At 43.1% G+C, this 71466-nt stretch overlaps 4 protein-coding genes across 31 annotated transcripts in view; all 4 read left to right on the top strand.

Annotated features, from left to right (window-relative positions):
* The window catches only part of LOC118402370 (kinesin-like protein KIF1A), a 55549-nt gene extending 44042 nt beyond the window's left edge, over nucleotides 1–11507 (top strand). For 26 of the 27 annotated variants that reach the window (XM_052477249.1, XM_052477270.1, XM_052477269.1 and 23 more), the window contains 9 exons: nucleotides 741–802; nucleotides 1024–1169; nucleotides 1438–1626; nucleotides 1950–2021; nucleotides 2784–2890; nucleotides 3094–3216; nucleotides 3754–3946; nucleotides 7724–7842; nucleotides 8000–11507. In XM_052477249.1, the coding sequence (XP_052333209.1) occupies nucleotides 741–802; nucleotides 1024–1169; nucleotides 1438–1626; nucleotides 1950–2021; nucleotides 2784–2890; nucleotides 3094–3216; nucleotides 3754–3946; nucleotides 7724–7842; nucleotides 8000–8039 (1051 nt within the window). In that variant the 3' untranslated portion in view covers nucleotides 8040–11507. The remainder of the gene's footprint in view (nucleotides 1–740; nucleotides 803–1023; nucleotides 1170–1437; nucleotides 1627–1949; nucleotides 2022–2783; nucleotides 2891–3093; nucleotides 3217–3753; nucleotides 3947–7723; nucleotides 7843–7999) is intronic. The other variant, XM_052477257.1, reaches the window with a different exon arrangement.
* Nucleotides 11508–30365: 18858 nt separating this feature from the next.
* On the top strand, nucleotides 30366–40502 carry LOC118401725 (solute carrier organic anion transporter family member 2A1-like). The gene is made up of 14 exons (XM_035799305.2): nucleotides 30366–30618; nucleotides 31565–31702; nucleotides 33758–33920; nucleotides 34731–34949; nucleotides 35425–35523; nucleotides 35877–36019; nucleotides 36170–36242; nucleotides 37408–37572; nucleotides 37764–37983; nucleotides 38362–38509; nucleotides 39035–39231; nucleotides 39423–39487; nucleotides 39608–39731; nucleotides 39900–40502. Exons 1-14 carry the CDS (start codon nucleotides 30583–30585, stop codon nucleotides 40018–40020), a joined length of 1911 nt encoding a protein of 636 aa, XP_035655198.1. The 5' UTR covers nucleotides 30366–30582; the 3' UTR covers nucleotides 40021–40502.
* Nucleotides 40503–40657: 155 nt separating this feature from the next.
* LOC118402369 (ras-related protein Rab-6B-like) lies at nucleotides 40658–53043 on the top strand. Of its 2 annotated transcripts, none has more exons than XM_052477245.1 (8): nucleotides 40658–40852; nucleotides 44171–44229; nucleotides 49470–49535; nucleotides 49830–49935; nucleotides 50228–50339; nucleotides 50915–51008; nucleotides 51545–51611; nucleotides 52128–53043. In XM_052477245.1, exons 1-8 carry the CDS (start codon nucleotides 40783–40785, stop codon nucleotides 52190–52192), a joined length of 639 nt encoding a protein of 212 aa, XP_052333205.1. In that variant the 5' UTR covers nucleotides 40658–40782; the 3' UTR covers nucleotides 52193–53043. The 2 variants fall into 2 exon arrangements, with proteins under 2 accessions (XP_052333205.1, XP_052333206.1); XM_052477246.1 differs by having other exon boundaries at nucleotides 40662–40852; nucleotides 49470–49523.
* Nucleotides 53044–55178: 2135 nt separating this feature from the next.
* On the top strand, nucleotides 55179–71098 carry aire (autoimmune regulator). Its single transcript, XM_035799231.2, has 13 exons — nucleotides 55179–55428; nucleotides 55896–56070; nucleotides 56817–56945; nucleotides 57560–57628; nucleotides 57774–57887; nucleotides 64356–64495; nucleotides 64727–64848; nucleotides 64985–65054; nucleotides 66093–66215; nucleotides 69082–69203; nucleotides 69429–69498; nucleotides 69698–69784; nucleotides 69982–71098. Exons 1-13 carry the CDS (start codon nucleotides 55282–55284, stop codon nucleotides 70060–70062), a joined length of 1449 nt encoding a protein of 482 aa, XP_035655124.1. The 5' UTR covers nucleotides 55179–55281; the 3' UTR covers nucleotides 70063–71098.
* The last annotated feature ends 368 nt before the right edge of the window (nucleotides 71099–71466 follow it).

The following is a 71466-nucleotide window of genomic DNA, read 5'->3' as shown; positions in this document are numbered from 1 at the left end:
TATTTCTATGTTGTTTGTAGAGTAGACACAACTCATTATCTCCTCTCCCTCTCTCTCTCTCTCTCTCTCTCTCTCTCTCTCTCTCTCTCTCTCTCTCTCTCTCTCTCTCTCCTCTCTCTCTCTCTCTCTCTCTCTCTCTCTCTCTCTCTCTCTCTCTCTCTCCCTCTCTCTCTCTCTCTCTCTCTCCTCTCTCTCTCTCTCTCTCTCTCTCTCTCTCTCTCTCTCCTCTCTCTCCTCTCTCTCTCTCTCTCTCTCTCTCTCTCTCTCTCTCTCTCTCTCCTCTCTCTCTCTCTCTCTCTCTCTCTCTCTCTCTCTCTCTCTCTCTCTCTCTCTCTCTCTCTCTCTCTCTCTCTCTCTCTCTCTCTCTCTCTCTCTCTCCTCTCTCTCTCTCTCTCTCTCTCTCTCCTCTCTCTCTCTCTCTCTCTCTCTCTCTCTCTCTCTCTCTCTCTCTCTCTCTCTCTCTCTCTCTCTCCTCTCTCTCTCTCTCTCTCTCTCTCTCCTCTCTCTCTCTCTCTCTCTCTCTCTCTCTCTCTCTCTCTCTCTCTCTCTCTCTCTCTCTCTCTCTCTCTCTCTCTCTCTCTCTCTCTCTCTCTCTCTCTCTCCTCTCTCTCTCTCTCTCTCTCTCTCTCTCTCTCTCTCTCTCTCTCTCTCTCTCCTCTCTCTCTCTCTCCTCTCTCTCCTCTCTCTCTCTCCTCTCTCTCTCCTCTCTCCTCTCTCTCTCTCTCTCCTCTCTCTCTCAGTAATCGTGTCACTGGAGTGTATGAAGTCAGTCTCTGCCATGTCGCTGATGCCGGAAGTCCCGGTAAGTTAAAGAATGACACAGTTGAAGCTTGAGAAAAATGAACGCTCCACCATGTTGTCACCCTTACACAATTTGTCACAAGCATGGATGTCTGTCATCCTGTGTGCATCAGAACCTTGATTTAACCACTGGGCATATCACCAAATGATCTCTTGGCAGTATGTATCTGTTATTCTACAGGCATATATGAAACACTCTGTTGCCCTCTTGTTCACCCTCAGGCATGCAGCGGCGGCGCAGGCGCGTCTTGGACACCTCGGTGGCATACGTCCGTGGGGAAGAGAACCTGGCTGGCTGGAGGCCCCGTAGCGACAGCCTCATCCTGGACCACCAATGGGAGCTGGAGAAACTCAGCCTTCTGCAGGAGGTGAGGCCTGGCATTGGTGGGGTCTGTAGGGTGTTTGGGGGCAAAGACTCCACAGAGAAATGGAGTCCATTTGTGATGGAATTGGTTGGTCAATAAATATGAATACATTATGCATCATGGTTGGCATTCATATACATTAGCTGTTTTCAAAGTACCTTTTATTGAATAGAGTTAATACTCACCAATGAAGGTGACTCACCTGGACGATGCATGACGGCCATTTTGTGCCAAAAGAAAGTCAATGGTTTCTCTGGTTGTGTCTGTACAGGTGGAGAAGACCAGGCACTACCTGCTGCTGCGGGAGAAACTGGAGGCCACCCTGGCAGTGGGGCAGGACGCTCTCTGCAAGAGTGGTGACCTTAGCGACTTTGCCAAGAGCCCCATCCTCAGCCACTGCCCCGGGGGTAGCCCCGCCCTGGAGAGCCCCAGCCAGAGGCAGAGGGAGCTGGCTGCCAAGGTGACTACCAGTCCCTGGCTTCAGTTAGGAACCAGGCCTATAACACTTGCTTGGTTATCTCTCTTTGTTGGATTAAAATGCATTATAACTTGTATTGGTAGTTGTTATGAGTAATAATAATAATATATATAATAATAATAATATATGCCATTTAGCAGACGCTTTTATCCAAAGCGACTTACAGTCATGTGTGCATACATTCTACGTATGGGTGGTCCCGGGAATCGAACCCACTACCCTGGCGTTACAAGCGCCATGCTCTACCAACTGAGCTAATCTTTCTTTTTCCTCCTCCTCGTCCTCTTTTCCTCCTGGGGTCTCAGTGTCTGCGGCTGCTCATGCACACGTTCAACAGGGAGTACAGCCAGGTGAGCAGCAGTGCCAGTGAGAGCAAGGTGAGCCCCAGCCCCCAGGCCCTTTAACCCCCTCTATAACCCACTTACAGTACCCCATGCAGGCTACTTTTAACCAGCCAGAATCCTAGCCCGAAGCCCTTTGTATCCCATAGAACTTGGACTCCGGGCCCATTGTCAATGATCCCACCCAAGATACTTTCCCCTCCTTATCCCCTGTCTCGTTCACACACTCAGCCTCTCCGAGAATTGAGTATTCCAACAAATGACTGAATTCTAACCAGGAACTGCATTCTAAGAAAGTACTTGAACTAAAAACAGAGTAACTAAACGATTCACCGCACTCAGTTCCTTCATTCATTCACGTGTACTTGCTCTTGTCCTCATCAATCATAAACCCCATCCCCTAAGCCAAGGTCCCATATTCTCTGTAGATTTACCTCTGACCTATGGAATCCTTCACCCAGACCCTCCTTTTTTGATCATACCCCTAGCCCCCTCTTTTCTCCCCCCCCCCCTTCTACAGCATGTTGTCTGTCACATGTTTAACCAAAAGGCCTGGGGCAGAAACCTATCTCTTCTCGTGACCTCATCGTATTTCCTGATTAGTATCAGACCTTGCAGACCCTTCAAAGTGCAATACAGTACATGGGAGCTGTTGATTTATGCATAATGGTGTCACTGTATGCGTGTTTTTGTGTGCTTATTTTTGTGTGTTTGTTTGTTCTCGTGTACGTGCATATCTCTCTGTGTGTGTGTGTCTGTGATTATCTGTATGCACTTGTATGTGTGTGTGCGTTTCAGCTGTCTGAGATGTCAGCGTCGCTGATGTCTCCATCCTCTTCTAGTCTGAGCACGCTAACTCCGTCCTCTACTTGCCCCTCATTGGTGGAGGGACATTATGACATCAGGTATGTGACCTTTCGCCTTTCAACTGTCACCCCTTACTCCCATTTTATTCACCCAAGGCTTGCTCCTGGACAAATAGCATATGCAAATGAGTTTGTTCTCTTTGCTGAGAGGACCTTGTTAATAGGGCATTGATAGGATATTGAGAGAGCACAGAGAATATTTTGAGAGCGTTGAGAGAGTTTTTTCCCCCCCTGGTCTGCAGACACACTGAGCCCATCTCTGGCGCTTCCAGCCCAGACCTGGACCCCTTCAGTCCTGTGGACAAGAAGAGGACCCTGGGTAGAGGCTGCACCTTCGTCCCTGACATCCAGGAGATCCGCGTCAGGTGAGACCAGACCATTTTTTGGTTATCACTATGGCAACAGCCTCCAGGAAGAATGAAAAATCACAATATTTACATCTTATGACGAAATTAGGAAAGGAATATACAGTGGGGCAAAAAAGTATTTAGTCAGCCACCAATTGTGCAAGTTCTCCCACTTAAAAAGATGAGGTACATCATAGTGTACCTATGATGAAAATTACAGGCCTCTCTCATCTTTTTAAGTGGGAGAACTTGCACAATTGGTGGCTGACTAAATACTTTTTTGCCCCACTGTAACAAAAGTACGATTAAACTAGGACTACTGTACATGGTTCCATAGAGACCAGATGAGTCATGCAGTATGATATTGTTGTGAATTATGACGGGCAGTATCCATGCTAGATTCATTATTTAGAATCCCTTTAATGTTGGAAAATATATAAACAACACCTGAGTTATTTAGATAATAATCAATGTATTGAATGGGCTGTTTTTTGTTGTTGTTTTTAAAAACTTTATCAACAACAAATAATCAAATAGAAATGATGTTTATTTCAGCCCCATCGTGTCTAAGAAAGGCTACCTACACTTCCTGGAGCCCCACACCAGTGGCTGGGTGAAGCGCTATGTAGTGGTGCGCCGGCCCTACGTCTACCTGTACCGCAACGAGAGGGACAGCGTGGAGCGTTCCGTCATCAACCTTTCCTCCGCCCAGGTGGAATACAGCGAGGACAAGCAGACTCTGCTCCGGGTACGACCAACCAGAACTACTTTCAAATATAACATACATTTGGAAAATATTCAGACCGCTCAACTTTTTACACATTTTGTTACGTCACAGCCTTATTGTAAAATGGATTAAATAGTTTTTTCCACCTCATCACTCTACACACAATACCCCATAATGACAAGTTGAAAACTTTTTTGCAAATGTATTAAGAAGAAATCACAATAATAGCAGTAAAGCGGGGACCAAATCCGTATTAATGCTCATGATTTTGGAATGTGATGAGCAGGTGTCCACATACTTTTGGTCATGTATTGTACAGTACCAGTCAAGGGTTTTTATTTTATTTTTACTATTTTCTACATTCCAGAATAATTGTGAAGACATCGAAACTATGAAATAACACAAATAGAATCATGTAGTACTCCCCAAAAAAGTGTTAAACAATATTTGAGATTCTTCAAAGTAGCCACCCTTTGCCTTGATGACAGCGTTGCACACTCTTGGCATTCTCTCAACCAGCTTCATGAGGTAGTCACCTGGAATGCGTTTCAATGAACAGGTGTGTCTTGTTAAAAGTTCATTTGTGAAATGTTTTTCCTTTCTTAATGTGTTTGAGACAATCACTTGTGTTGAGACAAGGTAGGGGTGGTATCCAGAAGATAGCCCTATTTGGTAACAGACCAAGTCCATATTATGGCAAATAAGCCAAGTGAAACGACAGTCCATCATTGCTTTAAGACATGGTCAGTCAATCCAGAAAATGTAAAAAACTTTGACATTTTCTTCAAGTGCAGTCGCAAAAACCTTCAAGCCCTGTGATGAAACTGGCTCTCGTGAGGACCGCCACAGGAAATGAAGACACAGGGTTACCTCTGCTGCAGAGGATAAGTTCAATAGAGTTCCCTGCCTCAGAAATTGCAGCCCAAATAAATGCTTCACCGAGTTCAAGTAACAGACACATCTCAACATCAACTGTTTTAGAGGAGACTGAGTGAATCAGGCCTTCATGGTCGAATTGCTGCAAACTAACCACTCCTATAGGAGACCAATAAGAAGAAGAAGACTTGCTTGGGCCAAGAAACATGAGCGATGAACATTAGACCGGTGGAAATCTGTCCTTTGGTCTGATGAGTCGAAATGTGCGATTTTTGGTTCCAAACGCCGTGTCTTTTTGCGACGCAGAGTAGGTGAAAGGATGATCTCTGCCTGTGTGGTTCGCACCGTGGAGCACGGAGGTGGTGGTGTATTAAAGTGGCTAGAGATGAGTCAGTATGTTGGCAGCTGCCACTCAATGTTAGTGATGGCTGTTTAGCAGTCTGATGGCCTTGAGATGGAAGCTGTTGTTCAGTCTCTCAGTCCCAGCTCGGACTCCACTTTGATGCACCTGTACAACTGTGCAGATGCCGTACCAGGCGGTGATAAAGTTTGAGTGTTTTTGGTGACAAGCCGTATTTCTTCAGCCTCCTGAGGTTGAAGAGGCGCTGCTGCGCCTTCTTCACCACGCTGTCTGTGTGGGTGGACCATTTCAGTTTGTCCGTGATGTGTACGCCTAGGAACTTTCCACCTTCTCCACTACTGTCCCATCGATGTGGATAAAGGGGCTGCTTCCTCTGGTGTTTCCTGAAGTCCACGATCATCTCCTTTGTTCTGTTGACATTGAGTGTGAGGTTATTTTCCTGACACCGCACTCCGAGGGCCCTCACCTCCTCCCTGTAGGCCATCTCGTCGTTGTTGGTAATCAAGCCTATGTCATGCATAGGTGTAATAGGTGGCAGGGAAGTCAGGCGCAGGAGAGTCAAATGGAGTGTAAAATGGAGTCTTTTAATAAAGTCCAACGAATATGCTCCATAACACTAACTGTACATAAACAAACAAACATGGGTACGAGGACCCGACGCGCACCTATACAACAATCACACTACACTGACAATAAAGAGGGTAAAATAGACAACAGGTAATGAATGGGATTGAAAACAGGTGTGTAGAAAATGAAAAAAGGATCAATGATGGCTAGAAGACCGGTGACGTCGAACGCCGAGCACCGCCCGAACAAGGAGAGGCAACGACTTCGGCAGAAGTCGTGACAGCCTACGACTGTAGTGTCGTCTGCAAACTTGATGATTGAGTTGGAGGAGTGCCACGCAGTCATGGGTGAACAGGGAGTACAGGAGAGGGCTGAGAACGTACCCTTGTGGGGCCCCAGTGTTGAGGATCAGCGGGGTAGAGATGTTGTTACCTAGCCTCACCACCTGGGTGCGGCCCGTCAGGAAGTCCAAGACCCAGTTGCACAGGGCGGGGTGGGTCTCGAGCTTAATGACGAGTTTGGAGGGTACTGTAGTGTTAAATGCTGAGCTGTAGTCGATGAACAGCATTCTTACATAGGTATTCCTCTTGTCCAGATTGGTTAGGGCAGTGTGCAGTGTGGTTGAGATTGCGTAGTCTGTGAACTTATTGGGGTGGTATGCAAATTGGAGTGGGTCTAGGGTGTCAGGTAGGGTGGAGGTGATATGGTCCTTGACTAGTCTCTCAAAGCACTTCATGATGACGGAAGTGAGTGCTACGGGGCAATGGTCATTTAGCGTTGTGTGCGCTAGCGTTGCAAAATACATTTAGAAATCTATATTATTCAATTATTGCACCCACACTGATCGCGCGCGCCAACGAGCGTCTGCGTTGACAGGCGCTAAAATAGAAGTCAGTTATATTTGTGATGCAGATCTCGCAGCAAGTCCTGCCTCTCCCATCTCCTCATTGGTTTATAGAAGCAGGTACCCACGTACTATCTCCTCATTGGTTATACCCACTTGGGGGACTGAAAGACGAACGAGGTCGTTGGCGGTAATGCACCTAATTTATGAATGTTGCCAATCACAATATAAAGTCCAGATAATAAAAATCCTAGAAGGAGGAGAGATGACTAGAAATGATTCGATTGACTGTTTTATTTGTGGATTACCTGTGCATTTTAGGTAAAATAGCAGGTAAAATAACAACTCAATGTTTTATATCGAGGACAAATTAGCCAGCAACAGCAAGCTAGCTAAATAGGACAACTTAGCTGGCAAGTGCAAGCTAGCTAGCTAAATTGCCATAAATGTTTAATGCTTTTCGACCTGTCCACAAATTAATGTAATCGGTTCAGAGTTTGTTTTGATATTTCAACCTGCGTGTCGTGATCGCGTTTGATGTGGGGGGACAAAGTTAATGCATGCTAGATGGCCCATGCGCACAGCCGGGTTGGGTTCTGTGTTAGTCCCACTATCATTTGTTTTTCAACAGGACAATGACCAAATCACACCTCCAGGCTGTGTAAGGGCTATTTGACCAGGAAGGAGAGTGCCAAGAGTGTGCAAAGCTGTCATCAAGGCAAATGGTGGCTACTTTGAAAAATACAAAAGATAAAATATATTTTGATTTGTTAACACTTTTTTGATTACTACATGATGCCATATGTGTTATTTCATAGTTTTGATGTCTTCACTATTATTCTACATGTAGAAAATAGTACAAATAGAGAGAACCCCTTGAATGAGTAGGTGTCCAAACTTTTGACTGGTACTGTATGTCATTAATGTGTTGCAAATATATCATACATTTTTTCAGGAATATACCATAAATATACCACAAATACAATATTCTACAAATATATTTGCTGGAATATACATTTGTTCTGTCAATATATTTGTAAATATATAATACATATACCCTTACGTAATGTTATCCTGGATCTTTCTAAATGTAGCTAATTTACCATGTGTCATCCTCCTTGTAACCACAGAATATGCTCTCTGGTTTTAGACTCCAAACACATTTGCAGTGTGCACCGAACATCGTGGAATACTCCTCCAGGCCAGTAATGACAAGGAGATGCACGACTGGCTGTATGCTTTTAACCCCCTGCTCGCCGGAACCATCAGGTATAGGAACCCCTCACTGCCTCACTGCCCTCACTAACCTGGTTACCTTACGTGTTCCTTTCGTCAACTCTTTGATTTTTTGTGTAATACCAGATTAGTTCAATCTCCTTGTAAACACTTATTTCAGATTAACCCTCCCCTCTCTTACCTCTTCAAGGTCTAAGCTCTCCAGAAGAAAGTCAGGCCAGAGGATGTGAGAAACAGGAACACCCGCTGTGGGGGGGGGGGGGACATCTGAAATCTCCACGGACTCTCTGCTGTATATACCTTATCTAAACAGCTCTCTCCTGCGCTGCTCAACCGTCCTAACAGTGCTCCATCCTGTCGCTGATACGTCCTCAAACAGCACTTAAAACCATCCCAGCCGATCTCCTATTTGACGCCTCTTCCTGGTTACCTGGGTCATGCATGGTATAAACTACCCATTAAAGACCATTAAAACCCATATACTGTAAGACTAACTAACAACACAACCCTGAGTAGTGGGGCTTAGCTCCGCTGGCTGTGATGCTCCTTATTGTCATGTGTATGTAGACCTTACCTTCCAGGCTTACAGACCCTATAGGGTTTAGCCAAACAAAGGAAGAATATAACGTTTATGTCTTAGTCCGAGTTGTTATCAGTTCCAATATCACGCAACTTACTACTACCACCCACTATTTGTATATGATGCCCCATATCCAAACCTCTCATGTATTTCTTATAAACACTGTAGTCTAATAAGAAAAAGAATAATGGGAAAATGGTATATTCCCTTTTCTAGTCCTCTCATAAGATATCTCTGTTTCTGTGTGTGTGTGTGTGTTTGGTGCAGGGAAGATAGCAGTACCTATCAATGCTCTTTCTCGTGTTAAAACAGCGTATCCATATTACCTCATGTCGAAAATCGCTGGGCTGCAGGCGCATACTGTAACTCGTTGTCATTGCATCTGTTTTGTATCCAAGGTTTTGGACGATATACAGTGCGATAGATGGGATGCTTTGAAGGTACATTGGACAGTGTAGGGTGAAAAGTGACATAATAGGACAATGTTTTGTTGCCAATGTTTTGGACAGAATACAGTGGGATAGAATTGTAATAGTTGGGTAATATGGTGGATAGAATATGATAGGACAATAGGATGACTCTTTGGCCTCCATGTTTGGATAATGGTGAGTTCGCTGTGCTGACATTTCATAGTAACACGTTTGCTACAGTAGAGTATAAAGTGTGTAATTTCGCTGGCTGCCTGATAGTGGAGAGCAGTTGTGTCCTTGATTTATTTTCACCTTATGTGTTTTTCCATATGATTTGTGTATGTACATTGTTTGTCTTTTTTTATTTTTTTATTTGTATGGGATCACTGACCAGTTTTGTCGCGTCGCACTTTATTGGTGCATTATGTACACTTTATTTCACTCAGTTGCTTTAAACCAAAGCATTCCAATCTCAATTTTAAATAGTAAAGATATTCTCTGTTGTGTAGACTTGACAAAATGGCTCCCAGGTTTTAGAGATATTAATGTAATCTTCAAAACATCAACACCTACTATTCCTCTCCTCTATGTTGACCCTGAATGTCTGTTTATAAGTGAATTATACCATGTGGATACACTGAGAATGGTTCCAATCGAGCAAGTTGACGTTTACTCCCTTCTATGGTGGTGGGTTACAGTAATGTTGAATAATTGTAAGGACAAATTTGATCCTACTGTATTGACGGGTTAGTGGGATATTTTTGACCTTTTTTTTTCTCGACAGTCGAGTTGTGAGTCTGAAAGTACATCGTTATGCACCAGGTAGTGCCCCCCTTCTCTCTTTCTTTCCAGTTTTTCATCAATCCCACACTTTCACATCGTTGACGTCCACCACGTTCGCTCAGTACTACATGTATCAGAGCAAACATTTATTTACTGGGATGCTACGAACCTTCTATCGACGCTATGTGTCCATGTGAATCTATCCGTTTGGATTAAATAGCCCTAATACAGTATATAGCCTACGTCAGCTCCTTGTTGTAAAGTAGCGTCTTAACATCCTTTGCTCTGCTTTTATAATAGCTTGTTTTACAGCCTGGCGTTTGTATCCGAAACCTATACAGCATGAACCTGTCTCACATCCAGGGACTGAGGAAGCCGTTTATTGTTTTTGTGACCATACTGCTACATCCAGATGACATGCAAACTGCTCACTGGAACAAAACGAGTCCTAAGTCAATCAAGGGGGCGCTGCCGACTGAAGTAAACGCAAAGGGACTCTTTCAGCGCTACGTTGGTCTAGCAGCCCATAAAAGATGGGCAATTTCAAACTAAAGTTGCCGGTTGTCTCCTAGTCTAGCTGTGCTATGCTCTTGCGTGACCATGCTTTATTGAAAATCAAGTGCTAGTCTTACGGTAACGTCGTGTGTTAGTGCAGCAGACCAGGGCCGTGGCCAGACAGCCAATTGGATCATGTCTTACTGTTGTTCCTTGTTCTTACTGCGAGGGTCGTGGTTCGGGTCAAACACAATTCTCCCGTGTAGCAGATCGTGCATGCTTTAGGCCAGCCAACCTACAGAGCATGCTGAGATAGCCACGGCAAGGTAAAACATGCAAGACATGGCATGCTCACACGCTGTCCCATAACTACGCGTTTATTAGCCTCCAATTATAAACATATCCTCCCAATAAGGAATATAATTGCTGTTATATACTAGCGGTTCTTTCTGTTTTCTGATTCTAGAACGCTGACACCAAAAACACGACCTATCGCTAGGTAAATACCATTAACTACGGAATCTGGGATTCATATGGTGGATCGGGTTGGGGTTATCTTGGTGTATGCATTTTAAGCTTTGTTGTACACTGGTATGCCACTTTATTTTGTCTGCTCGAACAATGGAAAGAAAGTAAAGCTCTATTTATGAATTATTGTTGCTATTTGGAGGTGGAGTATGACAGCGGGGAATGTTTGAGCTATTGAATTGTCATCCAAGTCTAATTTATTGTATTTATCACATCTCATAATTGAATGAATGATGTGTGAGTAAGATTGGTTGGGGGGTAGGATATCCTTCAACAGAAGGAGATGTTGTTTTTTTCAACTGTACTATTGTCGCTTTAGCGTGTAGCACCTTAAATGCATCTTACTGCATCTACTGTAAAGGGGACTCGTAACTCTACTTGTTAATGCTAGGATAGCTGACTTTCTGTCCTCAAAGAAGAATTCACTGCAAGTTAAAACAACGCATTTGAAGTTCAGTGATCTGGCTATAGACGAATATGGATTGGCTCATTCACTGATTTGACTGCTTTTTTAACATGACATTTCCTGGATCCAAGCATGTAGATGTATGTGTCTCTTCCTCACCCTGGCCTCTCTCTCTCTTTCCCTTACTGCTTGCTATTGGTGTCCTATCCCCCTCAGTGCAGCCCTGTAGAGAAACGCCCACCTCCATGACTCGGTATTGACTCTTCTTGACATTTGATTGGCACCTTTCTTGTAAATAATTAACCTGATAGGATCCACCACAGCCAATCGCACAGATGTAACCCTCCCTGTTCCTTTATACCATAATAACTGGCCTGTGACATCATCTCAGTGCTCACGTTATCTTTGAGTGTTGGAGTTCTAGTGTCTTCTAATGTTTGTGGACACGTAACCAGTTGTCGAAATAAAGTGAAATAAATGTGACATTTATGCAACACTGGCTTGTGTCCTTTGTTTGGATTTTGTTTGGCATCATTTATTAGCTAAAGATCATAGATGTGCTGGTTTGGACAACTCACCCGGACATCGAGAACTCTGAGCATCTCTAATGCAGTGCTATTCATTCCTCTTCCTGGGGAACCTACATGGTGTGCATGTTTTTGCTCCACTCCAGCACTAACACAGCGGATTCAATTAATGAAATACTTGATGATTAGTTGTTTTGGATGAACAGCCAATGTGTGTGTCCGTGTGTCTTGTGTGTGTGTTTGGCCCTACCTGTTCAGTGTGTGTGTGTGTGTGTTTGGCCCTACCTGTTCAGTGTGTGTGTTTGGCCCTACCTGTTCAGTGTGTGTGTGTGTGTGTGTGTGTTTGGCCCTACCTGTTCAGTGTGTGTGTGTGTGTGTGTGTGTGTTTGGCCCTACCTGTTCAGTGTGTGTGTGTGTGTTTGGCCCTACCTGTTCAGTGTGTGTGTGTGTGTGTGTGTGTGTGTGTGTGTGTGTGTGTGTGTGTGTTTTGGCCCTACCTGTTCAGTGTGTGTGTGTGTGTGTTTGGCCCTACCTGTTCAGTGTGTGTGTGTGTGTGGTCCTCGACGCCCGTGATGGCCTCCCTCCATAATTGATAATGCACTCAGGATGTTCTCAGGCCAGACAGACAGGTCATTAAGCCTAATCCCTTAATAACAGAGACATAAATGTTTTGCTTATTACTCCACACAATGGGACTCAATAGTGTGCCATGGTGGGGATGGTGCAGAAGGGATTACAGGACAATTCACAATTCAGGGATTAAAAGGGTTTTGTAATCTGGGACATATTGGGGAGCATGGCTTGTTGCATGTATGTGGAATTGTGAGCGCGAGCATGTGTTGGGGGGGGCAGTGCGTGTGTGTGTGCGTTTCTAGCTTTGGTGCTTTGCCTTTTCTTACCCAAAAAGTTCTCCCATACAGCCTCAATAATTTTGTTCTGGCCCCATCACTGCAAAGCCAGATGTCTTTATCAATCAATAGTCTGATGCCAATGAATGTCTCCGACGCCACAACATAATGGCGAGCCAATCAGCCAAGCGCTATTCAATGCCTCGCTGCCTTCAATCTGACTGACAGGCATTGCTCGCCTTCCTTTGTCACATGTCATTTCTTTCAACCGGCCCCCAGCCTTTGGTTCCCTCGCATACATACATCCACATGACATTGGGTCTACTTGTACTTCCATATCCCAGGACATCCAATCCCACCCTTGAATAATTAACATTAAGAAGGTCCCTATCTGAGGGTTTGGAACATGGGCCACTCTTCCTTGTTCATTGGCTGGCCCGGGCTAAAGAGGGCGTCAAAGAAGTTGAAGACCGTTTCTCAAACATACCAGCACTTCATCTATGCCGGGAATCCAGCAGTTATTGTAAGTATACATCTTTGCTTAGAGGAATCTCTAGTATAAAAATGTTAAAAATGATGTGGGAACCATAGTTGGGTGTTTTGAGAGGGCAAAACATGTGATAATTGGAGTACTGCAGGGTAGAGTTTCACCAGCAGAGACAGATCTGTGTCTAGACATATTGTCAGTAGTTTTAGTATTAACACAAATGACTTTCTGAAACAATGGATGCCGAGCCATGTTGTCGGATTCCTTGAACCAAAAGATGGTTTTATTTTATAAAATGGGGAAATAACCATAGTAGGGACACTTACACCATTACATTTGTCTCACATTGTTGTTCAGTGTGTCTCCAGGTGAGGTGACTGATAAACTCCTACTACTGTGAACAGATAGTGATTTATTTCGTTTCATATTGACCCTATCTATCAGTAATAGGAATCATTGCTGTGATTGTGTGGGGGGGGGGGCTTTACGGATGCTTATAAAACAAGCTTTCTCGAAATTAGATATGGAAAGCAATGCGTTTGCTTATGTGTTCATGCATTCAATGAATCCTTCTTTCAATTAGGCTCTTGATATCTTAATATTGACTAATTAGAGTGTGTATCACTGTAGCTAAGGAACCACAGCACTTGGATTAAGTACCAGTGTAGCGTTATTGGGTGGCACAGCCTACCATAAGTGGACCCTGTAGCATTTAGGCTAATGAATAGCATTAAGTCCTTAAACATCCTGTGAATCACTAAGGTTACCTGAACCGTACTATCAGGTGTCTGACCTCTTACACACTCACTGTCTGTCTCCTACATCCCATGGGGGGGGGTATGCTACATTCAACAGTCTGGGCTCACGTTTCACCCCTAGCTTTTACCTCTGGACTTTGTGTACAGTAGCGTGTGTGTGTGCTTGTGTGGGTGTTAGCATACTGTATGTATCCTCCTTCCTGGGGGTCTTGGTCTCTTAGAAGATTGGTTTGGGGCCTCTTATCGACTCGTGGGTCATGTTCTGAGGTCACGTTTCTCTCTAGGTGGGGTACTCTTGGCCAGCTCGGGTCTGTGAGTTGCTGATGTCGTTGTCGTCGTTGTCGTTGTTTTTTAAAATGCTTAATGTAGGTGAAATGTCATGTGAACAGTATGACGCTAACCCAATTCACTACTGATTATCATCCGACAGTAACGGCAACTGCTTAGGTCATGTGGTGTTCTGCCTCTCTGTCACTGTCTTTCAGAGAGTGTTCCCCGTCCAGAGAGAAAGAGAGGAGTGGGAGACCAGCAGTGTATTAGAGGCTCTGGGTCTGAAGATACTCCTTGGACTTGACCTTGAACTATCCTCTACCTGGACAAAAGGAGGAACCTATTCACGGGCGGAAATGGAGAGCAGCAAGGTGACTGACCCTGAAGTATGGGAAACCAGTCACCGTTGAATTAATCGAATCAAAGTTTATTTGTCACGTGCGCCGAATACAACAGGTGTAGGTAGACCTGACAGTGAAATGCTTACTCACAGGCTCTAACCAACAGTTCAAAAAGGTTATGGGGTGAACAATAGGTAAGTAAAGAAATAAAAACAACAGTAAAAAGACAGTGAAAAATAACAGCAGCGAGGCTACGTGTATATAGACACAGGTTAGTCGGGCTGATTGAGGTAATATGTGCATGTAGATATGGTTAAAGTGACTATGCACATATGATTAACATATGCATTATCACCCAGGATGCTCTCGATGTTGCAGCTGTAGAACCCATGCCAAATCTTTTTAGTTTCCTGAGGGGGAATAGGATTTGTCGTGCCCTCTTCACGACTGTCTTGATGTGTTTGGACCATTCTAGTTTGTTGGTGATGTGGACACCAAAAAAATTGAAGCTCTCAACCTGCTCCACAACAGCCCTGTCGATGAGAATGGGGGCGTGCTTGGTCCTCCTTTTCCTGTAGTCCACAATCATCTCCCTAGTCTTGGTTACGTTCAAGGATAGGTTGTTATTCTGGCACTACCCGGCCAGGTCTCTGACCTCCTCCCTATAGGCTGTCTCGTCGTTGTCGGTGATCAGGCCTACCACTGTTGTGTCGTCTGCAAACTTAATGATGGTGTTGGAGTCGTGCCTGGCCATGCAGTCATGGGTGAACAGGGAGTACAGGAGGGGACGGAGCACGCACCCCTGAGGGGCTCCAGTGTTGAGGATCAGCGTGGCAGATGTGTTGCTACCTACCCTCACCACCTGGGGGCGGTCCGTCAGGAAGTCCAGGATCCAGTTGCAGAGGGAGGTGTTTAGTCCCAGGATCCTTAGCTTAGTGATGAGCTTTGAGGGTACTATGGAGTTGAACGCTGAGCTGTAGTCAATGAATAGCATTCTCATGTAGGTGTTCCTTTTGTCCAGGTGGGAAAGGGCAGTGTGGAGTGCAATAGAGATTGCATCATCTGTGGATCCGTTTGGGCAGTATGCAAATTGGAGTGGGTCTAGGGTTTCTGGGATAATGGTGTTGATGTGAGCCATTACCATCCTTTCAAAGCACTTCATGGCTACGGGCGTGAGTGCTATGGGTCTATAGTCATTTAGGCAGGTTGCCTTCGTGTTCTTGGGCACAGGTACTATGGTGGTCTGCTTGAAACATGTTGGTATTACAGACTCAATCAAGGACATGTTGAAAATGTCAGTGAAGACACCTGCAGGTTGGTCAGCACATGCCCGGAGCACATGTCCTGGTAATCCTTTTGGCCCCGCAGCCTTGTGAATGCTGACCTGTTTAAAGGTCTTACTCACATCGGCTACGGAGAGCATGATCACACAGTCGTCCGGAACAGCTGATGCTCTCATGCATGCCTCAGTGTTGCTTGCCTCGAAGCGAGTATAGAAGATTTAGCTCGTCTGGTAGGCTCATGTCACTGGGCAGCTTGCGGCTGTGCTTCCATTTGTAGTATATAATAGTTTGCAAGCCCTGCCACATAAGACGATCGTCGGAGCCGGTGTAGTACGATTCAATCTTAGGCCTATATTGACGCTTTGCCTGTTTGATGGTTCATCGGAGGGCATAGCAGGATTTCTTATAAGCTTCCGGGTTAGGGTCCTGCACCTTGAAAGCGGCAGCTCTACCCTTTAGCTCATTGAGAATGTTGCCTGTAATCCATGGCTTCTGTTTGGGATATGTACGTACAGTCACTGTGGGGACGACATCCTCGATGCACTTATTGATAAAGCCAGTGACTGATGTGGTGTACTCCTTAATGCCATCGGAAGAATCCCGGAACATTATTTACCAGTCTGTGCTAGCAAAACAGTCCTGTAGTTTAGCATCTGCTTCATCTGACCACTTTTTTATAGACCGAGTCACTGGTGCTACCTGATTTAATTTTTGCTTGTAAGCAGGAATCAGGAGTATATAATTGTGGTCAGATTTACAAAATGGAGGGCGAGGGAGAGCTTGTACGCGCCTCTGTGTGTGGAGTACAGGTGATCTAGAATTTTTTTCCCTCTGGTTTCACACGTTGATAGAAATTAGGTAGAACTGATTTAAGTTTCCCTGCATTAAAATCTCTGGTCACTAGGAGTGTCACCTTTGGGTGAGTTGTTTCCTGTTTGCTTATTTCCTTATACAGCTGACCGAGTGCGGTCTTAGTGCCAGCATCCATCTGTGGTGGTAAATAAACAGCAAGCGAAAAGTATAGCTGAAAACTCTCGAGGCAAATAGTGGTCTGCATTTTATCACAAGATACTCGACTTCAGGCGAGCAAAATCTAGAGACTTCCTTAGATTTCGTGCACCAGCTGTTGTTTACAAACATGCACACAATATTGACGTTAACGGCAGCTTTCCCAGCCGCCTTCTGCTTGTGATTGTGTTGTAATACATATTATATGTTTCGACACTGAGTATACAAAACATTATGAACACTGGCTGTTCCATGACATAGACTGACCAGGTGAATCCAGGTGAAAGCTATGATCCCTTATTGATATATATATATATATTTTTTTTTAACGTTTTATTGTTGCATTTCCTTTAAAACAGCTCAAATATATTTTTGCACGGAATTTTATACACATTAAAACGGCATAAAAACATAAAACACAGCATTTGAATATTACATTTAAAAAGTACATGTTGTTAAAAACAATAGAAACAGCCATGAATAATAGTACTTTTTCTTGTAAAACGTCCAATCTGTAAAAGCCATTTAAAATATGTACAAATGATTTAACAAAAGTAAAACATTTTTAAGACATGAAAACATGTTAAAAAGCTGTCTTCGATCACTTATTGATGTCACTTGTTAAAACCACTTCAATCAGTGTAGATGAAGGGGAGGAGACAGGGTAGCCTTTTCCTGATGTCAAATGACCTAGTGGCCTCATGGGTGGAATGTTGTTCATATTTTTCATAATTTAGTAATTAATAAACCTTCTTTTTTTTTGTTACTCAAAAATTGTCAAACAATTTTGTTATATTTCAGTCTTCTGTGGTGTATATAAAGTGTAATATTGTGATGAAAACTCTACATTTAATACATTTCAACTCTTATATCTGACCTGGTATTTCTTGTAAGCCCATAACCATGCGTGTGAGGTGTATACTTTTGTTTCAAATTAGATTTGGTTAAGACTACCAAGAAACACTCTGTGTGACCCTGATTTAGCCCACTGTAGGAAAGAAGGATTTTTAAGCCTTGAGACAATTGAGACATGGATTGTGTATGTGTGCCCTTTCAGAGGGTGTAGGGCAAGACAAAAGATTGAAGTGCCTTTGAATGGGGTATGGTAATAGGTGCCAGGAGCACCGGTTTGTGTCAAGAACTGCAAAGCTGCTGGGGTTTTCACGCTCAACCGTTTCCCGTGTGTATCAAGAATGGTCCACCACCCAAAGGACATCCAGCCAAATGTGTAGATTCCATGCCCCAATGATTTGAGGCTGTTCTGAGGGCAAAAGGGGGGGTGCAACTCAATATTAGGAAGGTGTTCTTTATGTTTTGTACACTCAGTGCACATATACATACAGTGTATATAATATCATAAATATATTGTAAATATATATATTTCTCTATATACATTACAATACTAAATATATGTGTAATTCATTTGTAATATATCTTTGTTCCAATATATTTATCTATTACTGTTTATTCATTGACATACTCCTCAATCCTGTCCCGTATGTGTCCCCAGCAGCCGGTGAAGGAGGTGCCTCCCCAGCCTCGCTACCCCACCCCGCCCCTGGCATCATCCTCGTCTTTGACCCCGATATACTCCCCCTCAATGAGAAACGCCACTGGCTCCATGCAACATGTACAGGTGGCCTCTTCTGGTAAGGAGCATTGAGAACTTTGCAAGACACCTCCAGATAATTGTTCGAACTGGATGGAATATGGGGAAAAATGCACCAAATTATTTTTTAATCTTCAACATGGAAATGATACCAAAAATAATTTACTGAAACTTTTTACAAATGGTGGAGTCATCCATGATTCACCAAACCATAATTGACAGCTGTGCCATATAGATTGAAAAATAGTTGGCAAGAGATTTTCGATGTACCGATTCCATGGCACATGGTTTAGGAACTGATACGGAAAATGACACCGGATTCAAAACTTAGAATTTTTCTATTTAAATTATTATACAAAATTCTTGGAACCAATAGAATGTTATATATATACAGTGCCTTGCGAAAATATTTGGCCCCCTTGAACTTTGCGAACTTTTGCCACATTTCAGGCTTCAAACATAAAGATAAAAAACTGTATTTTTTTGTGAAGAATCAACAACAAGTGGGACACAATCATGAAGTGGAACGACATTTATTGGATATTTCAAACTTTTTTATCAAATCAAAAACTGAAAAATTGGCTGTGCAAAATTATTCAGCCCCTTTACTTTCAGTGCAGCAAACTCTCTACAGAAGTCCAGTGAGGATCTCTGAATGATCCAATGTTGACCTAAATGACTACTGATGATAAATACAATCCACCTGTGTGTAATCAAGTCTCCGTATAAATGCACCTGCACTGTGATAGTCTCAGAGGTCCGTTAAAAGCGCAGAGAGCATCATGAAGAACAAGGAACACACCAGGCAAGTCCGAGATACTGTTGTGAAGAAGTTTAAAGCCGGATTTGGATACAAAAAGATTTCCTAAGCTTTAAACATCCCAAGGAGCACTGTGCAAGCGATAATATTGAAATGGAAGGAGTATCAGACCACTGCAAATCTACCAAGGCCTGGCCGTCCCTCTAAACTTTCAGCTCATACAAGGAGAAGACTGATCAGAGATGCAGCCAAGAGGCCCATGATCACTCTGGATGAACTGCAGAGATCTACAGCTGAGGTGGGAGACTCTGTCCATAGGACAACAATCAGTCGTATATTGCACAAATCTGGCCTTTATGGAAGAGTGGCAAGAAGAAAGCCATTTCTTAAAGATATCCATAAAAAGTGTTGTTTAAAGTTTGCCACAAGCTACCTGGGAGACACACCAAACATGTGGAAGAAGGTGCTCTGGTCAGATGAAACCAAAATTTAACTTTTTGGCAACAATGCAAAACGTTATGTTTGGCGTAAAAGCAACACCCTGAACACACCATCCCCACTGTCAAACATGGTGGTGGCAGCATCATAGTTTGGGCCTGCTTTTCTTCAGCAGGGACAGGGAAGATGGTTAAAATTGATGGGAAGATGGATGGAGCCAAATACAGGACCATTCTGGAAGAAAACCTGATGGAGTCTGCAAAAGACCTGAGACTGGGACGGGGATTTGTCTTCCAACAAGACAATGATCCAAAACATAAAGCAAAATCTACAATGGAATGGTTAAAAAATAAACATATCCAGGTGTTAGAATGGCCAAGTCAAAGTCCAGACCTGAATCCAATCGAGAATCTGTGGAAAGAACTGAAAACTGCTGTTCACAAATGCTCTCCATCCAACCTCACTGAGCTTGAGCTGTTTTGCAAAGAGGAATGGGAAAAAATTTCAGTCTCTCGATGTGCAAAACTGATAGAGACATACCCCAAGCGACTTACAGCTGTAATCGCAGCAAAAGGTGGTGCTACAAAGTATTAACTTAAGGGGGCTGAATAATTTTGCACGCCCAATTTTTCAGTTTTTGATTTGTTAAAAAAGTTTGAAATATCCAATAAATGTCGTTCCACTTCATGATTGTGTCCCACTTGTTGTTGATTCTTCACAAAAAAAGTACAGTTTTATATCTTTATGTTTGAAGCCTGAAATGTGGCAAAAGGTCGCAAAGTTCAAGGGGGCCGAATACTTTCGCAAGGCACTGTATATGGGAGACACAACCTTCCCAGCTCTGTAGATTTTGCGGCGAAGAGACAGTCATTAGATCATTTATTTTGGTAATGTCCATATGTAGCTCTCCAACTTTAGCACCACCAAAGCACACCCAGACCATCACATTGCCTCCACCATGCTTGATAGACGGCGTCAATCACTCCTCCAGCATCTTTTTATTTTTTTTTCTGCGTCTCGCAAATGTTCTTCTTTGTGATCCAAACACCTCACACTTAGATCCGTCTGTCCATAACACTTTTTTCCAATCTTCCTCTGTCCAGTGTCTATATTCTTTTGCCCGTCTTAATCTTTTCTTTTTATTGGCCAGTCTGAGATTTTTCTTTGCAACTCTGCCTACAAGGCCAGCATCGCGGAGTTGCCTCTTCACTGTTGACGTTGAGACTGGTGTTTTGTGGGTAAGTCCTCAACTGGCAGCTTCATTGAATAGTACCCGCAAAACACCAGTCTCAACGTCAACAGTGAAGAGGCGACTCCGGGACAGACACTCTAATGTACTTGTCCTCTTGCTCAATTGTGCACTGGGGCCTCCCACTCCTCTTTCTATTCTGGTTAGGGCCAGTTTGTTCTGTGAATGGAGTAGTACACAGCATTGTACGAGATATTCAGTTTCTTGGCAATTTCTCGCATGGAATAGCCTTCATTTCTCAGAACAAGAATAGATTCACGAGTTTCCGAAGAAAGTTCTTTGTTTCTGGACATTTTGAGCCTATAATCGAACCTATTTTGAGCCTATAATCAAATACTCAACGAGTCTGAAGGTCAGTTTTATTGCTTCTTTAATAAGGACAACAGTTTTCAGCTGTGCTAAAATAATTGCAAAAGGTTTTTCTAATGATCAATTAGCCTTTTAAAATGATAAATTTGACAATAAATGTGCTTTTCTTTCAAAAACTAGTGACCCCAAACTTTTGAATGGAGGTGTGTATATATATATATATATATATACATCCATTCATTTCTTTTAAAAATATATTTTACGTCATTATTTTTCACTAACCCTAAATATATATATATATATAGTACATATATATATATATATGTGTGTGTGTATTTATATGTATGTACAGTGTGTATGTATGTATGTGTATATGTATGTATATTTATATATATATATATGTGTATGTCTGTATGTACAGTGGGGAGAACAAGTATTTGATACACTGCCGATTTTGCAGGTTTTCCTACTTACAAAGTATGTAGAGGTCTGTCATTTTTATCATATGTACATTTCAACTCTGAGAGACGGAATCTAAATCTAAATCTAAATCTTACTTAAAAATCATACAATGTGATTTTTGACCAAAAGCTCTATTTTCTCATCAGACCACATGACCTTCTCCCATTCCTTTTTTGTTTTAGATTCCAGTCTCTTTTAATCCATGATGGCGTAATGTGTTACAGGTTTTCTTTGAGACTGTTGTCCCAGCTCTCTTCAGGTCATTGACCAGGTCCTGTAGTTCTGGACCTCCTCATGATCATTGATGCCCCATGTGATCTTACTTTGAGCCCCAGACCAAAGGTGATTGACCGTCATCTTGAACTTCTTCCATTTTCTAAAAACCTTCTCACCAAAATTGGCAGTGTCTACAATTTTATCCCTGATGTCCTTACACCCTCTCTGGTCTTGGCCATCTCCCAAACAGGTGCAGTGTAATGATTGGAGAACAGGAGGGCTGTATGAAAAACTAACAGGTGGTTATAGACTGTATATGCATAAAATGCATATTATATTACTTAAAAAATCATATAATGTGATTTTATGGATTTTCTGGATTTTTGTTTTAGATTCCGTCTCTCACAGTTGAAGTGTACCTACAGACCTCTATATGTAAGTAGGAAAACCTGCATATTGGCAGTGTATAAATACTTGGTCTCCCACTGTATATATATATATATAATATATATATTTACAAAAAAAATATATAGGGGATTGGAAAGGATGCAGACAATTACATTGATGGAAGCTACAATCTATCTGCAATATTAAAGCTGATCTCCCCTCTAAAGAAACACACTGGAGTGGTGAAGGTAGGTTTATACATATAAAGGGACTGGTAGTAGAAATATAAAATATTAAAGCTGATCTCCCCTCTAAAGAAACACACTGGAGTGGTGAAGGTAGGTTTATACATATAAAGGGACTGGTAGTAGAAATATAAAATATTAAAGCTGATCTACCCTCTAAAGAAACACACTGGAGTGGTGAAGGTAGGTTTATACATATAAAGGGACTGGTAGTAGAAATATAAAATATTAAAGCTGATCGACCCCCTCAAAAAACATTTAAATACATTTTAAAAAGATGCCTCTCGCTTCCAAAAAGTTTAGGATAGGATATCGACTGCTTTGCTGTCTAAAATCAAAATAATTCCGAATTGCTGAAATTACTGCAATACTGTTAAAGAGCGACTGAGCTGAACAATCACCTTCTCTGGTATGAGTCAGAAACATTCATTCTAGTCAGAATTGGCTACAAAGTGTAAATAGGACAATTTTTGTCATAAAGTCAGTATCGTCCAAAACGGAGATTTGCAGATGTAAGGAATACATTGTGCGTATCAGTTTTCCTTGTGTTGGGTTTATTTCTATCCTGCCCACATGCCCATAGCTGTCAGCATCCAAGTAATCATCAATTCAGAGCGAAGCTGCACGCAACCCAATAGTTATGCCCACGCCGACCATGGTGAATTGGGTTTGACTTTGAATATCCCATGGGGCTAGTTAGGGGCCGTCAGTAAATTACACAATGTACATGGTGCAATATCAAAAGATGTCAATTTAAATACTTAAAAAACCTAAAACAACTTATAGATGGTAGAAACTCATATATAAATATTGAAAGCATTTAACGAGAAAACTAAAAGGTGTACAAGATGAAAATATTGCTCATTTACATTGTGTAATTTATTGACGGTCCCTAACTAGCCCCACAGATCGGCTACCCAAAATCAAACCAAGCCGCCTGAAAGAAGTTGGCTAGTTTGCTTAGGTGACTTCCAGACACAAGAACTGGTTAAATTGTTTCAAGTTATTTAGAAGGGTGAGTGACTGCAACTGTGTACTGTTTTGGCAGAGTGAATGTACAAATACTTCCCGCGTGTGAAAACATACAAGAGACACCCACATCAAAGCAAGTCTCCAAGCCCCCAAATCTCATTCTCAGTCACATTTCCTAATGAGTAGGATTGAAACAGTGTAAATCAGTCAGCTCAGCTGCTCTTTAATACATTTTGATCACTTTTCATGTCATTTTGGCCAGCTAATGCAAGTGTGAACCTCTTTTATTAATGGATTTACCGTTAGCTCCAGCAAACGGCAGGCTACATGTTGGCAAAATGAAAATCCGACCCACTTGTATTCTTTTATATCCGACCCACTTGTATTCTTTTATATTCTTTCACTTGTATTCTTTTATATCCGACCCACTTGTATTCTTTTATATTCTTTCACTTGTATTCTTTTATATCCGACCCACTTGTATTCTTTTATATCCGACCCACTTGTATTATTTTATATCCGACCCACTTGTATTCTTTTATATCCGACCCACTTGTATTCTTTTATATCCGACCCACTTGTATTCTTTTATATCCGACCCACTTGTATTCTTTTATATCCGACCCACTTGTATTCTTTTATATCCGACCCACTTGTATTCTTTTATATCCGACCCACTTGTATTCTTTTATATTCTTTCACTTGTATTCTTTTATATCCGACCCACTTGTATTCTTTTATATCCGACCCACTTGTATTCTTTTATATCCGACCCACTTGTATTCTTTTATATCCGACCCACTTGTATTCTTTTATATCCGACCCACTTGTATTCTTTTATATCCGACCCACTTGTATTCTTTTATATTCTTTCACTTGTATTCTTTTATATCCGACCCACTTGTATAAATTACAACTTTATAGTACTATATTACTAACTAGCTAGATAATTATTTTGTGTCTAAACCAACCAGATTTTATTGATCTGAAACATGTTATCTTGAATGGGCCAAGTCAGCTGCGACACTCTCACCAGGGGAAGTTTGAGCTAGCATTTTCACTGTGGGTATGCTAGCTAACATGTCAAAAAACCCATTATTAACCCCCAAGTAATCATACACAATTCGTACATGACAATAAACCACAAGGTTTAAAGTATCCAAAACAACTCAAATCAAAATTGACACAAAGATACATTTTTTGTTGAAGCGTGATATAACAGACTGTGTTGTGTTTGTCTTTGTAGTTGTTGGCTCCTTTAATTTGCTGAAGCCTCCAGAGAGGGACCAAACCCTGTTCTCCCAGATGAAGCCTATCAAGTCTCTGAGACAGGCTGGGATCACTGCTGTCTTCACTGGACAAAACGTCAGTCATTTCATGGAGCTTGTTCTGATAGATAGATAGATAGATAGATAGATAGATAGATAGATAGATAGATAGATAGATAGATAGATAGATAGATAGATAGATAGATAGATGTAAATAAATGTAAATAAAGTCAAATATCATTTGTATGCTCCGTGTAATATAATGCTCTATTATGATTCCAAAACGCTATATCCATTTTCAGAAATGTTGGTAATTCTGTATTTTTTTTATACTTACGAAAGAGATCGGTGTGTATTTTTCATATCGAATCATGGCATGGAGTTGTTAAATGACAGACATGTGTTTGTTTGAAACCTATCACGAGACACTTTTTTTCCAGAGAGACTATCACATTTCTTGCCAAACAAGATACACAGAGCATTCGGAATGTATTCAGACCCCTTTACTTTTCCCACATTTTGTTACGTTTACAGCCTCATTCTAAAATGAATGAAATAGATGTTTTTCCCTTCATCAATCTTACACCCAATACCCCATAATGACAATGACATTTTTTTATTTTTTTATTTTTAAATAAACAGAAATATGACATTTACATAAGTATTCAGACCCTTTACTCAGTACTTTGGTGAAGCACCTTGGCAGCGATTACAGACTTGAGTCTTCTTGGGTATGACACTACAAACTTTGCACACCTGTATTTGGGTAGTTTCTTCGATTAATAATAATAAAATAATAATATATGCCATTTAGCAGACGCTTTTATCCAAAGCGACTTACAGTCATGCGTGCATACATTCTACGTATGGGTGGTCCTGGGAATCGAACCCACTACCCTGGCGTTACAAGCTCCATGCTCTACCAACTGAGCTACAGAAGGACATTCCTATCTGCAGATGCCCTCAAGCTCTGTCGGGTTGGATGGGGAGCGTCGCAGCACAGGTATTCTCAGGTCTCTCCAGAGATGTTCGATCGGGTTCAAGTCTGGTCTCTGGCTGGGCCACTCAAGGACATTCAGAGACTTGTCCTAAAGCCACTCCTGCGTTGTCTTGGCCATGTGCTTAGGGTCATTGTCCTGTTGGAAGGTGAACCTTTGCCCCAGTCTGAGGTCCTGAGAGCTCTGCAGCATGTTTTCATCAAGGATCTCTCTGCACTTTGCTCCATTCGTCTTTCCCTCGATCCTGACTCGTCTCCCAGTCCCTGCCACGGGAAAAAAACACCCCACGGGATGATGCTGCCACCACCATGCTTCACTGTAGGGATGGTGCCAGGTTTCCTCCAGACATGATGCTTGGCATTCAGGCCAAAGAGCTCAATCTTTGGTTTCATCAGACCAGAGAATCTTTCTCATGGTCTGAGAGTCGTTTAGGTACTTTTTTGGCAAACTCGAAGTGGGCTGTCATGTGCCTTTTTTTTTTTTACAGAGGAGAGGCTTCCGTCTGGCCACTCTATTGGTGGAGTGCTGCAGAGATGGTTGTCCTTCTTCTCCCATCTCCACAGGGGAACTCTGGAGCTCTGTCAGAGTGACCATCGGGTGCTTGGTCACCTCCCTGACTAAGGCCTTTCTCCCCCGATTACAAGGTTCGGCTGGCCAGCTCTTGGTGGGTCCAAACATCTTCCATTTAAGAGTGATGGAGACCACTGTGTTCTTGGGGACCTTCAATGCTGCAGACATTTTTTGATACCCTTCCCCAGATCTGTGCCCCGACACAATCCTGTCTCGGAGCTCTACGGACAATTCCTTCGACTTCATGGCTTGGTTTTTGCTCTGACATGCACTGTCAACTGTGGGACCTTATATATAGACAGGTGTGTTCCTTTCCAAATCATGTCTAATCAATTGAATTTACCAGAGGTGGACCCCAATCAAGTTGTAGAAACATATCAAGGATGATCAATGGAAACAGGATGCACCTGAGCTCAATTTCGAATATCATAGCAAAGGGTCTGAATACTTAAATACCGTAAATAATGTATTTCTGTTTTTATATTTAATACATTTGCAAAAAAAAACTGTTTACGCTTTCTCATTATTGTCACGCCCTGCCCTTAGAGAGCCTTTTTTATTCTCTATTTGGTTAGGTCAGGGTGTGACTTGGGTGGGCAAATCTATGTTTCTATTTCTTTGTTGGCCTAGTATGGTTCCCAATCAGAGGCAGCTGTTTTTCGTTGTCTCTGATTGGGAATCATACTTAGGCAGCCCTTTTTCCCACCTTAGATTGTGGGATCTTGTTTGCGTGTAGTTGCTTTCTCCACTGCATGTAGCTTCGTTTTTGTATTTAGTTGTTTTTTCAGTGTCATTTAATAAAAGTAAAATGTACACGCTGCACCTTGGTCCAATCCATCTCTAAACGATCGTGACAATTATGGGGTATTGTGTGTAGATTAATGAGGATTTGTATTTATTTAATCCAATTTTAGAATAAGGCTCTAACATGACATATAACATATAAAAAGTCAAGGGGTCTGGATACTTTCCGAATGCACTGTATCCGACTCACTCTCAGAGAAAAGTAGCACTGCAAGGCTTTACACAGTCAAAGGTGACAAATAATGACATTTTTCATAAAGAACTGTACAAATTATACATTTGTGACATCAATATATATATTTTAAACATTTTTTGCAGTAGTATGAGATCTGGACTCTGGTCAAAAGTAATGCACGTCTTGGTATTACGCCACAAGGGAATACGGTGCCATTTGGGACGAGGCCTAACTCTAACCGAACACTATAGAATGAGGCTCGATTCATGATGGGTTGAATTTATATTTTAAATATACCGATATGAATATCCATTCCAGCTAAACAATGGATATATAGCATATTGCAACAAAGCCCATTTTAATACAACAAAAAAAACTATTAAATATGAGAACAATAATATTTTACATACACATGAAGGTACCCATAAGCATTTAATTCTGTTGAAAAATTGGTGGAGAAAGCTTTTTGGAAATAAACTGTGTGTCGATGGTATATTATCTCCTCAGAGGGCTGACAGTGAGGGGGAGCTACTGGAGCTCATTCCCATAGAGGAGGTGATCCTGGCTGACATAGACTCTCTGGTGCCCACCCACGACGAGAGTGGCCGGCCCATTGCAGAGTGGAAGAGGCAGGTTATGGTGCGCCAACTCAAGGCCAGGTTACAGGACGAGGAGGAGCAAATGATGAAGGTATGTTTTCACCGACATGCATGTAGCATTCTGTACAGTCGTTAACTGCGATGGAAGCAGATTCATGCCCAAAAAATACAAATTTGCTTCCATAGTTTTCCGGGTATGGACTGGAGTAAATTACCATTGGGTGTCTGAGGATTGTACCATTTATAGTGTGGAAGAAACTCTAACATCGTCACAAACAAGTATTTTTCATGTGTAACACTAGTTTTGTTTAGCATGTAGATAGCTAAAAGTAGCATGTAGCTGATGATGCTAACCATTTTAGCTTCAACCTTTCCATTGTTTTTAAGTTGAGACCTTTCCTTCCTTTGCTCACCACCAGGACATGGCTAATAGCTACACCGAAGCAGATGGTTGGAAGTACTCACAGGCCCACAACGCCATCCTGGGCCCGTTCGGCGAGCTGCTGACTGAGGACGACCTGCTCTACCTTGAGAGGCAGATTGAGAACGTTGCCATGCAGAAGCGCTGCCAGGCCTACGAGCTGGAGCTGGCACGTCTCACCGAGGAGCTCCGCGCCATCCTACCCGACCCCATCGGCAACATCGCCGTCAACAATGAGTTCCTCAAGCAGATGGACGCAGACGGACATCTACCTCTTCCTGTGTGGTGTAGTCGTGTCTCTGGTATTGTCAAGAGCATGTACCAACTCCTGGCCAGTCTGACGAGCCGAGATGAGGAAGTGGTTATGGAGGTGGTGGGGGAAGGGGAGGGGGAAACGGTGGGGGCAGGAGCGGGGATTGAGAGGGGCATGTGTAGGCTTCAGCGTGTTGAGATGGTGTCATCCTTCAGCCACCGCTTGGAGAGCCAGAGCTACAGCAAAGGGAGGAGGGAGAGGGTGGAGAGGGAGATCCAGCAGTCCGGGGTGTCGGTGAGGAGTTTGAGGTCCAACTTTGAAGGTCAAATTGGGGGGATTTACCCGTTTGGGGGGTTTGTGAATGACTCGCATCGACCGGTCACAAGGAGCCAGACTCCAAGAGGGAGGGTGGAAGCTTCTGAGATCGCTGTTCAAACCCCTAACGCCGCTCTAGGCTGTGAACTTGAACTAGCCCGCCATGACATCCCTACCCCAATCCGGGTCATGGAGACGACCAGCCTGAGAAAAGAACGCATTGTTGTCCTGTTCTTGAGCCACTGGAAGAAGTCAGCATACGCCATCTCTGTGAGAGCCAGGGTGAGAAAGGAGGCAGTCGAAAGAGCAGAGGCCGTGGTCGACACAATAAGGAACTCGACACAGTCAGGGACACCACATCAGACAACAACAATACAATCAGGGATACAAAATTGGACGACACAAATGGGGACGCCACACCGGACCAGCTCTCTCTTTCTCTTCTACCGCCAAAAAACTGCAGTAGACAAGATGCTCAACACCTGGCGGAGCGCCAAAATACAGTCTTCGCCGGTATCCCTAAGCCAGTGGTGCCCCACCACCTATTCCCCCGAGCACTTCCTGCCTATCCAGGTGGACGGGGCGCCGGTTGCCTACGACAGCCTGACCCTTGACCTTTTCATGCTGGGCTACTTCCACATCCTGGAGCAGGATTTGCTGGCTGAGGAGCGGAAAATGAGGCACCTGCTGTGCTTCGAGGTCTTCGATCATGTAGGTTGTTTCCCATGGGAGACCGTCAGGGACTTCCACAAGGCCATCCTCCAGGAGATCCAAGAAGGGAAGCGGCAGTGGAGTGACGGATTTGAGGACATCAAAGCCAGGTTCTTTGGGAATGCTGTAGTACCTGGAAGGTCCCATCCTGGGGTTGCCAGAGAGTGCCAGTATCCAGACACAAGGCTAGTGCCCAAGGTCATAGTGCAGACTGCCACTCCGGAAGAAGAAGAGCTTCTCAAGTGTAGCAGCGGCACGGACTTCTCCTGTTTCAGCAATGACGAGATCTGTAAATACATCAACCGTAGCTTTGCTTTCTGGAAGGAGAAAGAAGCTGAGCTGTTTGATTTCAAACACTAGTCCTTGTTTTCACTTTGCCTTTTGATATTTTTGTATAACGTTGTTGCATTTCTGGATTTTTCTTTGCCAATCTGGTGCTTTCAGGGGGTAAATTGGAAGATTGAATGCTCTGAATTCAGTTTATGAGTGTGCGTACATGTTATGCAATTGTGAATCGAATGAAAGAAGCCGAGTCTACTGTAATTAAATCCAAATCCAAATGTTTTTTTGGCTCTGCTTCCATAATGAGTATATTATGATATCGATACTGCAAATATTAAGACCAAGAGCATACGTCCCTACAACATAACCTAAGGTCTTCCCACGCCCAAGGTACAACATGATTTACTGCAGCTCAAACTGTTTTTTATTGAACCACTACAACACTATAAAAGCACCTTATGTCGAATGACCTTTTTGAAGGATCAAGTCCTCTGGATGTTCTCTGATGTTAAGCCATTCTTCTGTTGGGTGTAGACCAGAATGTCCATCAGATCTTAGACCAGAATGCACAACAATCAAGGTTGGGCCATACAGTTGGCGAAACATGTACCTTCCCGGGATTTGATTGGAGTTGCTTTGCTCACATTTTTTAAAGCCAAAGGCAGTCATGCCAATCCGTGGGAAGGGGGGTGGGGACCCATTCAGCCAATTACTGACTCAGATGTTACCATGTGCTTGCGACAAACTCTCTGTTTCTGCACTGTCTGACACATAGGACGTGTTATCACATTCCTGTCCGTGTGTGGTTTGGGAGGGGACTTTTTGTTCTCGGAGGCATCGAAGGGTTAACTTCGAAGAATTTGTTGTGACCACCCAACGCACACCACGATTCCACCTTGACATCCACACACACACACACACACACACACACGCATTCGGCAAGAAGCGTGGAAGTTTGGATTGTTTTCCGCCTGTTGGGGTGAGCGAACGTTGCCAAGCTGTCAGAATGGAGGAGGAGAAAAAACCATCTTGTAACATCAAGGTATGTATGAATGCGTGTGCTCTTGGGACATTCTCAGCTGTTTTTACATCTCACAAATGTTAAGAGTCTCTAGATGAGTGCATGGTGACATCGGCTGTGTAGATCCGGCTCTCCCTCACGACCAAATAAATGTAAAAGATAAGCACGTCTGTTAATTTGCGTGGTGGTTTATGTTTTCCATTCGTTTTGAAATGTGGCGTTGTAGCTTGATCTACAAAACAGATGGCCTGGGACGTGGACTTATCTGAGGTCTGTAAACATCTGACAAACTTTGATTTTGGAGTCGAACATCCCTTTCATTTATATCTGCAGCGGAACGCTAAAATGTCCATTAAGCAAGCAAGCAATTTTGACATGACTAATTCAACTGTCCAACAAGAATAAAGGGGGGGGGGGGGGGAGGAAAAGTGCAAGTGTTTTGTGGTGAGGGAAAAGACTTTGAAGATCAACACAAATATTGCTTCTAGATCCCACTTGTTGCACGGACTGCAAACATTCTATACTTAGGCTCAAAGTCGAGATCAAAAACCATTTCCCCTCATTCTTCAGTCACAGCAAGACATAACAGGTAGAACAAAGGTTTTACCAGAGGAAAAAACAGAACACACAAGGACAAAGAATGCCATGTAGGTTTTCAGTGCCTATCGACTTACTATTGGTACACAAGAGAAAGTCTATAAGCAGTGAAGACCTCCAAGTACCAACATCTCCATGACTGATGGGATTCAGGTAGTAGCAGTAGCAGAGAATACCTTCTTTGCTGTGGGCTGACAGTTTGAGTTATGTCTGCTCTCTCTCCCTCTCTATCTCTCTCTCTTCCTTCCAACATCTCTCTTTTCATCCCCTATTCCTCTCTCGGTCTCTGGTTCTCCCTCTGTCTCTCTCCTCCCCCTATTTCCCTCTTTACCATGTGACTACTACCCCCCACCCCCCCACACACACATAGATATTTGTGCTGTGTCACAGTCTGCTCCAGCTCACCCAGTTGCTGCACAGTGCCTACTTCAAGAGCTGCATCACCACCATTGAACGGCGCTTCGGTTTCAACAGCATGTCTATGGGCACCGTCTCCTCTCTGCACGAGGTACTGCAACCCCTGCTGGTCTCCACTGGGATAAACACCTGCATGTGCAACCTGTCAATGCACTCCAGCACTTCTATATAGCCTGGATGAGCACAGCAATACTTGAAATCGCTAAAGAATGTCTTTTTTAATACATATGTATGACAGTATAGATACGTCAAAAGTACACGGGAAATATAGTGTCAATACACAGGTATGAGAGCCACTTTGAAGTCACATTCTTTGAAATTCTATGAAATAAAAAAGGGATTTATTGTAACATATTACGTGGTGCTCCATTCTCACTTTAGAAGGGTCTCTCCCCTGTCCTACCACTCTCCCAGCAGCCATGGCTGATTGAAAAGACATAATTACAACCAGTTTACACCTTAACCTAGCTGAAATGACAGTCCAACCAGTTACAGTTGATGTCGGAAGTTTACATACACTTAGGTCGGAGTTATTTTTAAAACTCATTCGTCAGCCACTCCACAAATTTCTTGTCAACAAACTATAGTTTTGGCAAGTCGGTTAGGACTTCTACTTTGTGCGTGACACAAGTCATTTTTCCAACAATTGTTTACAGATAGATTATTTCACTTATAATTCGCTGTTTCACAATTCCAGTGGATCAGAAGTTAACATACACTGAGTTGACTGTGCCTTTAAACAGCTTGGAACATTTTGTCATGGCTTTAGAAGCTTCTGATAGACGATTTGACATAATTTGAGTCAATTGGAGGTGTACCTGTGGATGTATCTCAAGGCCTACCTTCAAACTCAGTGCCTCTTTGCTTGACATCATGGGAAAATCCAAAGAAATCAGCCAAGACTTCAGAAAATAAATTGTAGACCTCCACAAGTCTGGTTCATCCTTGGGAGCAATTTCCAAACTCCTGAAGGTACCACGTTCATCTGTACAAACAACAGTACGCAAGTATAAACACCATGGGACCACGCAGCCGTCATACTGCTCAGGAAGGAGACGCGTTCTGTCTCCTAGAGATGAACGTACTTTGGTGCGAAAAGTGCAAATCAATCCCAGACCAACAGCAAAGGACCTTGTGAAGATGCTGGAGGAAACAGGTACAAAAGTATCTATATCAACAGTAAAACGACTCCAATATCGACATAACCTGAAAGGCCGCACAGCAAGGAAGAAGCAACTGCTCCAAACCACCATTAAAAAAAGCCAGACTACGGTTTGCAACTGCACATGGGAACAAAGATCGTACTTTTTGGAGAAATATCCTCTGATCTGATTAAACAAAAATAGAACTGTTTGGCCATAATGACCATCGTTATGTTTGGAGGAAAAAGGGGGAGGCTTGCAAGCCGAAGAACACTATCCCAACCGTGAAGCACGGGGGTGGCAGCATCATGTTGTGGGTGTGTTTTGCTGCAGGAGGGACGAGTGCACTTCACAAAATAGATGGCATCATGAGGTAGGAAAAGTATGTGGATATATTGAAGCAACATCTCAAGACATCAGTCAGGAAGTTAAATCTTGGTCACAAATGGGTCTTCCAAATGGACAATGACCCCAATCATACTTCCTAAGTTGTGGCAAAATGGCTTAAGGACAACGAAGTCAAGGTATTGGAGTGGCCATCACAAAGCCCTGACCTCAATCCTATAGAAAATGTGTGGGCAGAACTGAAAAAGCATGTGTGCGCAAGGAGGCCTACAAACCTGATTCAGTTACACCAGCTCTGTCAGGAGGAATGGACCAAAATGCACCCAACTTATTGTGGGAAGCTTGTGGAAGGTTTGACCCAAGTTAAACAATGTAAAGGTAATGCTACCAAATACTAATTGAGTTTATGTCCACGTCTGACCCACTGCGAATGTGATGAAAGAAATAAAAGCTGAAATAAATCATTCTCTCTGCTATTATTCTGACATTTCACATTCTTAAAATAAAGTGGTGATCCTAACTGACCTAAGACAGAGAACTTTTACTCAGATTAAATGTCAGGAATTGTGAGAAACTTGAGTTTAAATGTATTTGGCTAAGGTGTACGTGAACTTCTGACTTCAACTGTATGTCCGCTGGGCTGTGACTGTGTCCTACAGATGGGGAACATGGTGCTGGTGGTGTTTGTCAGTTACTTTGGGAGCCGGGTCAACCGGCCTCGTTTCATTGGCTTTGGGGGGCTGCTCATGTCCTGTGCTGCTGCCACCTTGGCCCTACCTCACTTCCTGTCCAAGCCCTACCAGTACCACTCTATGTCAGCTGGTAAGAAGACAAAACCCTATATATTACTCTCAATATATTACTGTGCAGGGAATATTACAGTGCAGTTTTGCCAATATTCAATGCATTACAGTGCAGGCTGGCTTGAGATAGTACACTTTAGAGGAAAAATGTATGTATAAAATGTATAAAATGTTTAAAATGTTAAGTTAGATTTTATCAACACTTATCAATTGAGTTAAATTTCAACTAATCTCTCATGGACAGATGAAACGGTGAGAATCTGTTAAGGCTCACATAGAATTATGTTAATTACGAGCAGCAGTAGTTAGTTCTTGGTTTGGTAAAAAAACAAAAAGAAAAGTGGACTAAACAGGATTGGCTGAAGGCGGTGTGTGAAATGGTCCAGTGATTTTCAAGCCTGTGTGCGGACGGTTTCCACTAGATTCCACAGCTACAAAGTCAAAATGGTCTGTATTGCAAAAATTAATGAAAACAAAAATGTGATTCTTGGCCATGATAAACACAGTGTTTAAAGAGAGGTGTTTGGGCGAGAGTTTCCGTTCGCGAGGGAGTCTCCTTCCTCACGAATTCACAATTGTTAACTGCATTCCCCCCCGAAGTAAAACAGGAAATTAAAAACTTTAGTGAGATAATTGTACTTCTGGGAAACCGAGGGGGGGTGCAACTCAATATTAAGGTGTCCTTAATGTTTTGTACACTGAGCGTATATATATTTTTTGTTTTTGTACTTCATAGGTTGGCACAAGTAATAATTAACGCTCAATGCATGTTTCTCAACGGGACTGAACTGATCACCACACAGAAATATATATATGAATGTGCTTTTAGCCGGTGGGTCATGGGACATGTGTGTTCCAAGGGAGAATTCCTCTGCCCCTGAAGTGTGCAGACAGGGGGGCGCTGGGGACCCCTCTGAGGCGCGGACCCAGTGGCTGACCTTGGCAGCTTCCCAGGTGCTGTTTGGCATTGGCTCGGTGCCCATCCAGCCCTTTGGCATCTCCTACATAGATGACTTTGCTGAGCCTGGCAATTCAGCTCTTTACATTGGTAAGATACTGCTACAGTGCTGCCTGAGTGCTGCTTTACTTGAATCTGTTATGATCAGGGATCAGTGCTAGAGGCGTCACTACAGACCCAGGCTCGATCCCAGGCTGTATCACAACCGGCCGTGATTGGGAGTCCCACAGGGCGGCGCACAATTGGCCCAGTGTCGTCCGGGTTAGGGGAGGGTTTGGCCGGGGTAGGCCGTCATTGTAAATAATAATTTGTTCTTAACTCACTTGTCTAGTTAAATAAAGGCTAAATAAAAAATACAAATATGTTTCTGGCAGGAGAACCAGACATACTGTTAATTGAAACATTTGTTAGATTTAAATGTTGTGTTGATGATTTTGATTTGATCTGAGGATATTATCAATTAAATCATTTATGGGGATTCATTGAATCTGGTCCTGGTGATGAGAATATTTCAAGTATCACCTGATTGGAATTTAAGTCATAATTGAGTTATTCTGTGTTCTAGCCATCCTGTTCTCCATCTCTGTGTTTGGGCCAGCCTTTGGGTACCTCCTGGGTTCCATGATGCTCCGAATCTATGTAGATGTGGACAAGATAGGTTTAGGTAAGTCACTGTTGAACCTTTAGATCCTGTTTGTGAGAATGAGAAGAACATATACAGTATACAAAATATGAAGCAATGACTTACATTTTCTCTACCTTTCTCTCCCTGCTCTTGAGCCCCATCCCTCTTCTTCTCTCCCGTCCTCTCCATCCATACATCCATCCATCCATCCATCCACCCATCCATCCATCCATCCATCCATCCATCCATCCATCCATCCATCCATCCATCCATCCATCCATCCATTCATCATCATCCCAATGCTTATCCCCATCCCCACTCACCCCTCTCTCCCATCCCCTCCTTCTTCCCTGTCTCCCCCATCCCTCTGATCCCCCTCTATCCCATCCCAGACAGTCCATTGGACCTAACCCCGTCTGACCCTCGCTGGGTTGGGGCATGGTGGATGGGCCTGCTGGTCTCCTCTGGATGTCTGGCTCTGGCCTCCATCCCCTACTTCTTCTTCCCCAGAGTCAAGGTACCGGCCCAGGCCAAAGTAGGTGGTCAACCACTTCCTGGGTTTGGGTTCATTCTATTCTAAGGGGTTAATTTTGGGTTCATTCTATTCTAAGTCGATTCAAGAGATAACTAATACCTCATTCTCAAAATGTTTCAGGCTATTGACTGATTGTCCTGCTTTTTTCAGGCACCTAAGACTAAAAGTGACCCTTTGAAAGACGAGACCTCTTCAGAGACCTCTTTAATTGACTTCTTAAAGAGTAAGTTCCTTTAAAGGGATGAAGTCGATGTTTGTGTGTATGTTCTTGTGTATGTTAATATACACTACATGACCAAAAGTATTGGGACACCTGCTCGTTGAACATCTCATTCCAAAATCATGGACTTTAATATGGAGTTGTTCCCCCCTTTGCTGCTATAACAGCCTCCACCCTTCTGGGAAGGCTTTCCTCTAGATGTTGGAACATTTCTGCGGGTACTTGCTTCCGTTCAGCCACAAGAGTTTCTCTTCACTGGAATTGTCATGCTGAAACAGGAAAGGCCCTTCCCCAAACTGTTGCCACAAAGTTGGAAGCACAGAATCACCTAGAATGTCATTGTATGCTGTAGCGTTAAGGTTTCTCTTCACTGGAACTAAGGGGCCTAGCCCAAACCATGAAAAACAGTGTTTTTCACTGTTTTTCACTGACCATTATTCCTCCTCCACCAAACTTTACAGTTGGCACTATGCATTGGGGCAGGTAGCGTTCTCCTGGCATCTGCCAAGCTCCGATTTGTCCGTTGGACTGCCAGATGATGAAGAGAACGGCCAGAGAACGCATTTCCACTGTTCCAATGGCAGCGAGCTTTACACCACTCCAGCCGATGCTTGGCATTGCGCATGGTGACCTTAGGCTTGTGTGCGGCTGCTCGTCCATGGAACCCCTTTCATGAAGCTCCCGGCAAACAGTTCTTGTGCTGATGTTGGTTCCTGAGGCAGTTTGAAACTCGGTAGTGAGTGTTGCAACCGAGGACAGACGATTTATACGCGCTACGCTCTTCAGCGGTCGTGTTCTATGAGCTTGTGTGGCCTACCACTTCGCGGCTGAGCCGTTGTTACTCCTAGACGTTTCCACTTCACAATAACGCCACGTACCGTTGACCGGGGCAGCTCTAGCAGGGCAGAAATTTGACAAAGTGACTTGTTGGAAAGTTGGCATCCTATGACGGTGCCACATTTAAAGTGCCTAAGCTCTTCAGTAAGGCCATTCTACTGACAATGTTTGTCTATGGAGATTGCATGGCTGCGCGCTCAATTTGGCTGTCAGCAACGGGTGTGGCTGAGATTGCCGAATCCACTCATTTGAAGCGGTGTCCACATACTTTTGTATGTATAGTGTATATGTGTGTGGCCGTTGTGTGTGTGTGTTCTTGTGCATATCCCAGTGTTCCCGCGTCTGCTCCTGAGGATTCTGCTGCGGCCCGTCTTCCTGCTGCTGATCCTGTCTCAGTGCTGTTTCTCCTCCTCCATCGCCGGCCTCGCCACATTCCTCAGCAAGTTCCTGGAGCACCAGTACGGCACTACCGCCGCCTACAGCAGCTTACTCATCGGTGAGGAGTTACATATGCTACACATGCACAGGCACACGTACACAAACCTATGCACACGAAACATACGCGCACGCGCACACACACCACACACACGCACAAACACACACACAATGTCCTCTAAGTAGTTTTCAACTTTCTATCGTTTTTTCTCAATAACCAACTGTGACCTCCATCCTGTTGTCTTTCTCCAGGGGCCATCAACCTGCCCATGGCTGCTGTAGGGCTGCTGCTGGGCGGGGTGGTGATGAAGTGTGTACGACCACCTGTGCGGACCCTTCTCTGGCTGTGTTTGGCACCTCTCTCCCTCTCCATACTGCTCTGTGTACCTCTCTTCTTCATGGGCTGTTCCACTCAGAGAGTGGCGGGGGTCAACACAGGCTACGGTGACACACAGGACCAGTGGACTAATAGGTGAGCGGGATCTGTCTATACAAAAATAGCCCTCATTACTGTGCCGTATTCTACTGTGTGATTTAAAAAATAAAATAATAATAATAATAATCGACAGCACAAATCCTCTGCTCTCAATTATTCATGTTAAGTCTCCCTATACTCTCTCTACATCACGACCTTTCTACAGATCACTGACTTTATTGTACACTCAACACGTTGCACCATTGTAGCCTTCACTCAATACATTCCTAATCAACCATCACTGAAATGTTGGCAAATATTCTATTCCATTCTCTCACTAACTCAAATAGTATATCTTGAAAGGCACACAAGTCAGCCATCATCAAACTCTGTGATTCTATCTGAGGACCACCCGATCCCCCCCCCCTCCCCCAGGTCTCTATCTCTCTGTAACTCCAACTGTTCCTGTCTGAATAACGTGTTTAACCCCGTGTGTGGAGAGGACAACACAGAGTACATCTCTCCCTGTCACGCTGGCTGCACCGATGTCTCCGTCGACACACTAAACCCTCACAGAGTCCAGGTACGACATTAGGTCATCCTTGAGATAGACTGTATGTGAAGCCCAGCCCCGGTCAACAGATCTGTGGCGAGATAGCACGAACCAATTTGAAACCTAACTATGTGGAAGTTGGTATTCAAAGACATTTGGTAGCCTCTTGTATCTCATAAACGAGTCAAAGGGCTACTTGTCCTTTTGCTTACAGACGTGGGATCTTAAACTTGATCACTCTTTTGTTGCTGAGGATTCTCCTGCACAGCTGTGAATGCAAACTTGTGGTTTATTCAAGGTTTAAAAAGGATTTTTAAAGGATTACATTTTCAAATTTGATTTGCCCTATCGAAAATGTATCAACAAAAAACCTACAAAAAATGTCCATTGATTATAATTGCACATAGTAAGTCATATTTCCTTCTGATGGGATCATTTTCCTGCTGTCAGCAAACTGGCTCAAATTAAGATCCTAATTCTGTATGCAGTGTGGGACATCCTTTAAGACTGTAAGAAAATACTGTTGAAATAATGTACCCTTTCTCTCCTCCCTAGACTTACACCATGTGTAGCTGTGTGACCGCTCTGTCTGCTGTGCCCGATGGCGCGGCTGGTATGGGGATGGGCAGGGCCCTCCCAGGTTCTTGCACCAAGAGCTGCCCTCACCTCGTCCTGCCTGCCGTTCTCCTCATCGCCTTCGCTGGCTTCATTGCCAGCCTCTCCCACAACCCCATCTATATGATGGTGCTCAGGTACCGGCGATGACGGTTGTGGTGGTAATGATGGTGATGATGGTGTTGATAGTGGTGGCAATGATGAGGATGGTGGTGTTGATGCTGGTGGTGATGATGATTATGGTGTTGATGATGACGATGACAGTGGTGGCGGGGTGAAGATGATGACGATGATATGTATGCATGATTTTTATTTTTTATTTTTTCAGGACAGTCTTTCAAGAGGAGAAATCCTTCGCAATTGGAGTCCAGTTCCTGCTGATAAGAATGCTAGGTAGGTTAGCCTCTAAGCGCATGTGATTGCTGGACAACAGTGCCCTATCCTTCATTTTCCATTATTTTCCAGTCCCCCAAAAAATCCAATGTCTGAATATATTTGGTATATATGTTTCAGCCTGGCTGCCAGCCCCTGCTGTGTTTGGGCTGGCCATTGACTACTCCTGTGTCTGGTGGAAGCACGCCTGTGGGAAAAAACAGGGCGCCTGTGGTTACTACGACAACAACATCCTTCGGAACAGGTGCGCCCGCACTTGATGTGCTTGCAAATTAGGGGTCACTGAGAACAAAGTCTTGTTGTCCTTGTGAGTGTTTTTTTTTTTATCGAGATTGGGAATAAATAAAGACACTTATCATGATGAATATACTGAATAAGGTACATGTTGTTCTTGCTGTGTCCTCTCTCCCAGGTACTTTGGGCTGCAGTTGGGTTATAAGTGCCTGGGGTTGGTGCTGCTAGCCCTGGCAGGCTGGAGAGTACAGCACACGCCTTGTCTGAGTATTGAGAAGGAGCCAGGGGTGCCGGTGTGAGAGGCCAGCACTGACCCTGAGGGGCCACTGGGGAAAGGGTCAAGACCATTGGTTCTTACGGCTCAAGTTAGAGCACAATACGGGCAACACGAAAGGTTGCAGGTTCAATTCCCGCATCGGCCAATTAAACTGAGTATGTGTCGCCGTTAACGACAGCTGTCTTAGTCGCTATGGATAAAAGTGTCTGCTAAATGTTATTATTATCTAGTATCAACACTGAAAGTGGTTTATTTTGGACTATAATCAAAATTGACATAGTTTCTTCCATTATTTTAAGGGCCTTTTGATAACTTCATATGCTACTTTGATAAAGGAATGTTTTTGGTTTGCTTATCATGAAAACCTGTATACACTACTGTTTTATTGTGCAGTATTTACATTGTTTTTATGTGTATAAATGACACTATTTGTGAATGAATCTGAATGTCATATTACTATGACAAATGGTTTATAACACATTCTGTTTGAAAATAAAACTTAACCGGAAAGCATCAATATTGTATTATGTTACTTACTTTACTGTTGAGTAGCTCTACACTGTGTAATTAACGGGAGAAAATGCAATAATATTCAAGAAGGTGAGAGGATGAATAAGGTGAGGTCACGCAGGCGCACACGCATCCTAAATTGACAGGACGATGCTGAGCTGCATTCCCATCATTCTATGAGCAGACGAGGATCCCGACACACCGATAGTGATCGAACCAACGCCTCTGGATCAGAAAACCTCTATTATAATCCGATAGAGTTATCGCTGTAATCATGTCCGCCGGAGGAGACTTGGGGAACCCTCTGAGGAAATTCAAACTGGTCTTTTTAGGAGAACAGAGCGGTGAGTTGAGTCTTTTGGAACGCCTTGGAGGCTTGGTTATCAGTTGCCAAACACGATAACGCATCTTGTGAAGGCCATAACTGTATTCTTTGGTCTATTTGAAAGTTTTCACTATTTTGTAAATGTGTTGAGAGTTTGTGTCAAATGTTAACTCAATCCAACAATTCACTGGTTCCTGTCACGATTTTGTTTCTGTAGAAAATCTGATTAGTCATCCATTTCGATCTAAAACGTCATGAAATACAATGGTAGGCTATCCTCCGCATTTTACCGATATGAATATTTTATTTCAAACAATTTCTCTATTTAATCATGTTTCATTGTATTTCATCATCATTGGTATTACAGATACAGTAAGCGACGTGATATAAGAATTTTGATGTTTTGATGTGGTGCAGTGGCCGGCAGAAATATTCGCTCTGTTTCAAGATTATAATAACATTTAATCACAGTTCAATCGTTGACTATAGACTTCAACATTTAAACTTATTATATGATTAGCTATGATTTCCCCCCGGTTTAAAATGGTTATATAGATAAATAGTTACCATGTGTCATTTCGGGACACACCCAGGTTGGCGATGTCTGTCGAATTTATAAACCTCGCAGTCACTGTCTCCAATCCGTTGACTCACCGTTCCAAATCATAATATCCTAATGGTCACGAATGGTCTGTTAGTGTCATAACATGATGATTTATTCAATAATTCAATAATTTAGAGAACAATGACTGTTTACGTGGTTGATATGGCAAAGACTCAAGAGATCGATAATGGTTCAGCGCTATAAACCTCTTAGAATACGTGGTCAGACAGCAGACAGTCGGAGTGGCTATCCACCTCTGCTCGATCATGGAGTTGAAGTGTAAAATAGTATACATTTGGGCATTATAATGGTTTATGTATAATATAATGGATTTGTGTGTGTGTGTGTGTGTGTGTGTGTGTGTGTGTGTGTGTGTGTGTGTGTGTGTGTGTGTGTGTGTGTGTGTGTGTGTGTGTGTGTGTGTGAGAGTGTGTGTGTCATGTCTATTCCATAACTGAGTGTATGTTCTTGTATGTTTGTGTGTATCTAATGGTAGCTGTCATGGCTTTCCATAGAAAAGGATGCTGAGATGTAGCTGTCCATGGTACTGTGTGCGTGTGTGTTTGTTTCTGTGTGTGCATGTGTGTTATTGCATTTGTATGTAGCAGCCTAGTGGCTTTCCATAATGCATGCTGTTATGTAGCTGTCCGTGGTGCTGATTTCAAGCCTGTATTGGCCAATGCCAATTGTTTTCTGTAGGCTACTAATTGTGATGAGTGTCCCCTAAAACACTCACAGACCATTGGTGATCTTTAGATCTTCAGGTTTTAATCAATTGCTTCACCTCATATTGTGTTGGCCTGTGAAGAAGAGTTTCATCCCAAAATACTATACAGTAAATACTATACAGTATATACTATACAGTAAATACTATACAGTAAATACTATACAGTAAATACTATACAGTATATACTATACAGTAAATACTATACAGTAAATACTATACAGTAAATACTATACAGTATATACTATACAGTAAATACTATACAGTAAATACTATACAGTAAATACCATACAGTAAATACTATACAGTATATACTATACAGTAAATACTATACAGTAAATACCATACAGTATATACTATACAGTAAATACTATACAGTATATACTATACAGTAAATACTATACAGTAAATACTATACAGTAAATACTATACAGTATATACTATACAGTAAATACTATACAGTAAATACTATACAGTAAATACTATACAGTATATACTATACAGTAAATACTATACAGTAAATACTATACAGTAAATACTATACAGTAAATACTATACAGTATATACTATACAGTAAATACTATACAGTATATACTATACAGTAAATACTATACAGTAAATACTATACAGTAAATACTATACAGTAAATACTATACAGTAAATACTATACAGTATATACTATACAGTAAATACTATACAGTATATACTATACAGTAAATACTATACAGTAAATACTATACAGTAAATACTATACAGTATATACTATACAGTAAATACTATACAGTAAATACTATACAGTAAATACTATACAGTAAATACCATACAGTATATACTATACAGTAAATACTATACAGTAAATACTATACAGTAAATACTATACAGTAAATACTATACAGTATATACTATACAGTAAATACTATACAGTAAATACTATACAGTAAATACTATACAGTAAATACTATACAGTAAATACCATACAGTATATACTATACAGTAAATACTATACAGTATATACTATACAGTAAATACTATACAGTATATACTATACAGTAAATACTATACAGTAAATACTATACAGTATATACTATACAGTAAATACTATACAGTAAATACTATACAGTAAATCCATTTTCAGAAATGTTGGCATATTAGTTTTTTTTTTGTTTAAAGAACTTCTGAAAGAGATTGGGGTTTCATGGCATGGGGTTGTTAAATGACACTAGATGGTTTTATTTCAGAGAGACAAACGATCCCAATTTGTTGCATAACTGGATATAGCCACCTTCCTCTCAGAGAAAAAAGTCAAGTGGGATAAAAAATTACATTTTTAATAAAGAACTGTAGAAATTATACATTTGTAACATCAATGTTGAATATATATATATATATATATATATATATATATATATATATATATTTGACTAAATTAATCAATACAGTAATATGTGATCTGTGCTCTGGTCAAAGTATGACACTATATAGGGAATAGGGTTCTGGTCTAAAATAGGGCACTATATAGGGAATAGGGCTCTTGTCAAAGTAGGGCACTATATAGGGAATAGGGCTCTGGTCTAAAGTAGGGTACTATATAGGGAACAAGGATCTGGTCAAAGTAGGGCATTATATAGGGAATAGGGCTCTTGTCAAAGTAGGGCACTATATAGGGAATAAGGTGCCATTTGGGACGAGACATAACTCTAACCAAACACTATAGAATGAGGCTAGATTTATGATGGGTTGAATTTATGTGTTAAATATACAGTATACGAATATTCAATTCCAGCAAAAAAAATGACATATAGCCCTTTGCCAACAACACCCATTTTAATACACATCTAAAATCTAGGAATAGAAATTCTGAAACCAGTAATATTGCACACCCACAAAAAGGTACCCATAAACATTCATTTCGGATGAAAAAAGACTCATGTGAAAAATTGGTGGATGCAGCTTCTTTTTTTAAAGAAATAAACTTTAATATTCAACCCTGTGTGCTGTTCCTCTTCCAGTGGGGAAGACATCGCTGATCACCCGGTTTATGTACGACAGCTTCGACAACACGTATCAGGTAAGACCTGGCTGCTTTACTTCCTGTTCTGGTACAAACAGATGATAGGACAACAATTACAGTACAAAGGGCAATGCAAATCTAATGACAATAGACCATGATTAGATTTGCGCTCTTGGCCTTCACACAAAATACATTTTTTTTATGCTTCCTATCTATCACAGTAGATCCCATTCCTTTGTGAATAACAAAATATATAGGGTGACACACTGTACCCTGTGTGCTATTATTGTGACACACTGTACCCTGTGTGCTATTATTGTGACACTATAACCTGTGTGCTATTATTGTGACACACTGTACCCTGTGTGCTATTATTGTGACACAGTGTAACCTGTGTGCTATTATTGTGACACAGTGTAACCTGTGTGCTATTATTGTGACACAGTGTAACCTGTGTGCTATTATTGTGACACAGTGTAACCTGTGTGCTATTATTGTGACACTATAACCTGTGTGCTATTATTGTGACACAGTGTAACCTGTGTGCTATTATTGTGACACTATAACCTGTGTGCTATTATTGTGACACACTGTACCCTGTGTGCTATTATTGTGACACAGTGTAACCTGTGTGCTATTATTGTGACACAGTGTAACCTGTGTGCTATTATTGTGACAGAGTGTAACCTGTGTGCTATTATTGTGACACAGTGTAACCTGTGTGCTATTATTGTGACACAGTGTAACCTGTGTGCTATTATTGTGACAGAGTGTAACCTGTGTGCTATTATTGCGACACAGTGTAACCTGTGTGCTATTATTGTGACACAGTGTAACCTGTGTGCTATTATTGTGACACATTGTAACCTGTGTGCTATTATTGTGACACAGTGTAACCTGTGTGCTATTATTGTGACACAGTGTAACCTGTGTGCTATTATTGTGACACAGTGTAACCTGTGTGCTATTATTGTGACACAGTGTAACCTGTGTGCTATTATTGTGACACAGTGTAACCTGTGTGCTATTATTGTGACACAGTGTAACCTGTGTGCTATTATTGTGACACAGTGTAACCTGTGTGCTATTATTGTGACACAGTGTAACCTGTGTGCTATTATTGTGACAGAGTGTAACCTGTGTGCTATTATTGTGACACTGTAACCTGTGTGCTATTATTGTGACACAGTGTAACCTGTGTGCTATTATTGTGACACACTGTAACCTGTGTGCTATTATTGTGACACTATAACCTGTGTGCTATTATTGTGACACTGTAACCTGTGTGCTATTATTGTGACACAGTGTAACCTGTGTGCTATTATTGTGACACAGTGTAACCTGTGTGCTATTATTGTGACACAGTGTAACCTGTGCGCTATTATTGTGACACAGTGTAACCTGTGTGCTATTATTGTGACACAGTGTAACCTGTGTGCTATTATTGTGACACAGTGTAACCTGTGTGCTATTATTGTGACACAGTGTAACCTGTGTGCTATTATTGTGACACACTGTAACCTGTGTGCTATTATTGTGACACAGTGTAACCTGTGTGCTATTATTGTGACACAGTGTAACCTGTGTGCTATTATTGTGACACTATAACCTGTGTGCTATTATTGTGACACAGTGTAACCTGTGTGCTATTATTGTGACACTATAACCTGTGTGCTATTATTGTGACACACTGTACCCTGTGTGCTATTATTGTGACACAGTGTAACCTGTGTGCTATTATTGTGACACAGTGTAACCTGTGTGCTATTATTGTGACACTGTAACCTGTGTGCTATTATTGTGACACAGTGTAACCTGTGTGCTATTATTGTGACACAGTGTAACCTGTGTGCTATTATTGTGGCACAGTGTAACCTGTGTGCTATTATTGTGACACAGTGTAACCTGTGTGCTATTATTGTGACACTATAACCTGTGTGCTATTATTGTGACACAGTGTAACCTGTGTGCTATTATTGTGACACAGTGTAACCTCTGTGCTATTATTGTGACACTGTAACCGGTGTGCTATTATTGTGACACAGTGTAACCTGTGTGCTATTATTGTGACACACTGTAACCTGTGTGCTATTATTGTGACACTATAACCTGTGTGCTATTATTGTGACACTGTAACCTGTGTGCTATTATTGTGACACAGTGTAACCTGTGTGCTAGTATTGCGACACAGTGTAACCTGTGTGCTATTATTGTGACACAGTGTAACCTGTGTGCTATTATTGTGACACAGTGTAACCTGTGTGCTATTATTGTGACACAGTGTAACCTGTGTGCTATTATTGTGACACAGTGTAACCTGTGTGCTATTATTGTGACACAGTGTAACCTGTGTGCTATTATTGTGACACAGTGTAACCTGTGTGCTATTATTGTGACAGTGTAACCTGTGTGCTATTATTGTGACACAGTGTAACCTGTGTGCTATTATTGTGACAGTGTAACCTGTGTGCTATTATTGTGACACAGTGTAACCTGTGTGCTATTATTGTGACACAGTGTAACCTGTGTGCTATTATTGTGACACAGTGTAACCTGTGTGCTATTATTGTGACACAGTGTAACCTGTGTGCTATTATTGTGACACAGTGTAACCTGTGTGCTATTATTGTGACACAGTGTAACCTGTGTGCTATTATTGTGACACAGTGTAACCTGTGTGCTATTATTGTGACACAGTGTAACCTGTGTGCTATTATTGTGACACAGTGTAACCTGTGTGCTATTATTGTGACACAGTGTAACCTGTGTGCTATTATTGTGACACAGTGTAACCTGTGTGCTATTATTGTGACACAGTGTAACCTGTGTGGTATTATTGTGACAGAGTGTAACCTGTGTGCTATTATTGTGACACAGTGTAACCTGTGTGCTATTATTGTGACACAGTGTAACCTGTGTGCTATTATTGTGACACAGTGTAACCTGTGTGCTATTATTGTGACACAGTGTAACCTGTGTGCTATTATTGTGACACAGTGTAACCTGTGTGCTATTATTGTGACACAGTGTAACCTGTGTGCACAGTGTAACCTGTGTGCTATTGTGACACAGTGTAACCTGTGTGCTATTATTGTGACACAGTGTAACCTGTGTGCTATTATTGTGACACAGTGTAACCTGTGTGCTATTATTGTGACACAGTGTAACCTGTGTGCTATTATTGTGACACTATAACCTGTGTGCTATTATTGTGACACAGTGTAACCTGTGTGCTATTATTGTGACACTATAACCTGTGTGCTATTATTGTGACACACTGTACCCTGTGTGCTATTATTGTGACACAGTGTAACCTGTGTGCTATTATTGTGACACAGTGTAACCTGTGTGCTATTATTGTGACACAGTGTAACCTGTGTGCTATTATTGTGACACTGTAACCTGTGTGCTATTATTGTGACACAGTGTAACATGTGTGCTATTATTGTGACACACTGTAACCTGTGTGCTATTATTGTGACACTATAACCTGTGTGCTATTATTGTGACACTGTAACCTGTGTGCTATTATTGTGACACAGTGTAACCTGTGTGCTATTATTGTGACACAGTGTAACCTGTGTGCTATTATTGTGACACAGTGTAACCTGTGTGCTATTATTGTGACACAGTGTAACCTGTGTGCTATTATTGTGACACTATAACCTGTGTGCTATTATTGTGACACAGTGTAACCTGTGTGCTATTATTGTGACACAGTGTAACCTGTGTGCTATTATTGTGACACTGTAACCGGTGTGCTATTATTGTGACACAGTGTAACCTGTGTGCTATTATTGTGACACACTGTAACCTGTGTGCTATTATTGTGACACTATAACCTGTGTGCTATTATTGTGACACTGTAACCTGTGTGCTATTATTGTGACACAGTGTAACCTGTGTGCTAGTATTGCGACACAGTGTAACCTGTGTGCTATTATTGTGACACAGTGTAACCTGTGTGCTATTATTGTGACACAGTGTAACCTGTGTGCTAGTATTGCGACACAGTGTAACCTGTGTGCTATTATTGTGACACAGTGTAACCTGTGTGCTATTATTGTGACACAGTGTAACCTGTGTGCTATTATTGTGACACAGTGTAACCTGTGTGCTATTATTGTGACACAGTGTAACCTGTGTGCTATTATTGTGACACAGTGTAACCTGTGTGCTATTATTGTGACACAGTGTAACCTGTGTGCTATTATTGTGACACAGTGTAACCTGTGTGCTATTATTGTGACACAGTGTAACCTGTGTGCTATTATTGTGACAGTGTAACCTGTGTGCTATTATTGTGACACAGTGTAACCTGTGTGCTATTATTGTGACACAGTGTAACCTGTGTGCTATTATTGTGACACAGTGTAACCTGTGTGGTATTATTGTGACAGAGTGTAACCTGTGTGCTATTATTGTGACACAGTGTAACCTGTGTGCTATTATTGTGACACAGTGTAACCTGTGTGCTATTATTGTGACACAGTGTAACCTGTGTGCTATTATTGTGACACAGTGTAACCTGTGTGCTATTATTGTGACACAGTGTAACCTGTGTGCTATTATTGTGACACAGTGTAACCTGTGTGCTATTATTGTGACAGAGTGTAACCTGTGTGCTATTATTGTGACACAGTGTAACCTGTGTGCTATTATTGTGACACAGTGTAACCTGTGTGCTATTATTGTGACACAGTGTAACCTGTGTGCTATTATTGTGACACAGTGTAACCTGTGTGCTATTATTGTGACACAGTGTAACCTGTGTGCTATTATTGTGACACAGTGTAACCTGTGTGCTATTATTGTGACACAGTGTAACCTGTGTGCTATTATTGTGACACAGTGTAACCTGTGTGCTATTATTGTGACACAGTGTAACCTGTGTGCTATTATTGTGACACACTGTAACCTGTGTGCTATTATTGTGACACAGTGTAACCTGTGTGCTATTATTGTGACACACTGTAACCTGTGTGCTATTATTGTGACACAGTGTAACCTGTGTGCTATTATTGTGACACAGTGTAACCTGTGTGCTATTATTGTGAAACACTGTAACCTGTGTGCTATTATTGTGAAACAGTGTAACCTGTGTGCTATTATTGTGAAACAGTGTAACCTGTGTGCTATTATTGTGAAACAGTGTAACCTGTGTGCTATTATTGTGAAACAGTGTAACCTGTGTGCTATTATTGTGACACAGTGTAACCTGTGTGCTATTATTGTGAAACAGTGTAACCTGTGTGCTATTATTGCTCGTATCACTTTCCTGTTGTTTTCTTTGACAGGCGACCATTGGGATCGACTTCTTATCAAAGACCATGTACCTGGAGGACCGAACAGTAAGAAACTCTGTCAGTTACCTGAAATGAACACAGATCAACATTGACTACATTATTTACCCATTTCTTTAGGGGCCCTAACTAGTAACAAAGCACCCTAATTTGTCCTAGCATACTACACATACTAACTATACATACTACACATACTAACTATACATACTATACATATTACTGCATAATGTAAATGAGTCATTCATTAATTATTATGGTGAAATGAAGTTAAATAAACATGTTTGTAAAGGCTTGTTGTAGTTTAACCGTGTTGCTTAGCAAGTACTGCAGCTCAGTGGGCTTGTGTGTGTCTAGGTGAGACTGCAGCTGTGGGATACAGCAGGTCAGGAGCGCTTCAGGAGCCTCATCCCCAGCTACATACGGGACTCTACTGTCGCTGTGGTTGTGTATGACATTACAAGTGAGTGGCAGAACTCACACGACGAGCAGAACCTGATGGATGCACACACACACACACACACACACACACACACACACACACACACACACACACACACACACACACACACACACACACACACACACACACACACACACACACACACACACACACACACACACACACACACACACACACACACACACACACACACACACACACACACACACACACACACTGTGCCCTACAAAGGCATACATTGTAACACACAGTAACATCCAGTAGAAAGGTACATGATATATTTCCTTCCCAGACGTGAACTCGTTCCAGCAGACCTGTAAGTGGATTGACGACGTTCGAACAGAGAGGGGCAGTGATGTCATCATCATGTTAGTGGGCAACAAGACAGACCTGGAGGAGAAGAGGTGGGTGATCGTTTACGTCTGGTGCACATGTTATTTACATATTAGGCCTGCATACTGAATACATGCTGTATACAGGTGTTCTATCTTAATTTGACCAGTTTCTCACAGCAGGAAAAGAATCCTGCAGCAACAGGACATGTGAATTATTATGTGGATTATAATGAATGGACATTTTTATAGGAGTTGATACATTTTTTTGTTAGGACATTTTTGTGACTTCCAAAGTTTGTCGGTGGAAATTAAAAACTTTAGACGCCTTTTAAACCTCAAATACACTACAAGTTTGCAAAATGCTCTTCGACAAAAGAGTGATCAAATTCAGATAGTACATCTGTATTTGTTTTTTAAATGCTTTGAACTTGGATAATCCTATCAGGGTCTTTTGTCTGCCTTATTTTGACTTTTTAAAGTCCTTTAAAATGGATTACATATGGATTGAAATGATGAACATAAGTTGCCTGATTTGATTTAATGCATCAATCGTTTAACGCCATTGGTTCTAAAACGGTTAAAGATTTCTAGCGAGTATTCCCCTTTAACATCTGAATGTATGCTTTGGTCTGATTCTCCCACAGACAAATCACTATTGAAGAGGGAGAACAGAGAGCCAAAGAACTGAACGTGATGTTCATCGAAACCAGTGCCAAAACGGGCACCAATGTCAAACAGGTGATTCATCCTATAAACATGTTCAATTTCTTAATTAGGCACTTTATATGCTTCAGGTTTGACTCACTCAAGAATACACACAAACAAGTAGGGTTCCTCAAGGGTTTTTTTAGGGAAAGATGATGGTTCTAAACTCAAGGACCCTGTCTTTCAAAGATCATTTGTAAATATCCAAACAACTGCAGCTGGTGGCCACACCAGATACTGACTGCTACTGACTCCCCCCCCTGTTTAGGGACACATTATTCCATTTATGTTAGTCACATGTCTCTGTGGAACTTGAAGTTTCCAATTAGAACCCGATGAGCATAGTTCTTTATAGAACCTTCAAAAAAAGGTTACATATAGCACCAAAAAGGGTTCTGCTGTGTTTGCAAGCCAAATAACTATGTTTTTGGCACTATACAGAACCATTTGTTTATAGTGTGTAAGATTTACGTAGTGGAAATTCCTTTTAAAATGTGGCTTTCTGTTAATTGTATTATGTATTTTCAATGTATTTTCCTTCCTCTCTCTCCCCCTCTCTCTATCTCTAGCTGTTTCGACGTGTGGCAGCAGCCTTACCTGGGATGGAGAGCTTGGACGATGCGAACCCTGAAGGCAGTATCCTTTAGAACAGAGGGTCACTGAGTGACGTAACAATCTGTCAACCAAGGCCCAGAACAGCAAAGAGAGACTCAGTGCAGAGAGAAAAATGGTTTAACTCATTGTGGTTGCTGGCACTGTCACAAAGAAACGAGTAGAAATAGGCAGACGTCTTCAGTGCAGTGAACCAGGAATATTACGTACGTTGATTGGTATGAATTCTATAGGACAGGGAGGGAGGATGCCCCCTAGTGACGGCATAGCAGGGTAGCACCCTGTGCCTAGGGAAACATGATGAAGGATAGACGATGTGTGCGAGAGAGAGAAAGCGAGAGAGAGAAAGCGAGAGAGAGCGAGAGAGAGAGAGAGAGAGAGAGAGAGAGAGAGAGAGAGAGGGGGGGGGGGGTGTCTATTATGTTGCATTATAGTCCTCTCTGTTGACTCTTTTGGACAAGAGTTTTGTTGTTGAGAATGGAATATGCAGATAATGTTTTATCTATTCCCTAAGTTTTTCCTTAATTGGATACTTTCCAGTGATTGACATTAAGCTGGACAAACCAGCAGAACCCACTGTCCCTGAGGGTGGGTGCTTGTGTTAATGCAGAGCTGTCGGACAGCTTCCTTCACACCATAGGCTTGTTGTGTTGCTTCCTACTGGTTAGCTTCCAGTTGACTTTTCTGATTGGATATGGGCTGCGTACCGTATATCTGATTGGACGAATCAAGTGTTATTTCAGTCTTCAGTTGTAAAATAGTGTATACTTTGTCAATATGTAAGTGCCAGAGAAGGAAAAAAAATAGAAAAAAAAGTTTTAGAAAATGAAAAAAGGGAGGAAATGGAGTGAAACTCGAATTCTTTTCGCCGTTATGTTTTGTATTTTTTTATATAAAAGGGAAAGCACCAAAAATGACACGTAAATTGGGAAAAGTGGGGAAGTCCATTTCCAAGATGGCTGCCCTGTCTGAATATCTGCAGCACGCATGCACGCTGATCTCAAACCTACAACCCTGGAGTGGCTCGACTAACTTAGAATGTTTTATAGCATAATACTAGCATACTCATATCAACTATGTGTTCCATTTGATATTCCCCACAGGCGTTGATTTACCATAGATTCACCCTTACTTACAGTACTATAGCTGTGAAAATATGTCACTCTCAATGGGCAACTTTTATAGAACACCTGTGCTGTGGTAAAAGAAGAAGAAAAAAGCCAATGGAATTTCACAAGCCCTCCCCCTCTCATCCCTCTTCCTTCCTCCTTTCCCCTGGTAATACACATTAAGCTCTACTGTACTGCACTGCACTGTATATAATAATGTAATATGTATGTTATGAACGTCCCTCGGTAGAAGTGGTCCTTGTTCACTGGTATGAATAATGTAATAATGTTTAATTATTAATAAATGAAAGATTAAAGGGCTTCACTTCCCTAACCATCCACACTTACCCATTGCGAAATGGTCTCGTCTGTCAAAAGTGAATGATGAATTATTATGAACCTACAAAAGAACCTTAGAATATTTCCAGACTACTCTACTTATTTAAAATGCAGACCTGTAAGGTGTGGCACATTGAAATTCAATCGAAATTCAAGAATGAATTGAAATGAAAGAGCAATTCACAACTCAATTCAGAATTGGCCCCGAACCTAATTTTTTACAACTACTGAGTCAACCTGAGCACTGGCCTGGCTACATCTCCAACACAGTTGCTGGAACCGTGCTTGAAAGGACAATGTGGAAAGAAAATGACAACACAGCACTGCTTGCACAATAGTGTGAATGGGTTATATCTGAAATTCCATTTGATATTTTTAGTCATTTAGCAGACTCTCTTATCCAGAGCCACTGGACAATTAGTGCGTTCATTTTAAGATAGCTAGGTGAGACAACAACACCTCATAACAAGCACATTATCCCATCAACAATTTATTTTTTACATCAGCTAAGTGCTTAGTGGGGAAAAGACAAGAAAAGACCTTGGCGTCGTCATTTAGGGTGGAACCCCTTAACTTGAGATACAGGATGTTGACAATCACGCCAATCGTGCATCGAGTCAATGAAAAATGAGTACTGGGAACAGGATCTCAAGTTAGGTTTCTGGCCAAAAGCAGAGGCCCGATTAGGAATGTCATAATGCAATCTGTTGAGGGAGTGACAAGTACTTGAGGATGCGACACAAAGGTGTTGCAGTACCTTTAGAGACGTCAAGGGTTGACTTCAATGTCGTTATTGTTTCGCGCCACACCCGTACGTCCCAGCGTCGTTTGACGTCAAGTTGGTGACGGTCACAATGAGGACTCCCTGTCCCTTTTCGTCAGCACACGGGGGGATTATCTCCCTTTTTTTTTCCCCATCCTCAGTCTCGATGACTTTGTTTGCCCACAGAATATACACGTTGAAATGTATGCCTTTGCGGAGGTACTTCTGGTGGCTCTCATCATAAGAGGTCGTTGCCGTAGCGACATAAGAATGTTTCGTTTATTTATTTTTTTTTGCATTAAAAAACAACAACATCTAAGTAGAAGACGCAATTTCAATCATGGGTTGTTTTCCTCCACATGTCACTCAATCAACCTATGTAAGATAGCCAGCTATCTGAACTTGTAGTAATCATCACTGACCTGTGGCACTCAGGGAACGTATTCAATTATAGTTATGAGTTAATGTGAGTTAATGTGTGGTAATTGTATAGCTAATAGGCCATGTGTCTGTAGATCAACTGAGGTGAATGAAGCTACAGCATCCAAGGGTGATAATGATCATTTTTGCTTGTTTTTTTGCAGTTCTCCAAACAGCATTTAGAGTTTTTAAATGGCATAGAAATGCTGTAAATAAAACACATTGTGGGGAATAGTCACTGTTTATGAATGGTTTATAACACATTTAGAAATGATTAAATAAACCACGAATTATGTAATTACATGTCAAATGTTACCCATCTGGTGACAGTATCAATATGACCACACATTCACGATTAATACTTGTGGCCGCGATCCTAGCAGACAAACAATGACACATTTTGGGGGAAGTTGAAGTGGAAAGCACCTTCTAATAGATTCGTATCACAGTGACGTGTAGACTGCCACTCATCTGGGCTCTCAGTCCCCAGGGGTTTGGGCTTTTCTAGTGAGACTAGAATCAGGTATTCCCCTGCAGGAGTTAGTGGTGGTCTTTAGTTACCCCCCCCGAGAGACAGGTGGACACAGGCAAGGTGGTTAGAGTACTAATGTACATGTGGACCCTGGAGAGGTGAGTGGCGGAGCAAACCTCAGTGGCTTAACTGAGGGCTTTCTAAATAATCATTCAAATGTGTGTGTGTGTGTGTGTGTGTGTGTGTGTGTGTGTGTGTGTGTGTGTGTGTGTGTGTGTGTGTGTGTGTGTGTGTGTGTGTGTGTGTGTGTGTGTGTGTGTGTGTGTGTGTGTGTGTTCATCTGGAAAAAGGAAACCAGAAACACTTTTGAGCAACCATGGAGGACATACCCATCAAGTGACCCTCACCTGGACTAGCCACACCTCCAACACTGAGGGCTCAAACCAAAGGTCACTTCAATCATTTCAGATTCTCCTGTTACACTTCGCCGGTGCGACTTAACAGCAACACACCACACATAAAAGCCAGAACAACATTAGACCACTTGAATATACTGTATGAATGAACACCACACATACTAAACTGTGAGCCATGTCCAGAGTCGAGGCTTTTGAGGATCCTGACCCCCGTTCCCAGCTCAAGGAATTCCGCACGGACATCTCCATGGTGATTGATGATCCCTTCCCACTGCTCTATGGGTTGGTGGACCGCAGCATCATCAGCGACCAAATTCTGAAGGTGAGCTATGGGGAGTATATAATAACAATGGTATATTTCATATTGACGTAAGAGCTCTTATGGAGAAAGTTTGAGCATTTCCTGATGTTTGCTTGGACGGACGTCATGTACAATCATAATATTTTCTCTTCAATACATCGCCCTGGAGATTGTCTCTCGTAACAGCCTTAACTGATCTGGTTCTGGGTGCTGAGAAGACCTTGCAGATCATCTAAATCTTATCTATGAACAACAACAAAAAAAATCGGTGTATATTTCACTGTACCGTTTTCTACAGTACACGGAACATTGAATGACATTGAATGACAGTTGGTAGAGCATGGCACTTGCCACATCAGGATAGTGGGTTCAATTCCCGGCACGAGCCCCAAGTAAAAATGTATGCCCGCATGACTGTAAGTCGCCTTGGATAAAAGTGTTTGCTAAAAAGTATTATTATCATAAACATTTGCTATGACCACCCATAGGATACCCTGGAGAGGGAGGGCAGAGAGGGGATCCACAAGGCCATGTACTCCCTGCTTTCCTGGCTCCTGGAGCAGAGTAGGACCACCATCCAGGCCTTCTGGACCAACCTGGCCAAGGACTACAACCAGCACAGCTACCCAAGACTGCAGGCCCTCCTGACCAGCATTCAACCAGGTTGGTAACCCGGGGGTTAAGCAGTTTCTCATCCTGTGGCACTAGAACCTCTGAGGGTACTTGGTTTATCCTCAGGGGGTACTTGGGGTAGTGATCAATTGCATATGAGGGGGTACTTTGGGCAGAGAAAAACAGTTGATTGAAAGGCTGTGTCCCTGAAGTGAGGGAGTTGAGTTGAAGTGACATTGGAGCGTCTTAAGGATCCAACCCTTTTTTTAAATTTTCGCCTAAAATGACATACCAAATCTGCCTGAAGCTCAGGACTTGAATCAAGGATGTGCATATTCTTGACACCATTTGAAAGGAAACACTTTGAAGTTTGTGGAAATGTGAAATGAATGTAGGAGAATATAACACATTAGATCTGGTAAAAGATAATACAAAGAAAAAAACATTTTTTTTTTGTACCATCATTTTTGAAATGCAAGAGAAAGGCCATAATGAATTATTCCAGCCCAGGCGTAATTTAGATTTTGGCCACTAGATGGCAGCAGTGTATGTGAAAAGTTTTAGACTGATCAAATTAACCATTGCATATCTGTTCAAAATGTTGTATCAAGACTGAACAAATGTGCCTAATTGGTTTATTAATATATTTTCAAGTTCATAATTGTGCACTCTCCTCAATAGCATGGTATTCGTTCACTGTAAAAGTTACTGTGAATTGGACAGTGTGGTTAGATTAACAAGAATTTACGTTTATTATAATTATGATTTATTCTGTGGGTGGTGTTCCATTTTGTCAGGTAGTGAGATGGTGGGCTCCAAGCAGGGGAAGAGATCCCCACGAGGGTCTCGAGAGTCCCACAGCAGGAAGAGGGGCCTGGGGGAGAGACACCCTCATCACCCTCACCACTCTCAGCACCACGGCAAAAGTAACAACAGTTTAGGTGTGATATAAGATATTGTTCCAGATACCCATTATAATGCACTCCGTAGCCATATGACAACAGGTTGTATTACAATATACTTAAAACTCAAGTGTTTCTTTACTTTATTTGATGTAATTTTTTAACCCCCTTTTCTCCCCAATTTCGTGGTATCCAATTGTTAGTAATTACAATCTTGTCTCATGGCTATAACTCCCGTACGGGCTCGGGAGAGACAAAGGCCGAAAGCCATGCGTTCTCCGAAACACAACCCAACCAAGCCGCACTGCTTCTTAACACAGCGCACATCCAACCCGGAAGCCAGCCGCACCAATGTGTCGGAGGAAACACTGTGCACCTGGCTACCTTGGTTAGCGCGCACTGCACCCGGCCCACCACAGAAGTCGCTGGTGCGCGATGAGACAAGGATATCCCTACCGGCCAAACCCTCCCTAACCCGGACGACGCTAGGCCAATTGTGCGTCGCCCCACGGACCTCCCGGTCGCGGCCGGCTGCGACAGAGCCTGCAGAGTCTCTGGTGGCACAACTGGCGCAGCAATGAAAACTCAAGTGTTTCTTAACCAAGCTCATTATACATGTTTTGGTGTCATTGTTCCAGGTGGCAAAGTGAAGTCGGTGAAGAAAAGTGAAGGGGCTGCATTGGTCTCTCAGATACCTGCTGGAAAGGGTCATCAAATCTGTTTTATATTCCATTCTCTGTTTGTGATTCTGTGATGATTTGGGGAAGGCACAAAATATTTTATATCAGCCTAAATTTATCAACATCATCACTATAAACTGACCATTATTACTGTGCTATTACCATTTAGCAGGTGTCCAGGCGGTGTCCACCTCGGTCCAGAGGGCAGTCACTCTGTCGTCCAGTGAGCTGCCGGTCAGCTGCGGGGCCAGAGAGGAGATCCTCATCAAACAGGTGTTTGGATCTGGTGAGAAACACTGGAATCACAACACTATCCTGAGCACAACCCTAACCTGATGACTGTAAACCTTGTGTTGCAAGTACAAATCAAATCTAATTGTATTTGTCACATACACGTGTTTAGCAGATGTTATTGCGGGTGTAGCGAAATGCTTGTGTGTCTAGCTCCAACCGTACAGTAATATCTAACAAGTAATATCTAGCAAGTAATATCTAACAAGTGGTCCTTCTGTAGCTCAGTTGGTAGAGCATGGCGCTTGTAACGCCAGGGTAGTGGGTTCGATCCCCGGGACCACCCATACGTAGAATGTATGCACACATGACTGTAAGTCGCTTTGGATAAAAGCGTCTGCTAAATGGCATATATTATTTATATTATTATATTATCTAACAAGTAATATCTAACAATTTCCAACAATACCCAAATCAAACATATCTAAGTAAAGGAATGGAATTAAGAATATATGAATATATGGATGAGCAATGTCAGAGCGGCATAGACTAAGATACAGTAGAATAGAATAGAATACAGTATATACATATGAGATGAGTAATGCAAAATATGTAAACATTATTAAAGTGACTAGTGTTCCATTTATTAAAGTGGCCATTGATTTCAAGTCAATGTATTTAGGCAGCAGCCTCTAATGTGCTAGTGATGGCTATTTACCAGTCTGATGGCCTTGAGATAGAAGCTGTTTTTCATTCTCTCGGTCCCAGCTTTGATGCACCTGTACTGACCTCGCCTTCTGGATGATAGCAGGATGAACAGGCAGAAGCTCGGGTGGTTGTTGTCCTTGATTATCTTTTTGGCCTTCCTGTGACATCTGGTGCTGTAGGTGTCCCGGAGGTCAGGTAGTTTACCCCCGGTGATACTTTGGGCAGACCGCACCACCCTCTGCAGAGCCCTGCGGTTGCAGGTGGTGATACAGCCCAACAGGATGCCCTCAATTGTGCATCTGTAAAGGTTTGTGAGGGTTTTAGGTGCCAAGACAAATTTCTTCAGTCTTCTGAGGTTGAAGAGGTGCTGTTGCGCCATCTTCAGCACACTGTCTGTGTGGGTGGACCATTTCAGTTTGTCAGTGATGTGTACACTGATGAACTTGAAGCGTTCCAAATTCTCCACTGCGGTCCCATCGATGTGGATAGGGGGGTGATCCCTCTGCTGTTTCCTGAAGTCCACGATCATCTCCTTTGTTTTGTTGACGTTGAGTGAGAGGTTATTTTCCTGGCACCACACTCCCAGAGCCTCCCTGTAGGCTGTATTGTCATTGTTGATAATCAAGCCTACTACTGTTGTGTCATCTGCAACTTGATGATTGAGTTGGAAGTGTGCGTGGTCACGCAGTCATGGGTGTACAGGGAGTACAGGAGGGGGCTGAGCACGCACCCTTGTGGGGCCCCAGTGTTGTGGATCAGTGAAGTGGATGTGTTGTTTCCTACCTTCACCACCTGGTGGAGGCCCGTCAGGAAGTCCAGGACCCAGTTGCAGACCCAGGGCCTCAAGCTTAAAGATGAGCTTGGAGGGTACTATGGTCTTGAATGTTGAGCTATAGTCAATGAACATCATTCTTACATAGGTATTCATCTTGTCCAGATGGGCTAGTGCAGTGCGATGGCGATTGCATCGTCTGTGGATCTATTGGGGCGGTAAGCAAATTAATGTGGGTCTAGGGTGACAGGTAAGGTAGAGGTGATATGATCCTTGACTAGTCTCTCAAAGCACTTAATTACTACAGAAGTGAGTTCTACGGGGCGATTGTCATTTAGTTCAGTTACCTTTGCTTTCTTGAGTATAGGTACAATGGTGGCCATCTTGAAGCATGTGGGGACAGCAGACTGGGATAGGGAGAGATTGAATATGTCTGTAAACACAACAGCCAGCTGGTCTGCGCATGCTCTGGGAACGCGGCTAGGGATGCCGTCTGGGCCGGCAGTCTTGCAAGGGTTAACACGCTTAAATGTCTTACTCACGTCGGCCACGGAGAAGGGGAGACCACAGCCCTTGGTAGCATCGGTGGGACTGTGTTATCCTCAAAGCAGGCGAAGAAGGTGTTTAGCTTGTCCGGAAGCAAGACGCCGGTGTCAGCGATGCGTCTGGTTTTCCTTTTGTAGTCTGTAGACCCTGCCACATATTGCTCGTGTCTGAGCTGTTGAATTGCGACTCCACTTTGTCTCCATACTGATATTTTGCCTGTTTGTTTGCCTTGCGGAGGGAATAACTGTCACACTCTGACCATGATTTGCGTTGTTTGTTTCTATGTTTTGTTTGGTCAGGGTGTGATAGGAGTGGGCATTGTATGTTGTATGTCTAGTTTGTCTATTTCTATGTGTTTTGGCCTGATATGGTTCTCAATCAGTGGCAGGTGTTTGTCGTTGTCTCTGATTGGGAATCATATTTAGGTAGCCTGTGATGTATTGTAGTTCGTGGGTTATTGTCTATGTGTAGTTGCCTGTGTCTGCACTCGTTGTCATAGCGTCACGTTCATTTTGTTGTTTTTTGTTAGTGATCTTCGTGTTCTTCATTCATTAAAAGAAGAATGTATTCTCATCACGCTGCGCTTTGGTCTCCTCTTTACGACGATCATGACAGAATAACCCACCTACAATGGACCAAGCAGCGTGGTAACGGCCAGCAGCAGCAGCGGCAAGGAACGCAGGACTCATGGACTTGAGAGGAGATTATGGACGGCAAAGGACCCTGGGCACAGCCAGGGGAATATCGCCACCCCAAAGCAGAGCTGGAAGCAGCGAAAGCAGAGAGGCATGTATGAGGAGGCAGTATGAGGAGGCAGCATGGCAGCGTGGCTGGAACCCCGAGAGGCAGCCCCTAAAATGTTTTGGGGGGGCACAGGGAGAGTGTGGCAGAGTCAGGAGTCAGACCTGAGCCAACTCCCCCTGCTTAACGTAAGGAGCCAAGGATGGAACCAGAGCCGGTCAGGGCGGAATTGGAGGTGAGCGAAGCAGAGACAGTGAAGAAGTTAATGGGGAGATTGGAGGGGAGAGTTATGAGGGAGGTGCTGTGTTGGTGCCTGAGGCACGACATCCGCCCGACGGAGCGTGTCGGGGATTTGATGTCACCTGGGTCAGCCCTTCATACTCGTCCTGAGGTGCGTGCTAGCCGTCTGGTGAAGACTGCGCCAGCCCCATGCACCAGGCCTCCTGTGCGCCTCCCTAGCCATGCGCGTCCTGTGCCAGCTCGGCGTTACAGTTCTCCGAGCCGTGCTTACCGTGGCGGCCGTTCTACTGGTCAGGCACCATGTTATGCGGTGGAGTGCACGGTGTCCCCAGTACGAGTGCTTAGCCAGGTGCGCTACATCCCAGCTCCCCACATCTGCCGGGCTAGGGTGAGGATCCAGCCAGGGCGGATGGTGCCAGGCCTGCTCTCAACATCTCCAGTGTGCCTTCACGGTCCGGTCTATCCGGTGCCATCTCCACGCACCAGCCCTCCGGTGGCAGCCCCCCGCACCAGGCTTCCTGTGCGTCTCCAGAGCCCAGTGCTCCCTGTTCCTCGCCCTGTACCACCAGTGCCGGCACCACGCACCAAGCCTACAGTGTGCCTTGTCTGTCCTGAGCTGCCAGAGTCTCCCGTCTGGCCCGAGCCGCCAGAGTCTCCCGTCTGGCCCGAGCCACCAGAGTCTCCCGTCTGGCCCGAGCCACCAGAGTCTCCCGTCTGTTCTGAGCCTCCAGAGTCTCCCGTCTGTCCTGAGCCTCCAGAGTCTCCCGTCTGTCCTGAGCCGCCAGAGTCTCCCGTCTGTCCTGAGCCGCCAGAGTCTCCCGGCTGTCCTGAGCCGCCAGAGTCTCCCGGCTGTCCTGAGCCGCTAGAGACTCCCGTCTGTCCTGAGCCGCTAGAGTCTCCCGTCTGTCCTGAGCCGCTAGAGTCTCCCGTCTGTCCTGAGCCGCTAGAGTCTCCCGTCTGTCCTGAGCCGCTAGAGTCTCCCGTCTGTCCTGAGCTGCTAGAGTCTCCCATCTGTCCTGAGCCGTTAGAGCCGCCAGTCTGTCCTGAGTCGTCAGTCAGCCAGGAGCTGCCAGAGACATCAACCAGCCAGGAGCCGCCAGAGCCGTCAGCCAGCCAGGAGCCGCCAGAGCCGTCAGCCAGGACCAGCCATCAGCCAGCCAGGACCTGCCAGAGCCATCAGCCAGCCAGGACCTGCCAGCCAGCCAGGAGCTGCCAGAGAGCAAGTCTGGAGCTGCAGCTGGAGCTGCCCCTCAGTCTGGAGCTGCCCCTCAGTCTGGAGCTGCCCCTCAGTCCGGAGCTGCTCATCAGTCCGGAGCTGCTCCTCAGTCCGGAGCTGCCCCTCAGTCCAAAGGCGCTCCTCAGTCCAGTGGGGCCTTTAAATAGGGTCTTAGGCCCAAGGTCGGACGCAAGGGTCGTCACTCTAAAGAGGCCCTTGAAGAGGGCAATGACTATGGTAGAGTGGGGTCCACGTCCCGCATCAGAGCCGCCACCGCGGCCAGATGCCCACCCAGACCCTCCCCTATAGGTTTAGGTTTTGCGTCCGGAGTCCGCACCTTAGGGGGGTTACTGTCACACTCTGACCATGATATGCGTTGTTTGTTTCTATGTTTTGTTTGGTCAGGGTGTGATAGGAGTGGGCATTCTATGTTGTATGTCTAGTTTGTCTATTTCTATGTGTTTTGGCCTGATATGGTTCTCAATCAGTGGCAGGTGTTTGTCGTTGTCCCTGATTGGGAACCATATTTAGGTAGCCTGTGATGTATTGTAGTTTGTGGGTTATTGTCTATGTGTTGCCTGTGTCTGCACTCGTTGTCATAGCGTCACGTTCGTTTTGTTGTTTTTTGTTTAAGTGTTCTTCGTGTTCTTCATTCATTAAGAGAAGAATGTATTCTAATCACGCTAATGCGCTTTGGTCTCCTCTTTACAACTATCGTGACAATAACTACACTGTTTGTATTCTGCTATATTCCCAGTCACCTTGACATGGTTAAATGCAGTGGTTTGCGCTTTCAGTTTTGCGCGAATGCTGCCATCTATCCACGGTTTCTGATTAGGTTAGGTTTTAATAGTCACAGTGGGTACAACATCTGTTATACACTTCCTGATAAACTCAGTCGCCATATCAGTATATTCAGCAATGTTTTTCTCGGAGGCTACCCGGAACAAATCCCAGTCCGTGTGATCAAGCAATCTTGAAGTGTGGATTCCAATTGGTCAGAGCAGCGTTGAATAGTCCTTAGCACGAGTACATCCTGTTTGAGTTTCTGCCTATAGGATGAGAGGAGCAAAATGGAGTCGTGGTCAGATTTGCCGAAAGGTGGGCGGGGGAGGGCCTTGTAGGCATCCTGAAAGTTGGAGTAGCAGTGGTCGAATGTTTTAGCAGCGCGAGTACTTGAGTCAATGTGTTGACAGAAATTTGGCAGCCTTTTTCTCAAATTTGCTTTGTTAAAATCCCCAGCTACAATAAATGCGGCCTCAGGATATGTGGTTTCCAGTTTGTATGAAGTCCAGTCAAGTTCTTTGAGGGCCGTCGTGGCATCGGCTTGAGGGGGATAGACACGGCTGTGACTATAACTGAAGAGAATTCTCTTGGTTAATAATACGGTCGGCATTTGATTATGAGGTATTCTAGGTTGGGTGAACAAAAGGACTTCAGTTCCTGTATTTTATCACAATCACACCATGAGTCGTTAATCATGAAACAACACCGCCTTTCTTCTTCCCAGAGAGATATTTATTCCTGTCTGTGCGATGAACTGAGAACCCAACTGCCTGGACGGACTCAGACAGTATATCCCGGAAAGAATTGCTCGCCCTGAGCTCGTCAACATTATTATCCAGAAACTGAACATTAGCAAGTAATATACTCTGAAGCAGTGTGTGGTGTGCATGCCTCCTAAGTCGGACTAGAAGTCCGCTCCGAGTACCTCTCCTCCGCAGGCAGTGTTTTGGGTCGGCCTCTGGAATCAGTTCAATTGCCCTGGGGGGTACGAACAAAAGATCTGATTCGGGAAAGTCATATTCCTGTTCATAATGCTGGTAGTGCTGGTGAGTTACCACCGCTCTGATATCCATTAGCTCTGTAATAACACAAACAATTTTCTGGGCTAATAAAGTTAAACATAATACATACAAAAAAAAAATACTGCAAAGTTTCCTAAGAGCTAGAAGCACGGCAGCCCTCACTGTCAGCACCAATTTATGCGCCAATAGAGAGTTTATAGGAGTGCACAGTAAATATGCATTGCAGTTGCGCTGTAAATATGTGGCTTATTGCACTTCCATATTAATTTGATTGTGTATTATTCTATGTTTTTATGTATTATGTACTTTTTCTTTTTAAGCACATAACCAAATGATTTCCCCCCTGGTGGGATACTAAAGTTGATTTTAATCTAATCTAGATAGCCGTCAGCCAATGAACCTCCACAGACACCATATCAGGTTTCATTGTAGGAATTTAAATATTAAGAACAAAAGGGGAGAGTAGGACTACATTTAGTTGTCTTTCTACAGGAAGTGCCAAAAAGTGCATTAAAGTGGGTGGTGAGTATTACACCTCTGGCCCATTCGGTGAGCTGACTGGAGGACACAAGACAAAGTCTGCAAATACTAAATACCACCACAAGGAGGAGTCCAGCACCAGGGTTAGAGACGTAAGTGACTGTTCAAGCAATACAGTTGTATTCATACATGATTTTCTCAGGTAAATAACCAACCATTTTGAGAGGGAGTGTGTTTCTGTATTTGCCTCATGTAGTTGACAAAGAAAATGCACATTCATCAACATTTACATTTTCACATTGATTTAGAAAATAGATTGTATGTGAAAGATGAGTGTCTATCAGTGTGTGTGTGTGTGTGTGTGTGTGTGTGTGTGTATCCAGGCCCAGCGTAATGATGATGAGTGTACAGTGTGTAAAGATGGAGGTGAGCTCATCTGTTGTGATGGCTGTCCCAGGGCCTACCACCTGACCTGCCTAGACCCTCCCCTCACCACAATACCAAGGTATACTTTATGTGGACAGAATCCTTACTTGACTTCTGTGCATATAACTTTGTTTTATTTGTGTGTGTTTTTTTTTACATTAGGCCAACCGAAGTCAAAATCTTTCATAAGACCCAAGCTTTGTTCCTTTCTCTAGTGGCACTTGGCGCTGTCAATCATGCCATAGCAATAAGGTGAGAAGAGAGAGAATCTACCCAGTACTACCTGTTCAGGTCAGTGTCAAAAGTTGGTATTTTCTTCAATATCATATAATTTTACTTCCACTACTATTTCTACTACTTCCACCCTATGACATTGAGGTATAATGTTTCTACCTCAGTATTATAATGCCGTATACCTCAGTATGATATTGCGGTATATGATTTTTTAACTCAGTATGATATTGTGGTATTAACGGTCTACCTCAGTATGATATTGAGGTATAATGGTTCCAACTCGGTATTACGGTTCTACCTCATGATGATGAGGTATACTGGTTCTACCCTGGGGTTGGAACCGGTTCAGGGAACAAAACAGAAAACCGGAAAAGAAGAGAACATTTCAACAAATGGAAACAGAATCGGGAACAAAAGTGATCTTATAGTGTTCCGGAACATAAGCACTTTTTTAAAAGCATCAGCCAACTCTTGGATGTTCAAAGTTATGTAATTAAGGATAATTATGTAATACAGTGAAGTAACGATAGGTCTGCTTAATATCCTGAACACATTATAATGCACGTCGTATCATGATGCCTAGCGCTTCAAGCCAAGCCTCCTTAATGTCCACCTCTCTCTCGCACTCCCACCTGCACAAGGAGTGGAATGTTACAGAGACCGGAACTCAGACTAGTAAACAACTAGCTTGCCCAGTCCATAGCAAGCTGCTCTATCCGCACTGATTTGTGAAGTTATTTGTCGAGCTAAATGTTTTAAAAAAATGTCTATTTCGCAGGTTGAAGAAGGAACTTAACGGAACTCTATAAACAGCTACTTTTCAGAACTTTCTTATGCTGGTGGGAACAGTGGAACGGAACAGAATTTTGGGGGGTTTCTATTCAGAATGAAATGATTGGAAAATATATTTAGGTTCCAACCCCTGTTTCTACCCCAATATGACATTGAGGCATAACGGCTCTAACTCACTATGACGTTGATGTGAAAGAGTTATACCACATTATGATATTGAGGTGTATAACGGTTCTACCTCAGTATGATACTGAGGTATGACAGTTCTCGTCTTCTCTCCCATAGCCCTTGGCTCAGAGCCAGTTGACAGAGACCAGCTCCAGTAACTCCACCATCGACTTCTCCTTCTTCTCTTCCTTATCCTCCACCTCTCTCTCCGGTGTCACCACAACCAAGAGCGGTCAGGTCTGTGCATATCAGGTGATTCTTTATTTTTGTGGCCTTTAGTCTCCTCCAATTGTCTATTCTATTGTCTCTCTTTTCTCTCCAAACGGTTAGTGTTATCGTTAGTCATTTCAAAGTCTCTTTCAGATTAGTTTGTGCAATTCATAATAACACCTTGTAATGAATCTTTTATAATGATTAGTACATAGTTCATTCATCATTTATTAAATCATTACTTTATGTTTGTGTTTCGAGTGACCAGTGTCATTTCTCACAAAAAGGTGGACATCGCCATTGGTAGACATTCCCAGCAGTACCTGATGCTCTTTAAAATAGCCTAGAACATATCAATGGTAAAAAGAGTAAGGACACAACATATCAAATCAAATCCAATCCAATTTTATTCGTCACATACACATGGTTAGCAGATGTTAATGCGAGTGTAGCGAAAGGCTTGTGCTTCTAGTTCCGATAATGCAGTAATAACCAACGAGTAATCTAACCTAACAATCACAACAACTACCTTATACACACAAGTGTAAAGGGATGAAGAATATGTACATAAAGATATATGAATGGGTGATGGTACAGAACGGCATAGGCAAGATGCAGTAGATGGTATAGAGTACAGTATGTACATATGGGATAAGTAATGTAGGGTATGTAAACATGATATGAAGTGGCATTGTTTAAAGTGGCTAGTGCTACATTTTTTACATGTATGGCAGCAGCCACTCAATGTTAGTGGTGGCTGTTTAACAGTCTGATGGCCTTGAGATAGAAGCTGTTTTTCAGTCTCTCAGTCCCTGCTTTGATGCACCTGTACTGACCTCGCCTTCGTGGTTGTTGTCCTTGATGATCTTTATGGCCTTCCTGTGACATCGGGTGGTGTAGGTGTCCTGGAGGGCAGGTAGTTTGCCCCCGTTATGCGTTGTGCAGACCTCACTACCCTCTGGGGAGCCTTACGGTTGTGGGCGGAGCAGTTGCCGTACCAGGCTGTGATACATGTCCCGTCGATTTGGATAGGGGGGGTGCTCCCTCTGCTGTTTCCTGAAGTCCACGATCATCTCCTTTGTTTTGTTGACGTTGAGTGTGAGGTTATTTTCCTGACACCACACTCCGAGGGCCATCACCTCCTCCCTGTAGGCCGTCTCGTCGTTGTTGGTAATCAAGCCTACCACTGCAGTGTCGTCTGCAAACTTGATGATTGAGTTGGAGGCGTGCATGGCCACGCAGTCTTGGGTGAACAGGGAGTACAGGAGAGGACTCAGAATGCACCCTTGTGGAGCCCCAGTGTTGAGGATCAGCGGGGTGGAGATGTTGTTACCTACCCTCCCACGTGGGGGCGGCCCGTCAGGAAGTCCAGTACCCAGTTGCACAGGGTGGGGTTGAGACCCAGGGTCTTGAGCTTGTGGACGAGTTTGGAGGGTACTATGGTGTTAAATGCTGAGCTGTAGTCGATGAACAGCATTCTCACATAGGTATTCCTCTTGTCCAGATGGGTTAGGGCAGTGTGCAGTGTGGTTGCTGTTGCGTCGTCTGTTGCGTCGTCTATTGGGGCGGTAAGAAAATTGGAGTGGATCTAGGGTGTCAGGTAGGGTAGAGGTGATATGGTCCTTGACTAGTCTCTCAAAACACTTCATGATGACGGAAGTGAGTGCTACGGCGCGGCAGTCGTTTACCTCAGTTACCTTAGCTTTCTTGGGAACAGGAACAATGGTGGCCCTCTTGAAGCATGTGGGAACAGCAGACTGGAATAAGGATTGATTGAATATGTCCGTAAACACCAGGTCTGCGCATGCTCTGAGGACGCGCCTGGGGATGCCGCCTGGGCCTGCAGCCTTGCGAGGGTTAACACGTTTAAATGTTTTATTCACGTCAGCTGCAGTGAAGGAGAGTCCGCAGGTTTTGGTAGCGGGCCGTGTCAGTGGCACTGTATTGTCCTCAAAGCGAGCAAAGAAGTTGTTTAGTCTGTCTGGGAGCAAGACATCCTGGTCCGCGACGGGGGTGGTTTTCTTTTTGTAATCCGTGATTGACTGTAGACCCTGCCACATACCTCTTGTGTCTGAGCTGTTGAATTGCGAATCTACTTTGTCTATATACTGACGCTTAGCTTGTTTGATTGCTTTGCGGAGGGAATAGCTACACTGTTTGTATTCGGACAGGTTTCCGGTCACCTTGCCCTGGTTAAAAGCAGTGGTTTGCACTTTCAGTTTCACGCGAATGCTGCCATCAATCCACGGTTTCTGGTTGGGGAATATTTTAATAGTTGCTGTGGGTACGACGTCGCCAATACACTTGCTAATGAACTCGCTCACCGAATCAGCGTATTCATCAATGTTGTTGTTTGACACAATGCGGAACATATCCCAATCCACGTGATCGAAGCAATCTTGAAGCGTGGAATCAGATTGGTCGGACCAGCGTCGAACAGAACTGAGAGCGGCAGCTTCCTGTTTTAGTTTCTGTCTTATAGGCTGGAAGCAACTCGGGACCAGGCCTATATTTTCATTGAGGGCTGAAATAGTAGCCTATGACTGCATTTATAAAAATACAAATTGTATTTAATAGGAAACGCATATTAGAAAAGCAACTGTACACATTCGAGGTTGTGCGAAACAACTTTTTTTAAGCGGCTGTGCTAAAAAAAGTACTTTAGTACGCATTCTCGTGTACAATTGCATTAGTGAATAACTAGCTTATTAATATTACCTAATGTGTGAGTAATGATTTATAGATGATGAATAAACTATTCACTATTTCATTATACATGCTCTATGACAAGGTGTTATAAGTGCTACAGTATAAGTGCTACAGTATGCTAACAGTGTGTGTGTGTGTGTGTGTGTGTGTGTGTGTGTGCGTGCGTGCGTGCGTGCGTGCGTGCATTTGTGTGTACCAGTGTGCAGGTGGCGAGGTGGTGGAGGTCAGGGAGACGTGTGGGGTTTGCCTCCTCAGTGGAGGAGACCTGACCCTCTGTCTCCAGTGCCTACAGAAGTACCACACCTACTGCCACTTCCCAAAGTAAGACCACCTCTAAATCCATCTCGTCCCACCTCTGAGTATTACTCTTTTAACCTATCAAGTCATATCTTCTGTTTCTGATAGTGTATTCACCAGTTCATTCAATATTATAAGCTGCAACAAGCTGATCACGCGGTCACGTGATCATTTGTGTGACGCTAATGGCTAGTAAGGGAACGCTCAACAGCATATCAGTCAGCATTCCTCTGTCTTTGTCTGTGACAGTGGGAGGTCCATCTGCTCCTCCTGCAGTAGGCCCTGGGGCAGCTCAACAGACAGAGAAGCGGAATTACAGGTACTGTGTGTGTGTGTGTGTGTGTGTGTGTGTGTGTGTGTGTGTGTGTGTGTGTGTGTGTGTGTGTGTGTGTGTGTGTGTGTGTGTGTGTGTGTGTGTGTGTGTGTGTGTGTGTGTGTGTGTGTGTGTGTGTGTGTGTGTGTGTGTGTGTGTGGTCATTATACAGTCTTATTTTCTCTCTCAACAACTGTACACCCAGGTTGGTCTGACTCCACACACTCAGGAGCACTCCTCTCTCTCAGAGCCCATCCTACACAAGGATGAACTAGACTCCATCATGGGAGAGGTGAATCAGACTTTCATGTGAATCAAGATAAGTGATATAAGATGTGAATAACATGTCATTTACATCCCTCCGCTATTTCATATAGAGAAAGTTATCTCTATTATGTCTATTGTCTGTCTCTCGGTGATAGACAATAGACATGTCTGTGGCAGGGAACTATTATTTAATGATGTTGTATATTTGTCCTCTTTCAGCAGAGCTCCATAGATGGGATCCTGCAGTGGGCTTTCCATAACATCTCCAGGCCTCTCTCGGACACTCAGGGCTACTTCCAATGACATTACACACGCACACATAACAAGCTCAAAACACATGTTATGATCTCACACAAACACGATCTCTCTCTATCTCTCTATCTCTCCATCTCTCTCCTCCTTAAAAGAAGGATCCACAGTTCAACATAACAGATGATTTCATTTCTATTGCTCCAGACACTGAGAATGCCTCAGTTCGAGAATTTCTTGAAGACCGTCACTTAGCTCAGGAATGTTGTTTTTGTACATTTTCAGGAGTTTAGCATAACTCCACGAGGGATGCAGTGCAATGGGCGTTTATTCTCGACGGGACATTAAAGAAACATAGTCTCCTAGCGGGGGCTCACTTCTCATAGGCTCGATGTCATGTAGTAAATCCGGGAGGCTCAAATGAATACGATATGTTACGTTTGGTATGGTATGGTTACTTAATTAAGGCTAAAACGAAAGGAGAGTGGTCGGTCGGGGTGGATGGATGGACACATAAGCAAACGTCTTGCAAACCAAAGGTTGCGTGTTAGAATCTCACCACAGACAACTGTAACATTTGAAGCAACTGCAACTACTTACTACTCTAAACCTAACCTTAACCCCTCACCCCTAGCTTAGCTAACGCTAGCCACCTAGCTAACTTCAGCCACAAGAAATTGGAATTCATGACATATCATACATTTTGTAAATCCTGTAACATATCATACGAAATGGATGACGGACATCCACAAATGAACACATACCATAAGGTTTAATGGGGTGTTTCCATTCCACTGAGTGGTTGCGGATAAAAGGCTGTGGGTGATGACGTAGTGCACATAAAAAGATCTTTCAATTCCCATGTATCGCATTTTCCCCTCTACTGTTGGTTTTGGTCTGTAAAAATGTTGTGGCCACTCTAGTCATGGCACGTGTGCTCCAGCCAATAAAGGTTGGATTAAAACCTGGTTAGTGAGTCACTCAATCTATGAAAGGCCCAACATCATGTAGAATCTGTCATGCTTCATTGAAACCAAACATTTGTGATAACTCTCAATAAACCGTATCACCAGCACTGTTTAAAAAATAACTCAATGTCTTTTTGGAGGCCCGTCAGAAGAGTGACTCTGAAGGAGAGAGAGAGAGACGGGGGGAACTTGCCAAGGCACAGAGCAGGGGGACATTGCCATTCTTCTTATTTCCAAAACAAACAGGAGATGTGAACATTGTGAACCAGATGGGTTTAATGCATCTGGTATTTGCACAAGATCAGGTCTGGATGTACCCTGACTCTGTTAAGTTCTGCAACCCTCTATGTCATGTGTTTCCACTGTTTTTCAATAGTAATTTGCCAATCTTTGATAACATTAAAATTTTTGCCATTTCTAAGACTCACTTAAACAGTACCTTTGATGATACAGCAGTAGGAATACAAGGATATAACATTTATAGAAAATA

This window comes from Oncorhynchus keta, chromosome 23, assembly GCF_023373465.1.
Source record: "Oncorhynchus keta strain PuntledgeMale-10-30-2019 chromosome 23, Oket_V2, whole genome shotgun sequence".
NCBI lineage: Eukaryota > Metazoa > Chordata > Actinopteri > Salmoniformes > Salmonidae > Oncorhynchus > Oncorhynchus keta.
Note: the sequence above shows the minus strand (reverse complement) of the source record. Positions and strands in the feature narration are given on the sequence as shown.

Excerpts from the sequence above, each read along its gene's own strand:
- LOC118401725 (XM_035799305.2), top strand. The coding sequence starts at position 30,583 with ATGGAGGAGGAGAAAAAACCATCTTGTAACATCAAG. Across the intron at positions 36,243-37,407 it reads TTTAATTGACTTCTTAAAGA|TGTTCCCGCGTCTGCTCCTG; the intron begins GTAAGTTCCTTT and ends TGCATATCCCAG. Across the intron at positions 37,573-37,763 it reads CTACAGCAGCTTACTCATCG|GGGCCATCAACCTGCCCATG; the intron begins GTGAGGAGTTAC and ends GTCTTTCTCCAG.
- LOC118402369 (XM_052477245.1), top strand. The coding sequence starts at position 40,783 with ATGTCCGCCGGAGGAGACTTGGGGAACCCTCTGAGGAAATTCAAACTG. Across the intron at positions 49,536-49,829 it reads ACCGAACAGTAAGAAACTCT|GTGAGACTGCAGCTGTGGGA; the intron begins GTCAGTTACCTG and ends GTGTGTGTCTAG. Across the intron at positions 49,936-50,227 it reads GGTTGTGTATGACATTACAA|ACGTGAACTCGTTCCAGCAG; the intron begins GTGAGTGGCAGA and ends TTTCCTTCCCAG.
- aire (XM_035799231.2), top strand. The coding sequence starts at position 55,282 with ATGTCCAGAGTCGAGGCTTTTGAGGATCCTGACCCCCGTTCCCAGCTC. Across the intron at positions 56,946-57,559 it reads CTCTCAGCACCACGGCAAAA|GTGGCAAAGTGAAGTCGGTG; the intron begins GTAACAACAGTT and ends TCATTGTTCCAG. Across the intron at positions 65,055-66,092 it reads GAATCTACCCAGTACTACCT|AGCCAGTTGACAGAGACCAG; the intron begins GTTCAGGTCAGT and ends CCCTTGGCTCAG.